The sequence below is a fragment of the Dermacentor albipictus genome, chromosome 1 (assembly GCF_038994185.2).
Source record: "Dermacentor albipictus isolate Rhodes 1998 colony chromosome 1, USDA_Dalb.pri_finalv2, whole genome shotgun sequence".
NCBI lineage: Eukaryota > Metazoa > Arthropoda > Arachnida > Ixodida > Ixodidae > Dermacentor > Dermacentor albipictus.
Genome location: NC_091821.1, coordinates 359,424,673 through 359,496,761, shown reverse-complemented (window position 1 = coordinate 359,496,761; position 72,089 = coordinate 359,424,673). Strand labels below are relative to the sequence as shown.

Genomic DNA, 72,089 nt, shown 5'->3' with positions numbered 1-72,089 from the left:
TGAGTACTACTTACTGACCATATCTACACCACACTTGTTAGCTTCCTGCGCAAATTTCTTTGTTCTGGTGCCATATAACCGCTCTATTATTCTTTTCTTTTAGCCCTTCGACAGTGGATCAAGCGATGTGGCACGCCTGTTATCACGACGATTGACATGTGTACTTAGTTATCATTTTCTCGGGGACTGCATTTCACCCACTAACAAATTAGTTAACGCTCAGTGCAAGACGCGCCTGCAAGATTGGTACTCCTTGGAATATTGTAGATTGTTCTACGCGTTGTCTGTTGTCACCGAAGCTTGTTAATCCTATAGTATGCTGTACGCGAATTGTGTGGTACATTGTGGAAGACAATGGGGTGACTCATGTATAAAAGGCGACTGGCTTGACCGGCAAATCAGAGTTTCGACGATCACCGACTTTGTCCGCTGCTGTCGTTGTGCTTTGAGCGTAACTTGCTTTTGTGGGCACAGGTTCGCCCAATAGAAAGTTAGTTAGGCTATATATGGACAGTTTTGCTGCTGTGTTTTTTCACTGTCACTACTACGTGACAGTATTGATTGATAGGAAATGAACAAATAATAAGAATAGTACCCTCCTAAAGTACTGCACCTAGCTCAACATCCAGAATCGCCATGAATGGTACCAGCGTATAGTTATTGTTTCGAAAAGCAAAGATGTTTTCAAATATAAAGCCAGCTTCAATGTTTATGATTTCTGGTGTTTAATGCGCGATGAGTGCGCGCAAATGTGGAGTTATATTTTTATATCGTATTATTTTCGCAGCGGAAACCCTACCTCCTCACATTTTCTACCGAGAATTCACGTTCCTGCTTCTTTTCTACCTTTCTCAGTGAAAAAAAGGACAAAGGTTTTTTTTTTCTTTCTTTTATAAAATAAATAAAAGGTTGATTAACAGTGTCAACCAATAGCTGGAGTCCTGAATAAATTTTGGCTAAGGAAACCACATAAATTTCACTAAAATTTCTGTTGATATAAAAAAAACTGTTTTTCTAAATTAACACTATGATGTAAAATGGAAGAAGAACCTGTAAAAATAATTTAGGTATTTTGAAACGTGACGCCACATTTCCAGTGGACGTACGTTTCTTGAACATTTCCTTACTATCGTCAAGGACATCACTTTGAATTATACTTCTGAGGAAGTTACACCTACGAGCTTTTGTAAACGTAATGGCGTATTTTCAACTTGCAATGGGTGTACGGCACCCAAGCACGTCCACGGACGTGTATCCGACCATTCGCCGAAAATCGTTCTTGCGGCATCTCAGCTTCCAGTTCAGCCGCACACTTACACTGAACGGTGAAGTCCTAACTATACCTGAACTGTACACAGAAGCCGCAACAAACGCTTGTTCCTGTTTTTGGAATCCATTATAATGTGTATTTGATTTTTACTCACGAGCCGCTATTGTTAGTCTCGGAAAACTAGAAAAACCACCGCCATCATGGTTATGCGACGACAAGCGCGGACTCACATCCTGAAGTTACCCAACGTGGACGCAAACTTCAACGAGTGCCTGTTCGTATATGTTTGTATGTTGTCTTCTTTGGCTTTCCTTTGTTTTGCTTTTTGTTTTGTTTTGCGTGCAGTTTACTGATGTTAGCATTTAGTCACGGAACAGCCGGTGATTATCTGTGTAATCATGCGACGGTAAATGCGTGCTGACGCCCTAATGATGCCCCAAGTGTGTGCGCAGACAGTAACGAGTGCTTGTTCGTGTTTGTGTGTCCGTAATGCGTTTTTTTTAATTATTACGTGTAATCTGCTGCGCTAGACTGAAGACACGCGAGAAACAGGGAGTATTTTCACGCTTATGCGAGACTCAAACGGTCGCACTCCAATTTCAGGCTTCCTTTGCTTACAGTGAACTTCGCCACTTGAAAGAATTGCTCAATAAAGGTAATTTTCCCCCAGTAAGCTTGATAAAGCTGCCAAGCTTTAATGTCCGTAAGTAAACGATGCACCGTCAGCATTTTGAACGCGCTCTGGGGTTATCAATCCTGAAATCGCTCAACTGCGTGAACCACTAAGGTTATCAGAAGGTATATCAACTTTCTAATGCAGAATATTTTACTTGTTCTATGAATATCATTTACTTATTTTCGGTTTATATCTTGTAAGAACTCCAGGGGCTCAATTCACAGAGCCCTTCGTGGGCAAGTGCTGTTTACCATTGGCCGGATGCCTTCGCTAATGATAATTTCAACATAAGGATTGACTGAAAATTTCTTTTACGAAATATTTCTAGCGTAAGATGCTTTTGTGAATACGGGCCTAGTTTTATTTTATAAGTCTGTATACAAGCAGTATGTATACGTAGAAGCTGCCCTTTCCCCTAGCTCTCTTCCTGATGTACAGTCTCCTTGTACAGAGGCCATTGGCTAACACAGAAGAATTTGACTTTCTCCTCTAAACGAGGTCCTCACTTACAAACAAGAATTTTATTCATGCGCAGCTTCTTGTCACGTATTTAAAGCAAGAACATTTCTTGTCACGAAATTAAAGCAAGAACATTTGCTCTACATGGTCCTTGGCATACTTAATAAGGCTAGCGGCGTATTAGCCTTCCACACATATTCCGCAATTTGCCGTGGTGATCGTCACTCACCCTCCTCAAGCGAGTTTGTCTGTCTATGTTAAGGCATCTCATTATGCGATTCAGTCTAATGCATTTTGTTTGTTGTCTGTTCTCTTTCTCTTCATAATCGCCTCACTTCGCTTATTGTCTTGCGCTTATTCCTGACGATTTGCATCACAACACTGGCTTGGACACACACTGAAGCGGTTTTCTTTTTTTTCGTTCTTTCTTTTTTTTTTGCCGCCTCCATATATTTCTGCAGAGCCTTTGCTTCGCTATTTGCGAATAAAACTTGACAAGGCCTAGCAACCGCCTCTTTCTTTCCGGTAAAAACTATACAAGCCAAAAAAGAAGTGAAAAGAAAAAGAAGAAACGGCTTTGGAGGCAACGACAGGCCGATATCGTAGCCCATTATTTCATGCGACAAGAGTGAAAGACGATATTCTTTTTCATTTTCTTCTTCTGTGTCTGTAGTTGCAAACAGGCTATAATTTCTGCCCTTTCTGTACACTACACTGCTAAGTAAAAAGTGGGTAGCAGATGGGTATGTAACATTTACGGCCTGTAGGCCTGCAAGGAAGGTCCGCCGGACATTTACCAGCGTGTGACGGTTCTATAACGCACTTGCGCACCCACACTACTTTTGTTTCATCTCGCGGTGTCGCAGACTTCGCTCTCATGAAGAAATATACGAGTTCATTCATTTCCATTTCGCAGCGTCTAACCTTTACGCGCCCTTTTTCTGTCGGTCTCGTGCTACTCCCGGTAACGCTCATCGATCAGCAGAAATGTTCAGGAGAAAACACGATATCGAATCATATGGAAGAATTGCAGTGCTAGTTCCTGGCGATTTCTTGGTGATAAATGGTGATGGTGATAAACACGACGGCAATCGTGCGTGTAAAAGACGTTGCAAAAAGTGGTTGCTAAAATGGTCCGGCGTGTAGATATTGAAAGTACGTTCCGTATAAAGAATGATGGAAAAGCCGTTTGTTGTCCTAATCAGAAGGGGAAAAAAATGGGGAGAAAGAGTGCGTAACGCCCGTATCGAATCATGCCGAATGTCCTGGCATAGCTCAGCCGGGGTGCGAAGCAGGAGACAAGAGCGAGCGCTAGAAAGCTAGCGAGTCAGACGTACGTTACGCAGTTAGCGGGATCCAGGTCGTCGTCGCCGCAAGCACCATGTTCTGCTGCCGCTACCACAGTCAAGTTGGCAGCGCCGGAGACTATACAGCAAATGCAATTTCGACCACCACCATCACCGCCGCAGTCGCCGTCTCTACGACTCATATCTCGCGAATATAGCTGGCAGGCGTGCGTCTTGGAGAGCCCAGAGATCAATCATTTACCCTCGACCATCAAGCGAAAAATAAGCGCCAACAGCTTGCTCGTCGATCACCCCCCTCCCCCCCCCCCCCCCGCCATGAAACGTGTCGACAATTGCCAAAATAAAAAAGTGCATTTTTATTGCTGCTGCGTAGAGGAGAGCATCAATAGGAATTGGCTATCGGAAGAGAGCAGTTAAAGAAAAGTAGCACGAAGCAAAGTAGAAAGCCAAGAAACAAATTCGAAAAAGACGCAGTGAAGAAACAAGCAAAGCAAACGAAGCAGGGCGACTCAAAGGATTAAGAAAAACGAGTAAACCGAAAGGGTCGACCCAGAAACAACATTGAATGATCGATGATGGATATTGGTGGACAGACACACCCCGTCGGCCCTCACGTAGGCGCCAGTGGGTGCCATATGTCATACTTGAAATCTTTCGTCATGAACTCGTCGCGGCGTGGGGTTTTGTCACGCCATCGCTTTGGAGGAAAGCAGTATAACGATGATGCTCCAGCGTCACTTGAAGAGAGGCAATGTCTTTTCAAGCTGATCAAAGGAACGTCGGCGGCTACTTAATTGTAAGCGTATCGAAACAGCTTCCGTGAAATGCTGCGTACACGCGAAGTAGGGGAGCCGCTTTGCTTGACCTCGGTTGTGTTTGGGGAAACAGAGATCTTCGAGGTTTATATTCGGAGCAAAAAATGGGAAGATCACTGCTTCAGCAAAAATATTCACGTTTTATCCAGCGCCGCCGTGCATAGTAGATCTTTGTAAATGCCTTATACATTGGTCGAACATGGGCGAGTAGGCTGTGTACCGATTAATTTCAAGCTGCTTGGCTTGAATGTGGGTGGTAGCGCATCACTGTGACATGCCGATGTATTTCTTTTGTCGCGAAGTTTTGTGCGCTCATTCGACGAGCCAACTGTTGTTCATATTCAATATTTTCACGCGAGTCCTTCATAAATTGCGAAAAGGAATTAATGTTCTTAGAATTTTGTTAAACGATGTAGCTGAGCCCATGCTTTCTCCAGTATCTGAATTAGAAGTGCTTGCACAAAAACTAAATGTTTTTACCAGAAAGAACGACTAAACGATGCTCAAATGCTAAGTTATTCTGAGATTTCTCGTTTCAACTCAACCGAAGTAGTTCCGCAGTTAAGTGGAAAACTGTAGCCTAGAACAAATAAATTTATCCCAGTGGATTTTGTGCGCTTTGTCGATGTCAGCAAGGGAAAACACACAGGTGCCAGTTGAAATTTTGAAGCTTTGTACATATGTATACTCACGTACCCGCCATAGCCACCTTGCTCTTCAGCTCAATGAAATGAACAACCTTTTCGCGGAAGACAGCTTATGTTTTTTGCAACGATTACACATTTTGAGGGATTACAAAATAGCTTCTCGATATGACGCTGGTTGTAGCGTTCCGTCCAGGGTTTCATAGGCCCGCATGACGAAAGAAAAGCAGTTTTTATTTACACAGTCACAGCTTCGCGACAAAAACAAAATCCCTGAAGGCTGTCACTCGTGAGGTGGCTGAGCACGCCACCTGCAGCATAGATAGCAGCAGCAGTAGCTTACGCCCGAAATCCGAGGATTTGGCGAGAAAGACTGGAACACAGTATTTCGACAGTTTCTCAGCAGCGCATCAGAAGTAAAATAATTAGACACCTGCGCCATACCAGATAGTACATATCTGCTGTAGAGGCAGTGCCCAGTAGTATCGTTAATATGATGCTTTAGTTTTCGCGAAGTAAGCGCTGAGTGGCTATGATTGGTAGTCTCCTTTTGTTCATTTTTTCAGTAGCTGTACTTGAGTCAGTGAAAGAGCAGAGAACTATGACAAATGTGGATAAGTCAGAGGGAAACAAGGAGACAGTTTTCAGACTTCAAACCACCGATCGTGTTGGTTTTATGAGAGAATAATACATCTAGCTGCCAATGGCCGTACCTTGGGTTAGGGTATGTGTCTGTCGGGCAGCCAACACAGCACATTACGCAAGAAGGTTTGCTGACCGATCAAAGTAAGCTATAGAAACAACTAGTGTTATTGGTCGCAGACAACGCTTGCGCACTCTTCCAGGGGCCATAGTGCTTGTTTTTGAAAGGTCTACGAGAGAAGCAGAGAATAAAAGGAAAACTCGGGCTTATGTCGTGATACCTATTGTGATAGCACTGACTTAAATGACGGTTCTTGCTGAATGAGGAATAATTCATGGCCTTGTCCAGTTGAGGAAGATTAGCTCAATTAGGGCAATGTCCAGAAACATGCACAGCTTCATCTGCTCGAAGCACGACAAATACCAAATGCGCCCACGTAGGGCCTTTCCCGGCAGCGATGATAGTTATTGTTGTAGTAGTTATAGAACCTGATCATGGCTGAAAGGCACGTGCAGGTAGCTGAGATACACATCACTAATTGTGACCAACATCAAACAGAAAGGTTAGCCATCCTAGTGGTCGCGGATACTGAAAAATCTGGTAGAAAGTCCTTTAAATATGCCTCGTACTCACGAGGGGGAATGTGTTGTTTGCAGAATCTGCGACGACATTAAGTCGGCTAAATAGACGGTGACTGAGCGCGGTATAGAGTTCCGCACAGCTTTAACGCGCTCCTTAAGAGCGCCGCTCTATCATCAATCTCCTTTTCCTGTGGGAAAATATGAAATATATCCGAGAAACTGTAAGCTCCTTTCACAGCATCGTAGAATGGAGCACAATCACGCCCATTTGCACTTTTGGTGCATCGTGAGCTTTCCGTTCGTCTGGAGTCGCAGGCTGCTATAATAAAGATTGAAATCTCGTGCTGTTTTCTTTCAGCATAAATAGAAATGTTGAGGTGCATGCTCATTTGTCTACGTTTGAAATCAATTTATTGAAATAACACGGTTGATGTTAATGCTTTTGCGTGAACTAAATATTATCACTGCTGTTTGAAACGTTTTATTTTTTTTGTGATTCAGTTGCGTTGCATGCAAGAGCCATGACTGTGTTTTAAATAAGTGGCTCCAGGTGATTAAATAGATGGCTCCATACTAGGTCTCCTCCTAGTCTCCATTTATATTAGTGATTCACCCACGTGTCTTGTATCGGCACATTGTGCACTATACGCAGACGATGCTAGTGTCTCGCTGCGTGACAATTCTTTAACAACTTTAATCCTTAAACTAAACAATCAGCTTGACCATATTGTTGCATGTTGTTCCTCCAATCATTTAATTATCAATCCTTGATTGAAAATCATGAATCCTCAATTCATGATTTGCCGACCTATCCAAAGAATACTACCTGGCTTGCCTGAGATAACTCTAGATGGTCATCACACTCCCGTTTCCGACTGTGTATCATTTTTGGGCATAAAATTAGACTATAACCTAAATTTTTCTCAACCCATCGTCTTCATTAAGCAAAAGTGTACCTTCGGTATTAGACAATAATAAAATCAAGAGCATATTTCTCCAAAGACGCATTATTAGCACTATACTTTGCTTTCATTCACAGTCACATTAATTACGGCATTCTTCTTTGGGGAAACACATATCACTGTCATATCTCGTCTATTCAGCCCTTGAAAAAACCAAGAAATACGTATTATCTCTAGCGGCGGGTTTTTCACGAGTGCTATTCTATTACTTCGTGAAAATGACATCCTTGTTGTATCGAACTTGTTCAACTATCATATAATAATTGTTTTATAAATTACTTACTAGACAGCTTTCATACCAATTCATTGATTCCAGGTAACTCACCAATATTAATAATTCCACGTTTGCACTTTACTCCAATTTTCTGCTGCCTATGGTTCATTTTAACTATGGAAAAATTACATCAACCTTCGCTGCTATAAAACAGTGGAATGGTTTATCCAGCACCATTAAATCGTCATCCTTTCATGCATTTAGTCATGCCCTTAAGATTTCTTATATGTATGACTAAGTTTACATCATTCATTACGCTACATTTGCCATTTGTATGTATTGACAGTTCTTCTTGCACTATAGGCTTACATACAGATAGTTTGTTTTTGTTAATTAAATTTTTCTATGTTGTATTTCTCGCGATTGTGTTTGTTCTTTTACTTAGCTTGCTCATCTTTAATACATCGTTCCAATGTTATTATTAAACGGGGGTCCCATTGGAGTCTTTGAATTTGGGACCCTCGTCTGTATATTATCTCTTACCAATACATTGTATTTAAAGAATAATAAACTGAAACTGAAACTGAAGTCAGCATACTGAGGCTCACAGATAATATGCTTCCTTTATCAGCTAACTTACAGCGCATCAATGAATCATGGCAATCTGGAGATCTGGGCATATTTGAGCAAACTGAAACCTATATGACGTATTTATTATATTCTAAACCATTCTTTTTTGTGTAGGATGCTCTGAATGCCACCTAGTACTAAAGATTAAATTCTAAACGATAAAGTTTACGAAGTGCACTATGCTTCTATAAACTTAGTATAGTAATAAAAACAATGTCCGAAGCCCGAAAGACGAAAATCAGGGAAAACCGTCTATGGACCATTATTTCCATGCCGCCTGAAAAAACGCGCTTACGGAACCCGCAGGCACTAGCGGCAGATATTCGCTAGCATTCGTAATATGAAACTCCGCCGTTGAAGATTCAGGATTGTGCCATGGCATGTGGCTTGATGACGCAGCAAAAGAGTACGGAGGTTTCAGGCTCTCTAATATTGGGACTGTTCTCTCTCGCCCATTTTTCTGTGCGAACCACTGAGCGAGTAACGTAGACGTGCACCCGTCATCTAACCGTAGTTGCCGAGGGTCCCTGAAAAAATCATGATTGCACTATCATGGGCCCCTCTCGTGTTTTCGGAGTGAAATGTTACGCAAAGCAAACGATAGTAACCAGACATCAGCAACTTGTCTCCCTTGTTCTTATTTTGTTACTAACGCCCAAATTATCTTTGTCATGTCCTAAATTTCTTTAAAGAAAGTTTCTTTTAAAAGAATAACCTTAAAAGGGCAGCACACGGCGGTAATTAAACGAAGTTACTTGCCTGTCGTCTCTAGCATGGGCTTGCTTAGCTCCATCTTTGATAATGGCATGCTCTCATTTTGTATAAAGTGCGCCTGCCGACTAAGTGCAAAGTTTAGTAACGTCTGCTGTTTGGCTAGTTGGTACATGGCTTTTAGAAATGGTTTTAGGGGCAAAACTTAGACAGCAGACGTTACTGTGCGTCTGTCCATGTCTTTTGTTCTGTTGTCCACGTCTTACTTTTTGCGCCTTAAAGTGCCTCTGTCCTTGGTTTTTATTCTGTTGCCCATGTCTTACTTTTTTGCGCCTAAAATCATTTCTAGAAGCCCAAGGTATTCGTAGAATGAACGAATGAAATAAAATAATCTCGTTGTCAATGAATACCGGGGATAGAGCATTAGTTGTGATCTTTTCATTTGGTAATATGTTAACGAGAGCTAACCTAATCCATACTTAATGTAACAGGCTTAATTAAAGTAAACCATAGAGGTTCTTTTTTCATAGGACTTATCCAGAGAGATAAATCCGTCGCTCTTTTTCGAGCTCTCAGCAGCCCCTAAGCGCTCAATATGAGTAGCATGTACATAAGTGGACTAGCGATTATATTGCAGTTTGCAGTACACAGCGCGACTACTTTTTAATGACGCACTGCTGCATGTGCCGCAAATGCAAATAATCTTTGATCCTGGCAATGCTGTTTGCATTGACTGTAATCGGGTAGAACATATATGAAATTTCAGGATTCTATTTGTGTGGAACGGTGGTATAGTGAAGGTGTTGAGGTTGTTGGTAGTATCGCACTGACAATTGGAGTCAATATTATACCTCCTGGTGTGCCGTGTTGATTTTTTTTTTCTTTTAAGAGCAAATTTTCCTGCTGTATTCATTTACCGTATGACTCTCTTCCGAACAGCCATCTAATTACATGACGAGGTGGGCATCACTTATCAAGAAGTCCAAGTGCTCATTTTCGCTTAACAAATTTTCGGCAATGAATTTTTCGTTATTTATAGATCGCAGTTTAGCAGCTACACCTTTGAATGAAATTCTTTATCTGGAAATGGTAGTGGGTCAGGAGTCATCTATTTAGTGGGATCTGTACACTATCGTGAAATTTATTATCGTATCCTTCGGCGCAGCTTCATCCCCGCCATCGAAAAAGAATCATTACTAATAGTGAAACGGCCTTGTTTCACTCATAAGACAGTCCGTAATGTTTTCCTAGAAAGTATCCCTGAGAAACCTTAATAATTAAATTAATCTTAACGCAAATTTATACCGAAGCATATTTAGGGGTCTACATACTCAAACAAGTTGTTTTGTCACTGCACGCGCTGTTTCATATAACAGCTAAATCGCTGCGCTCGCGCTTGCTTCGTAAAGAATCTTATAAGTACACGTCCCATAGAACCTACCGTCCATATTTAACGGATCATTGTCTGTAGGTTGGTCTATGCGTATATCATGGTTCCTATGAGCCTTTTCACTGAAGAGATTTCTTGGAAATGTTTTGCGCGTGTAGTATTTGTCCCATTCTGTTTTTTTTTTCGGGTAAATTCGCATCTTTTCTTACCACTACCCGGATTGAATTACGCAACAACAAAATGTACACGAAAGCATTTTTGCAAAGTTAAGCTGTGTTATTTCACAATAAAAAATTACGGCTTGTTGGGGAAATAACGTCTGCCTCTTCATGCATTCAGCCTGAAAAAAAAAAAAACAGAACTGCGCAGCTTGCAGAGGCGACGAGAATACAGAATCAAGAAAAATGGTGTTATAGAATATGTAGCGACGAAGTCACTGTTTAGTGGGGAATTTTTAGGACAGGTCTTCTCTATCCTTCTAGAGGGCACACGTCAAATTTTTTTGGTGGTTGTGTGAAATAATCTGTAACGGAGCGCCTCTCAGCAGATTGGTTGTCATCCGGTTGATCGTATGGCAACGACCTGCATTCGCAGATTATCACTTTGGAGAAATTTCTTGGGACATCATCCAGGCGCTGACGTTTTGGATGCATTAGAGATCCATACCATGACGGACTGTACGAAAGTTATCTTTGTGATGGAGTCGGTCTAGAAAATAATAAAAAAAAGCGTCCGTACGCTTTCATCATGGATGCCTGCTAAAACATTTCTGGGGGTTTCTGACAATAAGCTATAGGCTGCTAACGACCCTTACAGAGATTACGGAGTTTAGAAAATAGATGGAGTAAAGGAGCCTGCAATAGATATACAAGTAAACTGCAAGTAAAAATTGAGAATGGCCATCATTGTTACTAAAACATGTTACCCAACGCTTGAACCCAATCTAAACTCACGCCCCCCTGAAAAACAAATACAAAAAGCAAAATAAACTACACTGCGCACATACGCGAAAATTATGGCACACTTTATGACCAACTGCACCGATTTTACAGTGGCTGTTTTGTAGAAGCTTCAGAATGCTTATGTTAGTCATCGAGGCTCGGAGCACGAAATCTGCTTTCGTATGACGCTTGCAAAAGCGTGAATGGCGTCAACATGGTGACATTACGGTCTGTTACGGGAGCTAATGGCTCCGTCAGCAGAGAGTGTTACGAACGGCTACTGAAAAGAGCAAAGCGTGGCGTTAACCGAGAAGTGCGAGCATAAATGTGTACGCGTGCACGCGCGCTTGCGAGGGAGCGCTTTCTTGGATAATGGAATCGTTTGCAGCTTTGCCGAACACAAAGTTTTTGACAGGGAATTAAAAATACGTGCAATGGTGAAGTTTCTTTTTTTTCATCCTTTCTAGCTATGCGCTTAAGTTACCCGGGCACATAGAGGGATAGCTTTCACAAGCGTTAAATAGGGACACTATGAAGCTCCTTTATTGTTACGCCTTTTATCGCTGTTCCTCCTCAGGACACTGCTCACAAGTCAAGCTTTGGGTTGAGACAGTTTCAAGAAGTACAAATGTTAATCGCAAGCGTCCCAGTCTGACATGAAAGGCAGCACTAAATTTCCCAGTGTGAGCTAAGAAAATATTCTAGACGCGATGCAAGCTGGAGGGAGATTGCGTTAATTGCTAAGGCAGCCGCAAAAACTGCTCAGGCCTAAAGTTGAGATCACGCGCAGCTGCCTAGCTACCTCCTCTCAGGAGCCGTATATAAAGTTGTAGCCGTCGTGCAGGAATAGACTGCTGGCGTAATGCGCACGCTTCAGATGATACCACTTATCTCCTGAGATCGAGTGTGTGTACGAAAATGCTCGTCCACTGCTTATTGCTGTTTTCAACCAACAAAAAAGCAGTACTGCGATATCTAAGCCTGTTTTACCACTACTGAGCCCGCAGGCGTTTTCTTTTGTTTGTTTGTTTGTTTGTTTGTTTGTTTGTTTGTTTGTTTGTTTGTTTGTTTGTTTGTTTGTTTGTTTACGCGTGCTTTCAATTGAAGTTATCTCACACTCTTTACTACCCAAAGAAAGAGGCAAGTGGCGTCAGTCTCTCCTAAAGCGAGCGGTCGCAGACCTTCGCGACCACCACCGCACCTGTCTTTCAGAATAAGCCGCGTGTTTCACAATGCCTAGTACGTGCGCGCTCGACAACGTTCGTGCGTGGGAACTTGTGCGCGCACCATTTTGCATCAGGCCACGAGCGCCAGAATGAAACAGGGACCAAAAAAAGAGAATCGAGGTTACCTTCGTTTTTCGAGCGGTACTTCTCTAAGCGTATACATCTGTCCTCGCTATTCTACCCTTCGCAAGAATCACTTTCGTCCTCATGGCATCACTGCGCCGACGTCTCACACTGTGAATTCGCATGAACTGACGTGTACATCTCGTCTTAGACATTGCATGGTGCAGGGCATAAACATAAACCTCTCAGCACTGCAAAGTTGGGACCAGTACGGTGAATAAACATAAACATTGCGAAGGACTACATGTTGCATAGATGACAATAAAGACAGTTGTACGCACCGCGTTTAGTTTTATAGCATTTAAACCACCTCCTCATGGAAGCGTCGCTTAGCACAGATACTATCATGTGCGTTAGATCTGCACATTTTTTTTCTGTTATAGCAAGCGTAGCTTCGGTTTTTCTCTTGTTCCCCCATAAACGGCTAGCATTCTTCGAATAAACTGATATATTTTCAAATTTCGATAATGGCTCATACGTAGCACAAGAGCCCATTTAAAATTGTGTGCCTGAATAGTCCCTATCTCCGAGACCTGTAATCAAATTTTGTGAAATAAGGCGTTTCTTTTTTTTTATCTTCGTTCTCACGCCCTACTCTCCATGCGCATTTTCATCAACGCACTGATTCTGTCTCAAAGCTTAATCGAGTCTAGAGCATCACCATCAGAACAAGTGAGGTCCTGTACATGACACACTATTTCGACACGCCCTTGCGTCGGCTATTCTCCAACGGTAATCCTTTTGTGACATACCCCGACACGCTTCACTGCAATCACGGGAAAAAGAAAGCTCGCCTAAGCAAGATCTCGATAAAGGGTGAGTCAAGCGCGTCAAATTGGGTCCTCGGTGCTCATTATTCAGTGCGACACTGACAAAGAATACGCCATGGGGCTGAATGTGCCTGCCGGGATAGACGAAGGCTTCACCATAAAAATCACACTAAGAGAGAAATTTTATGCTGCGCAGACGGTCAGAGAGATGGCAAGGCTTGACAAGGTCATGTCGGGAGTGGTTGGTGTGGACTGAAATCAAATTTGCTGCTTAATTCACTTGTCTGTGAATTTGGAAGGGCGCAAATGGAACTTGTGTGGAAAGTATGTTCATTAGAATCACATTCAAGAAGCTTGTAGGTGCACGTTCTCACAAGAAGGCAGGTAGTAACATTCGATGACGCTTACAAGCCGATAGAGTTCCTAAAGAACCTTACCGTTAAATACATATATATATATATATATATATATATATATATATATATATATATATATATATATATATATATATATATACACATGGTTGCACATTTGGATACAAATGGCGCTTTATAAGCTCTGCTGTCACTCGAAGTTTAAGATGAAATCTCGCCCTCATTTGGAGGTACAGTCGGAAAGGTTCAAGCTTAAGATGTTTTCTTTTATATAATAGCTTGCTTCTATACGAACGCACTTAGTAAATTGTCGTCATTGGCATCATTTTGCGAAGAGCATGTGAGATCCCTCTTTTTGTCGTCACCACCCTCATTATCTCTGCTTCTCCGCACGGCATTATGTGCTGTATGTTTGCAACTTCCAGCAGCCGTTCCAGAAGGAAGCTAGTGCTGGTCAGCTTGTGACTTAGGGATCCTGTCTGACGAAATTAGTGAGGTCGACTGGCTTTCCTAATGTGACGTTGTTATCGCGAGCAAGCCGTGCAAGAAATCATAAACTTAGGCGCAAACGCGACCGCATAAGCGAGGGACGTGCTAGCACATCGTTAAACAATCGAGTTGTATTGATGCCAACGTCTTTGACTGCAATGTTGTTGTTGTTGTTGTTGTTGTTGTTGTCGTCGTCGTCGTCGTTGTCGTCGTTGTTGTTGTTGTTGTTGTCGTTGTCGTCGTCGTCGTCGTCGTCGTCGTTGTTGTTGTTGTTGTTGTTGTTGTTGTTGTTGTTGTTGTTGTTGTTGTTCCAATATATGGCTCATGCATACGTATATGTATCCATGAGGGAGAATCTGTTCTTCGCAAAATGGGTATGTGGGTCTCCGCTGTGCTTTTTTTCTGTTTCTTTTTGCACATTGATCTTCATTCCCCTGCGTGAAGTGGCAAGCCAGACGCGCTCTTAGACGTACTTCTAACAGCGTTCGTTCCACGTATCCTGACTATTGCGTAAAATGGCATACTGGCCATTCCTGGGTCGAAAAACAAAAAAACGAAATTAAGAAACGTAAACAAAACCAGCAAACAACAACATCACCAGTTTAAAGCAAAGGAAGTAAACGCCCAATAGTGCTAAAAAGTGTCCGTACTTTTACTGACGTCATGTACCGACGAAAAGGCTTCTTATTGCTATGAAAAAGCACCCTTGTTTAAACAGGACCTCTCTCACAAAGAAGTGTGTGACAGCTGCAGTTACTAGAACAAACTTTACGTTTTTATGACGACAGGATGTCACGGTGCAGTAGTTTACTACCTTTGCAAGAATACCTGTTGTCACTACAGCCAGACACGTTTTGTGGCGACTGGAAGCTGTATCTTCACGACATAAATTGTATCGACCACGAAAGTGCATAAAAAAATTTAAAACAAGATATCTAGAAAAATTATTTGAGTCGTAATGGCGGGTAACAATTGTTTTTCCAGTGCTGGTGCGGACTAATCTTCTGCTCTTTATTTCCGTTGTGTAGAGTTCGGGTTTTCTGCTTTTAAACATATTGTTCAGTACACATGCCACACGGTCACATTCGCGAAGACTCTAGTTGATTCAGATCCAACGTGATACAGATCCCGCGGTGGTGTACCTGACTTTCAAGCACATTTGTCTTCGAGCATAGCACATATGAAAATGCCGCGTGTTTCCCCAACGTTCGAAAAGTTTAATGCAGGTCGTAATAACGTGACATAAGAAACCAGAACGTAGGAGAGCTAAGGAAGAGATTCTCAAATATGAGGTGGACGCAGGCAGACATCTGGGATGTCTTCCTTAGCTTCTTTACACGGATAGCATAGTGACTGGTGTCCTACAAATCACCGCTTGGTGAAAAAAAAGAAGCACCGGTTAAAGCTCCTGCGGAAGAAGTAGACAACGGCGAGCGGGCGCTCCTCACGTCACCTCTGTGTTTCTGAAGTGATCCTTGGCGAAAAATCCCCGAATTCCTCAAAAGAACTACCACGGATCGACGCATTAGGTCACCACAATCATCCTGACACCAAATTCAGGTGAGAGAACCAATTTTTGACCACGTTATACCTACACGGCAGCGTTTGGAGGCTTCGCCGCAACTGGGGCGACGTGGCTTCCAGCGTGCTTAGCGGGCCGCAATTTTAGAAACATGAATAAATCGATGGTGGGAGAAGACGTTACACAGGAAGACTATGAGGATAGCTGAGGCTGGCGTCACCTTACACGGCTTAAAGCAAAGAAATCAACGCCAGAGCGACAACACGTGCCACCCCAGTCGAGGGGAGAACGCAAGAAACAGACAGAGCGGCGTATAGGACACATCGCCAAGGCGAGCAGAATGCCGTATCTACCAAACTAATAGTAAGGACAAGAGGGGTTCTTCGTGTCTCCAACTACACGGGCACCTACGTTGTCGAAAGCCTCGTCAAAGCGGCGAGCCTACCTGAAAAGGCAGAAGAGCAAGACACTATATATGTGTAAACTATCAATAGAACATGATAGTGATCAGCACCCCCACAAAAGAACGCGCCGATAAGTACAAGAAGATTGTCTGCATCAGGACGAATACACAGGAATACGAAGCCAGCGCTTACGAAGCGATGCCGGGCAATACATCCAAAGGAGCGATCTGAGGAATAGGACCAGAAAACAGCGCACAAGACATAATGAGAAAAGTAGTAACTACAAGAAATCCTGCAGCAATCGCAGCCAAGCGAATGGGCAACTCAACAAATGTGATTATACTATTCGACGGATACAAAGTCCCGAGCAGATACGGAGCGGCCTAGTTGCGGAGTTCGCTATACAAGAAACAACTGGACATGTGCTACCAATGTTGACGATTAGATCACAGAGCGAACGTGTGCCCTAACCCCGACGACCAGATTTTCCGAAGATGCAGTTGGCGGACCCTCCTGAAAACCATGAATGCAAGTCTAGGCGTCAGCTATGATACACGGAACGCCCTACAAAAAATCGAAAATGCAAGACAAGATGCAAGATCCCCTTCCTGGTGAAGAAACGACGCTGGGAAAGAATCAATCAAGAAAGAAAGGAAGAAGAAGAAAACTACATGATGCAAGATGAGCCACGAAGCCTCAGCATCAAAAAGAATAGGCCAGAAACCCCTTCGAAACCTTCCAAAGACGAGCATAGCAGATCCAGGTCCTGGAGGCCAGATCGAGGTCCAGAGCCAGGTCGTACAGATCAAGGTCCAGGATCATAGCAAGGTCCAAGGCCAAGGGAGCCGAGAGTACTGGAGGCACATGGCAACACCAACAGTGAGCTGGGCAAGCACGGTCACGAGGAAGCGCGTGGAGGCGGAGGCTGTGGCTGATCACAAATTAGAGGAAAAGTTGGCACAGTTAAAATACATAGTGGCAGCAATGAAACAGCAATGATAGTATTGAGTGAGAAGAATAATAGTATAAAAGAAGAAGTTCCCAAACACCAAGCTGAAAAACGAAATCAGAGCGAAGATACAACAAACACAATGAAGAGCGAGAGTGTAAACACGGAAGAAAACAAAAATACTTCTCAACTTAAACGCAAGACCATAGACATCATCGAGGGCAACGGCAGCGAACCCCCAAAAAACTAAAACTGCTAGCATAAGAAAGGAACGTCTGGGAGAAGTTGAACGCAGACTTGAGAAAAAGATAGAAAAGCGAATGAACCAGATTGAAGATTACACTAAGGCGGCCATGGTCAGCATAATCGCACAACAGCTACAACCCATACAGCAACAGCTTGAGAATATAAACGCAAGATTAACGAGGTTAGAAAAAAGGATGGACACTGTAGCCCCAGCAAAAAAAAAACAATTTAAACAGTCCAGTCGTCTCCTTTATTGCTCAAGCCGTCGATGCTAGACCCGAAGCCCTCTAAAATTGCGGCATAACTATGGCTAGGCAAACGAAAAATAAATGTAACATATGGCAATGGAATCGCAGAACTTGCGGAAATAAAAAAACGAGTCTGTATAAATACCTAAAAACCAAATACACGCCAGATGTAATAATTCTACAAGAAACAAATGGTCTCGCCAGACTGTCAGGATGCCAGCGCGTAGGCAACGCCGTAGGAGCAACCAAAGCACTTACCAGCCTAGTGAGGAGTGACCATACGGTTGTACATGACACACGAGTCGCATACATAGACAACATACTAAATAAAACTATACCATCAGTAACGACAAATAGTAGTATACTTATTCTAAATGTATACAGCAATTCAATGCTCAAGAAACACACATTCTTAACAAAATTCAAACGCACGCTAAACAGCAGGAACCAGAAGGTGATAGTAGGTGGAAACTTTAACGTCACCCACAACACGAGGGGGGGGGGGGGGTGAGGGGAGGTGGCCAGGCGGCAACGGTGTCATTCAAAGAATGTGCACTGTCTTTCGGGATTCATTCTCGATCCCTTAGGGCAGTTAAAAACTTTAGCAAAAGGTGGAAAGTTCCTCACAACTGCATTACAGTCTGGCGTTACAGATACAAGGGCGGTGGATTTCTTACAAGTCACGTAACAAAGAGTCATGAGGAACACCTTTTCTTCCGAAAGGTCCTCACGAATGGCGACAGGTTGGCTGTCGTTTGCGAGGGCGTCCAAAAGTGCTGAGTACGCAATCTCGATAGCGGGAATATGCGGAAAAGCGCTCCCAGATTTTAAACAGGTGTTTCTCTCTAGGAAAGCTTTCCTTGAAGATTCGCTGAGGAATGACTCGATGATTTCGCCTTCCCAATTCCACTTCAGGCCGTCATTTCCGAAGGATTTCACAATTTCCGAAGCCATCAAGTGCCCGAGGCCTCCGTAGAACATGCCTTCCGTTCCGTCATTGTAGTACATCGGTCCGGACAAGGCGCCAAAGGCAACCCTTACGCTATTGGTAAGTGGATCGTAAGCGGCGTAGGGTGGAAAGAAGCTCACTCTGCCGTAAGCCTTGTCTGGAAAACCAGGGAATCCTCTGCCTTGGCGACGGCTTCTCGAGGTGTTGGCCCAGAACCCTCCGAAGGTTGGCTCATGAGCAGTGAAGTTTTTGTAGAATTGTTCTAGCTGATCATTCTTTAGATATTCACTTGGTGGCCACAGTCTCAAAACCAGCCGGTTTAGCTTTCTCACAATCATCTTTTTACTATCTTCGTCCAGCCAGTGGGACGCTACTATCTTCATCACTGCTGTTTCGATCAACGTTTTATATTTGGCGTCAACCAGGTTCCTTTCCTCGATGGAGAATCGCGACACATACGCTAATGATGACACCAGCTGCTCGTAAGTGATTTCTGTGCTAGAGGCGCAGTATGCTGGTCGAAGGAAGTGCGCCCTTTCAGGCCATACAAAGCGAGGCAAGAATAGCCGCTGGTCCGCTTTTGGGCCATGGACCTGTACAAATATCCAGGAGAAGTACCTCAACAATTGCAGATTGCTGTAAGCAGACAGAACGCCACCCACAGTTTTGAAGAAGGTTTCGTCGCTCACTATGACTTCGTCATCAGCACTAAACGTCTGGCCATGACCAGCGTTGGCGTTCACTGTCGTCAACCATTGTTCAGACGAAATATTTCTCGTGTATTTGCTGATACTGCGGAAGGGAAAGGAGGCTGGCTCCTTCACTGGTGCTTGCATTGCTTTGTAAAATGTTACAAGCAGGTCCATTTCAGTGCGAGCAAGCTCGTGGACAGTGTCTTCGTTTGCCATCTCTGCAGTGTCATTAGGATCAAGAACCTTATAGAAAGCCTTCCAATAATCGTAGTAGGCACCGGCTTCACGAACAACATGGTGCTGGTGGAGATGAGCAGGTAGCGTGATTGCTGGTGCTAGAACGAAGCGCTTTTTTAGAGAATGCCGCCTGTCGAAAACACTCGCCCTGAACCAAGCGACGTCTTCAAAATTGAAGGACAAGTATATCATAACAGCGAAGGCGTCGCTTGCTGGTGGGGGATCCTCCGGCCAAGCGAGTCCGATATCGTGCATTACGTCCATTAACTTGTCGACGCTTGTACCGTACCCATCCTGATCAGCCATACAGGCGCTGTACATATTCATCGGCTTCCTCCCAACAGGCAGTTTGAGGGCGCCATCGTGTAGCGTTTTGTTAAATTGCCTGAACCAAGCGTACATCAGATCTTTCATAGCTGACTCACCGAACTCGTAGTGCAGTGGTTGGCTCTTCCACGCGGAACATACGTAGGCATGGAAGTCTTCACAAGGGTCGATGCTCCTGTTCAGGTGGAAGGTGAGGAGCGTCGCGTGGCTTACGCAGCCTGTAGTGCTGCAGATGACTCGTGGGTTGACGGTAGAGCTCTGTGTTGAATGCAGGAGCACAAGTACCACCGAAAAGGCTCCCAAAATTATCACAGCAATGGCGATGACCACGATTAGAAGGTTTCTGAAGGAGGCAAGGTTGTCGACGGTGGGTAGTCTTGGTGACTTGTGTGCCTGCGAATGAGCAGCGCTGGTATTAAAAAATTTTTCGCCTTATTTTGAGTCCGTGTTTCAAGGCGGTACTATGAACGATATAATTTGGTGTTCTTGCCGGTTAAACTAAATTTCAGGTTGTCCTTTAGGCGCTGTTCTTCAGTTGTTCTTTAAAACAATTTTGCAGGAAGGGCGCTTCAGTTGTTACAGCTCCTAATACTTTGTTCCTGTCATAGGTACATATACGAACAAGAATGCAGAGGAAAAGCCACGCCATACCATGCATAACATGGCATGGCATGTTTGTTTTCTTTGCTCATCTTTCTAATAGTAATTTGTAATTTTTCAAGGTGTACTAGACGGCATTACTTGCTGGCAGTTCGGTGTAAACAAAACGCTTTTTCACTTGCAGCACCTATAGTGATTGCAAAACTTTTTAAAATGCACTCAAATCTTGCCAAAGTATAGCATTTGTGATGAGGTTTATTGCAATCGTCGAGGGGCAGCCAGAAACACAGCGGTAGCAACGGTAGCTCAGCTAGATGGGCGAAGTGGCCGCGAGACATGCGTTCGGTACAGCGCTTTCTACGGTGTCGTTCTTGTTCATACAATCGGTCCTCCAACCCCCCACACCCCCGGTTGAAAAGGAGCCATCCTGGTGACCTCCGACGGCGACGATACCATGGGCTCAAAATAAGACTTGATTTTGTCTGCGTGAAGAATTTGACGTCCACGGCGATAGTGGTCACTTGAGGCCATGAGGTGCTCGACCATGTATTTGACAGGCAAGGTTTGGGCAATGATGCGATAAGGACTATAAAATTTCTCAAAACGTTTGGAAGAATGGGCAGGACAGTTAGGTGGGACCCAGAGCCATATGAGGAATTCAGGTGGGTAGGTGGGGGGAGCGGTTTGGTGGCCATCGGGTCGATGCTTTTGGCGGTGTTGGTCTGTGGTAGTTGGTTAGCTGACAAGCTGCGGACATTACTCGGCATGCTTAGTGGCGGTGGAAACCGGAGTACACTTCGAAGCTTCTGGAAGGCATGTAACTATTGTGTCGATGGCATAGGAAGGTTCAAGGCCGTCGAGAAGGAAAAACGCAGAGAACCCGGTTGAGGTTTGTTTGGTGATATTGTAGGCGTACGCTGCGAATGGTAGCACAAGGTTCCAGTTAACATAATCCAAGTCGACATAAGTCGACATAAGTTGCCACATAAGTCACGATAACGTCTATTACTCTTTTCATTACTCGTTCTAGGAAATTCAACGTCATCGAATCGCTGCCATGTGTGTGCTCGAATTGATATAATACCGCTGCCTCCTTTCGAAGTGCCCTACGAGCTTTTTTTCCACGAGTTACAAACATACAATCCCTCTACTTCATGGCACAATGCGTATGCTGTAGTGCACTGAAGTTGTTAGTATGACTAGAAGCGTTAGTGGGAAAAAGTTATATGCCTGTTGCCATGCTTTCCGGGAAAAAAAGTAAATCGCTCACGAAGTTTATATCTTGATGAAACAAGGTAAATGTCAGGAGTGAGAGGGTGCGGCAATTCCGAGGATTGTGTATGAAAGGAGCTAAACCATCGCTTTGGGCCAGTTTACAGGCGTCATATGAAACGGTTATAAATTGTCCACGCTTCCCTGGGAGGACCAGAAACGGCAACGATTTCATATTTCTTGCAAATGTAGGTCATCCTATGGGCGACGTGTACGGAAAGTTTCATGTCTGAATGATTTACATGCTATGAACATAATTACTAAACACTCATTCGCAAGTTTACAAGAATAGGATCAGGAAATCGCATATCACACTGAGCATCACGGCTTTCGAATCAAGCATGACTCGATTCAGCAATAGGCACACCTAATTTAAAATATTGAATTTCCTTTTCTTCCCACTGTGCTTCTCTAAGGTGCATATTCTTTTTTTTTTTTCAAAGCATGGCGTCGGTAGTCTAAGGGATGGATGGTAAGGTGTTATCGCAACGACGACACGAACGCGACAGGGAAGGAAACTGAGAGCACACGAGCGCTTGCTCACAATTATATTTTTTTTAGTGGAGGAGATGGAGAACATACAATTACCACACAATACAAAAACTAACAAAAATGGTCACTTGGACGCTTAGCAACGATTAACAAACTATTCAGTGAATTTGAGACGTGTTAACCAAGGAAGCGAATTCCTTATCTGTGGGACAATCGTGTTTATAGGTAACACATACAGAGCTTTTTCTTTTGACGTGGAAGGCCTCTATCACTTCGCGCAATGCCTGATTAGAAGGCCTACACGTAATGCTCTTATTCAAAACATCAGGAGCAAAGCCGCATGAGCAGCAGGTAACGCTCAAACGAGGATGAGTGGATGCACTGTATGAACATTTGTGTTTCCTAAGGCGTTTTAATTGCGTCGGGCCACTTTGCCACACATGTCTTGCAGGCTCTCAAGAAGAAGCGGTGGGAGCTTTGTATGAGACATAGTGTAATTTTATCCCGGGCTCGACGAGTCTTGTTTGGGGGGGCATGTTATATTGTCGGTAGCACACAAACACCCGCCATAGAAAGCAGAGAACTAATTTGTTTTTCTTTCTGTGGCGACTATTCACTTTCGACATTCCATACGTCTTTTTTTTTTCATTTTTAAGCATATACCTTGTTTTTTGGAGGGGGGCTGTATATTATAATCATATTTATTCAGTGTCTCTTTACAAAAAAGCTAGTTGTGAGTGAACGCCCGTGTGAAAGCTCAGGTGGATTCAGTGAACTCGTGAATATATCCTGTAGATGCCAGAAAACGCCTGAAGAAGCAGCGAGCAAGTGGCTTTACGCTCGCGCACATATACACCGTGCTCTCGATAACGCCAAGATGAGGTTCGTACAAAAGCGCAGCTTCCTTTACGTTTCGATCCGCCACCAATTAATTTCACCGACTAGTAGCTCAAGACGATGGCTGTCCCTGCTATTACCATTCGGGAAATTCCGAATTTCAGGATCTTCGAAATGGTTGGGGGGGTTGTAGTGGGCATAATACTACCAGACTGGGCAAATCAAATTTAACTGCTCAAAACTTAGCGGCGGGCGTGACTGATCCGTAATGGACTCTTCCGGTCACTTGGAGATGTGACAGAAAAGCTGGTGGCCTAGAAACAGACGTTTTTCTTCCTGAGTACTTGTTTTTATATTCTTCGGTGCACTGCTACTGTGGATATATTCCAACTCCCCCGGTTTCTCAAACATCAACAATTGACAGTACGTGATTCGGATTCGACGACCTGAGAATCGCAGGCTGCTTTCTAGCCACATATTCCAAAACAGTCTTATTGGAGGCGGAGTTACCGCGGGTTGTTGCAAGCTTGAGCGGGTATCGCCACGAAGTCGAGGAGTGTGATTTGCTGCTGGACAGTCTTCAGATTCCCTAGTCGACTCGCCTAGGGAAGGCGACGGGATTAAAAGCGGAGACTTTTCGAGAGTGAGGACAGAGGGTGCTGATGTGAACTTGGACGTTTAACTTGCTCCTGCATGAAGTGGGCTTCCGTACTGGAGCCGTGTAACTCGGCCAATAAACCCTGTTCTTTCATTTTCTACAACCTCACGTAGCCGTCGATGGGCTTAGTAGGTGTTCCCTTCCCTAACGCAACCCTAAGCCACAACACTGCGTAATATAATAACCCAGCTCGTGCCTCGCGTAATTTTTCGTGGCATTTTACGTTTCATATCTGCCTGCGTCCACCGATTAACCCGTCACCATCCTTCGTGTACACAAAACGTAAGCAAGTAGCTGCCGCTCAAAATACCCCGTTAGCATGCAATAAGCTCTTTGAAATCTGGAAGAAAAGCACCATGACAGGTAAGGTTGCAATCACTCAAAGCAATTTCCATATGCACGACAGTGTGAGAACACATGTAAATAACGTTCCGCAAAGAATGCAAGTACGCTTCCAACGCTATTAGATTTAGTTGCCTAGAGTCGGTTTTGTCTTGCTTCTGCGTCGGGTGCTAATGACGTAATAATCACTCAATGACTCCGTACGAGACGAGATGAGCTGAATATTGGCTCTAAATATACGAAGCCACTATATAAGCTGCTATGCGTGTGCCAATGTCAATGTCATGTGTTACTTTGAATCCAAGCGACTCACTAAATGTTCCAAGTCACGCAGGCTAATGCGCTTGTAGAGTCGGCTCTTGCGGGACGACTTGATCTGTTTGCTTGCGACGTCGTTCGCAGCACTGGTCTTCGCCACAGAAGCCGCTGGACAGGAGTCCCGACGAAAGTCACGCCGCTGCTCCTCACTCGTGCCCGTACCCGTGGTCATCCTCGCAGAGGGCTTACGAAGCAGCTTCTTCATCGACGTCTGGTTAACGGCAGCTGCCGGGATGTCGATGCCATCCGCCTGAAGAGACGAGGGTGTCCTTGCTGTGCCCCGTTGATCCGAAGAAGAAACAGCGCTGGTGTCGGCTGTCGTCACGGCCGCAACTACGGGGCTGCATTTGGGCATTTCAGGCCTGTGCTCACCATGACTCGGAGGAAGCCGTTCTCCCGCTGTGGTGACCGGCAGCTGCGTAGACAACGCGGCGAGCTGCGTTAACATGACTGCCATGTGGACCATGCATATGACATGTAATCGCCTTTTTTATTCATCTTTTTTTTTTACCTCCTAATTTTCTTTGTGTTCTCTGTTGCTATGTTAGGCTTATCATCGTCAAAGCACATATGCATATAAATCACGTTTGTGGGTTTAGTGGGTCAGAACGAGAACTTCGTCTTTTCTGCGGCATCTGCCATTCAAACATCTGATTCGGGAAGTTGTGTTTTTGTTACCGTTGTTTCCCATTTACATCATTTGGAATACTCGTAACGTGGTGGTATGACTAGCCGCGCGGAAACAGCCCCACAAATTCGTTCACATCAATATGTGCGAAATGGAACTTCAATGTAATTGAATGTCTTCAATGTTCATTCCAGAGAAAACGGCACTACGTACGTTTGTGCACAGCATAATTATAATGTTTCGGCTAGTGAATCAGCCTCATATGTATATATTGTAAAGCCCGCGAATACATGCGAAGTGCCTCGACCACATCAATTTTTGCGTGCATTCGCGGGCTTCTTTCACGTTCGCAAAAACACTCGTATGTGGCACGTATTGAGCATCAGAAAGCTGTATCGGGAGTTGTTGATGTTGCTCTACAATTCTCTTATCAGTAATTTTTCATTTAGTTAAATTAGTTAAGAAGCTGATTAAATCATTAAGACTATTTATGTAATTAGGTACCATGCTCAACATAATCTGAGCACCTCCAAGTGACGGCAAACAACATCACCTTGGTTCTGTCCTGCTACGTGGCAAATGGTTATATTTAAATACTGGTGCATGATAGTTACGACAACCTGTATAAATACATGGGAATATAGAAATCGAAATTCTGGCGAACCACTGCACTAAATTTGTTGACGCTTGTCGAAATTAAAGAAGGAGCTAAAAATCATGACTGTATGAAGCAGAGTTGTTGTAAAATTGTTGAAAATCGCAAAGTTATACAAAAGGAAGCTATCAAGTTTACAGCTTTGTAACTCGTCAATGAAAAATAAATAGCACAGTTTTGTAAACTGCACGTAATAATACATCTAAGGTAGGTACCAAATTGTTGAATTGTACACCACTTTGATACGCACCAATAACTTGTAAGACTTTTTTGAAACCCTTGAAAGCACTGTATCAAAATCATGTAAGGTGTAATTGCATATATCTGGTTTCGCCACTCTAAAGCTTTAACGGATGTGGTTGCCGAAAAGGGATATGTTTTTTTTTTGTAGGGTTACGGATTTGTAAGCTTTGTGTCCTACGTTCTCGTTTCTATTTTTTTTTTTACACACGCTGATCTTTGGCACTATTAGTTTCGCCCGAAAGGTGAAGCATCGATTGCGATATTAAAGTACACTGACACGAAGTAAGGATAGTAGTTTTATCGACCGTTTAAATTTGGAAACATCCGCTTACAAACTCAATTAACAAGCACGGTGTCAGGGCGGGCAAGCAAACATGAAGACACCACACACGATGTATGCGGACAGTCGCTGTCAAAACGCTGGTGAGAGCAAGCGCAGCTGCAGCAGCGAGCAAAGTGATCTTCTTGCGGTCTATCGCTTCAACGCAAGAGCGGCGAGAACGCCTCGCGCACAGAGGCATGAGCCGTCTGCAAATCCCTTTGGCACGACTGCGCCCGGTCGTGCAAGCTACGCACTTGTTGGCGCAGTCAAAGTCGGCCCCCTCCCCTCCCTCCTGCGCTGCCTCCCCGTTTTGCTCCACATATGACGCGCCAGATTGAGCCGCCATCGCAAGTTCCTTTTGCACCAGGCCGGCTCTGTACGAGCCGCAGGTGGCTTTAAAGACAGCGGCCAACCGCGCCGCCCCGAGTCGAAGGCGACACCTCCCCTACCCCATGTTCCCTACCCTCGGCGGACCTTGTCACCGTCGCAAATTGCTTTCAGCAGGATACAGCGGCGGACGCACGCGGGCCCATGGGCTGACCGGGGAAGAATGCTCCTCCCTCCCCTCACCCCGGAGCCTTGCGCGTGACGGAGACGGTGCGCTTCCTCTGTTTCTAGCGCGAGATTGAGCCGCGATCTCCGGCTCACCCTCGCACCCTTTCACTCGCACATACAGCATAGGGCGCGCGGCGTGCGGTGACGGTTATATCGCCCTTGGATTTTAACGCGACAGCGTTAAGGAGCTCATGTCGCAGAAACGCCGGTGTTGACGGCGTCGGTGTCGGCGTCGGCGTCACCGGCATTGGCCGTGAGCGATAAATCCCAGAAGGCACTTCATAAATAAAAAACATCTTGTAAGATGGGCTGGTGAGAATCGAACCATGGTCTCCGGAGTGTGAGACGGAGAAGCTACCACTCAGCCACGAGTTCGTTCCTTCAAAACGGGACAAAATCGCCTCTAGTGAATGCGATGTTGCTTTAGAAACGTGCCGTAGAAAGTTATACTGCGGTGTATATCGGCAATTATGACCATGTAACTTACAGAAGTCGCAGTTTCACGAGTAGCGAAGTACGTTTCCGCTAAATTTCTTCTGCGCTCTGCGCACACGCAGAGCCATCTTGCGGCAAGCACAGAAGACCCCCTCCTGGCAATGTACGGCGCTGCCCCGACACGTGGCGCGCCACTCGCCCCATGACCGCGTCCGCCTTCATGGCTCGTCGGGGCCCGGCTATCTCTGTCGATCGCGACGTTTGGCTGGCGTAGTGCGTTTGAGTAGGCGGTGCGAACGGGATGCGATAACGCTATCGCGTTCCACTCTTGAAGGCGAAGCTTAAGCGTCCTCCAATTTTTATACGGAAGCTCACGGCGACGGTGACGCCGACGACGGAAATGCACTTGCAGTGTCCATATAATTGCTATCGCAATAAAACTTCACGCATGAAATATGAATTCTGTTTGCTGCAGTCACCAGAATTTTATAACCAGGGGAACTACAACAAGCTGTAATTGCTAAGTTCAGATCACGTAGAAATTATGGTTTACAGAAACTAACATCACTAATACCAGAACTCCTGAACAAATACCCTAATATGTTAACTTCCTTATAGGAGAGAATCTGCCCAGTACAAATCAAGAAGCAAGGCAATTTATTTATTTTTTATTTATTTATTTATTTACTAATACTGCTATCTCATTTAGAGACATAGCAGAGGTGGGTTACATAACTTATGAGCTTATGAATATTACTTTCTCGCGTCTAGGTTCGTGCTGTGTGCTGTATTATAGACATCAATTTCGTGTATGATGTGTCTGTGTCTTTACTATAAAAAGTATGCTGCATGTATAACAATCTTTAATTTATTTCTCCTTCTTGTTCTTCCGAAGAGCAGAAAATAATAATCTTGTATTTGCATTTATATATGTGGCTCATTAGGATTGCATGAGCTATAAAAAAGGATTTAACTGCTTCCGCTGTTGTCTGGGTGACATAGCCTAGTCAGGCACCTTCCGGGCCTTTTGTTATGCCTCCCAAGACAATTTGTATAAATTGCCTTGCAGAAAAAATGAATGAATGAATGATAATTTGTCAAACCAATGTCTCAGCAAATAATTCTTGCGTTTTACATGCATTTCTATAGCTTATTCGGAGTAGACACAGATTTAAAGCCCCTCTTAACGCAAAATCTGCAGTGGAGATAGCGCTACAACAAGTTTTAAAAAAATTGCGTTTCAGATATTTAACATCAAGACTTAGCATGAAGGTGTTGTACTCAACCCCTCCCCTGTTTACTTCCCCCGAAATGTCATCAAAGAGAAACGTGTTGCATGGTATAGTACAATATATGAAATATTCGCGATACCTGTGGCGACTGTTGGCTGGTTTCACTGGCACGCTCAGGAACCGACGTTGAAGTATCAGAGCCGGGCGGCTCATTATTATCACCTCGCGACGGGACATTCTGATACGGGGTCGCATGAGGTGTGCGTATACCACCGGGTGGTTCACATTTTTCGGGCGGCGTGGCCGTGACTCGTACAACCAGCTCTTGACTCTCGGCTGGGAGCCGCAAGCCTGTAGATGGCTGTACGCACTCCGATCTCATCGCAGGGACACGAGAGAGCCTAGCGCAATATACAGACAAAAAGAGAGAACAAGTAAAAAATGATGCACACAATACAGACAAAAAAGAACAAGTAAAAGATGATAGTACACGTTATCTTTTCTAGGTTAAGGGAAAATTAGCAGACAACATCTCGATAGTCAGTAGCCAGATATACCTCGATCGAAAACAAATATCGCACATTTCGTTAACATTCGTCGAAATCTGGGGCCCAAAAGTGCGTTACACGTGCTACTACTAAACCGTTGATATGCCCGCTAGACAAACAGAAACAACAGCAGCAGAGATGGTCATTCCGTCCATTCGCATTTTAGGTGTGATCTCTATACCGCAGTTCCTCGAGGTGTATTGCATTTTTGTTGAGGAACTGACCCTTTTGAAATATGCGAATGGTTCACGAAACTTTCGTCGACATTTTCTGATTTGCTCGGGCAACTGGCTGCCAGTCTGTTACGTCAGATTATTTGAGCCTTATTATACTAGCAGTAAGCTTGACCAAGGGATCACGTTACTCGAGAGGCAGTATAGACAATGCGCCAAGTGACTTACGGGATCGTCTTGTTCCGTAAATCTGATGTCTCCGCTTTGGTGACCATGTGACTAGGTTGCGTTGGTGCTGGCGGCTCTGAAAGCGCAGACGGCCCTCCCGATTTTGACGAGGACGAGGAAGTCTTGGATGTCACCTCGACTGATGCCTTAGATCCACGGCTGCGCCTACGGCTACGTTTCTTCTTTGGTTCAGACGTACCCTTGAGCTCCGTTCCGTCTTCCATGTCCGACCTGTTCCGTGTGCCAAAGTACGCAAAGCTTGAGTATAACATTGATACCTAATGCCACCGACTACAACACTAACGAAGACTGTTGTTTTCTACCTCAAACTGTCAGCAGCTGGATTGCGGTGGGTCGTCAGGTTTTGCAACCCAGGACCACATTATCTTTAGCTCAATTGGTGTGATGTTATTTGAGGTGCGCTTGAGTATGCTATCATGTTATTTGTTGCTTTTTTATGTATTTACCTCTTGCTGCTTGTACTTATGCCTGCTTTCTGTATCTATTTAGAACAATTAGCTATAGTGATTTCTTCCTTGTTAAAAGTCCCTGTTGGAAACTGTGGTGTAAATGCAATAAATAACATGAGCAAATATATCACACATCCCAACTTCATTTGAAAGGTTTTGACAACAGTGATCGTCGGCCGATCGGATTATAGCCTAAAATTTGTATACAATAATCAAGGGAGCATTGTGTCAGAAGGAAGTTAAAGCCAGTTCACTGTGGTGGCCTATATATAAACTTTATATAAGCGATAAATATGAAACTTCGAGTTGATCTGAAGCGAGTTCCCGCAGCAGCGACAGGCAGTAGCCGCTCTCTCCAACACTAGACTTAGGAAACTTTATATGAAGTGTTTGCCTTTCGCGTTGCTCGAGCGCCCGCAAGCGAGCTTCTTTAACTACCGTCTCCAAAATTGGAGCCACGGACCAAACTCCTCTCCTGTCACGAGCACCCTTTTCCTTGGCTCTAGCTTGTTTTTTTTCTTGTTTTTTTGTGTTCCTGGTTTTCTTGCTCAGTGGGGCATTTCAAAAGACGGTTTCCCTCACTGCAAGTTTCACGAACATCTCCGCGCCGCTGCTACTGATGATTTGCTCGCTGTAGGCGCAGCGCGTGTTACTTTAGAGGCACCATGCTTGCGATGTCATTTCGCAGGCGGGCAGGCCTAGGTTTTCGGGAAGGAGGAAGCGCGTTGAGGGAGTCTTTACTCGATGGTCAACTGTCTGTGGCAACGAAGGAAACGCTCAGGGCGAAGCGCACACGTGACGGCTCTCCTGAAAATATTGCCACGGTTACGTTGGCGTTTTTTGAAGCTGGGGAGCGCAACCTATAGACACATTACTCCGTTCAGCACTTGTCTTAATGTAGAGCACAAAATGCACTACTCAGTGTTGAGCCTCAATATTAATATTACTATTTTTGCTTGGGTTTTTCCGGTTTAGGCGAGGACGAAGCCGTCAAACGTATCAAGCTAGGCTGATTCCACGTCTGCATCGACAAACTAAAGCTATACCGAAGTGGGACATAAGAACTATGCCGAAACTGTGTGGGACGACCTGGCGCGGTAGCACGTGCAGGACCTGCGTTTATGAAATGACTCCCTTCATTCATTGCCTTCATTGATACATAAAGTTGAGCACGAGGATGGCTATTAACACCGTACATCAACTAATAATAATAATAATAATAATAATAATAATAATAATAATAATAATAATAATATAAGGGCTCATAAGGGCTCCCGCTGGCCATCGAATGAGCAGAGAGCAGAAAAAAAAGGAGTGACTAGATATTTCCTAGGTATACAGAAGCACTATGTCAATATCTTTCGTTGCTTTATTTGTTGCAATTATTAAAAAAAAGAATATTCTTGCCTTACACGTTTCAATGGCATTTTGTGAGGTTAAGTAGATGAACCAGCCCTGGTGGTACCCCTGTGCGCTTACGTACCTGGGATTCTGTCTCGGGTTCCAAGGTCGATGGCTCGTGCGGGAATGTCCAGCTTCGAGTTGAGCAGAGACAATGTGGTCCTGCGCAGGAAATGTATTTCACAGCGAAGCTGTTAAGGACTAGTTCCCTCAAAATCGTGTCCATGTGCAGATACAAAACACCCAATTCGTGGGCCGGTCCCGAAGATAGTGCAATGGCAGGCCGACCCGCGGCGGAGGTGAAGCAGGCATTAAGCACTCCCCATACGTGGGCAAATCCCGAGGATAGGGTAATACCGGGCCGACCCGCGGCGCAGGTGAAGCATGCGTTAAGCACTCCCCGTACGTGGGCCGAACCTGAAGATAGTGCAATGCCGGGCCGACCCGCGGTGGAGGTGAAGCAGGCGTGAAGCAGGCGTTAAGCACTCCCCATAGATGAGCAGATCCCGAGGATAGTCAAATGCCGGGTCGACTTGCGGCGGAGTTGAAGCAGGCGTTAAGCACCCCCTCTACGTGGGGCGATCCCGAAGATAGGGTAATACCGGGCCAACCCGCGGCGAAGGTGAATCATGCGTTAAGCCCTCTCCATACGCGGGCCGACCCTGAGGATAGTGATATGTCGGGCCGATCGGCGGCGGAGGTGCAGTTCGCCATTAAGTGGCCCACATACACAGCTTCACTGGTCATTCTTCTTCACAGAGTGGATGGGCACTGAGTTTTCTTTTTTTCACGTTCGAATACACGAAAAGCTCACAGCGTCAGTTTCTGATTCTATGAGCCTACCTGGAACGAAGGATACGAGCCCTCCTCGAAAAAGCCGCACCTTGCTCTGGAACACTTCTTTTTCTTCTTGCGCGTGCCTCGCGACCACGCATTAGCGGCCATAGGGATGCCCATAAAATTACACACGCGTAATACGCACGAGCCAGTCGATTTTCGTCTGTGTCTATTACTCAGTAAAAAAGAGCCTGTGAATTCTTTTCCTGACGTTGCGCCGTTTGGAAATGCGTGAGCCACTTGCAACTGATAGATTACGTATACACTGATCCTGCCAGTCTGGAGCATCCACCAAAAGTTTCATCATTTAGGAAGCTCTTCCTGCGGACATCTAAACTACAATTCATTCAATTTGCGTTTTAAGTGTAATGGCCTACATATCGGATGTCAGGGCGAACGCTTGAAAACAACGTCGCCAGAGGCCCGCTGCTCTCGTTCATTTCTTCTTTTTTTCTCCATCCGATTGAATGACCTTCTTATCGTTTCCTTCATCGAAAGTTTATTTATTCTTAACTATTACTTTATTCAACCCTCTAATTCCTGTTTATTCACGTTGAATAGAGCCATGACTTTCGTTTTCATCGGCAAAGCATTTCCCTTTCTCTCCCTTTACTCCCACTTCTCTTGCCCGATGCTGATTAACTTCAATTCAGGGCGACCTCTGAGCTTCTGAATCACAAATCTCTCTCTTTTTGCCTTTCCCCACTTTTAGCATGCCGAATAGTTTGTTCATGGTAGGAGATTGCGAACAATGTTAAAACACCAACACGTACTTGAGAAAAACCCCAAAAGTGGGAACTCCAAGGCGAGCCTTTTTTTAGCACATGGGCAATACACGATGACGCGGGTCCTCATAGGCACTGGGGCTAACATCGTGTTAAGGGTGTCATGTTTAGGTTAGAAAAGCAATAATGTCAATGATGCTGTTCATGATAATGGTGATCCCTTACTTTGGGACCTTTGCGCAATGGCAAGTTGGCCAAGAAACGGGTGATATAATTATGAGAATGAAAAAGCAGTAGTATAATAATAGGCTCATTAAAGCTAGTAATTATTATTATTGTTATTTTAATCACAACGTTTTGCTTAAGAATGGAGTAGCAGTAAGCTCGTGTTGTTTCATCGCCAGTGCATTATATCAAAAGGAAACGAAATTGAAAGCTGTAAAGAAGAAGGACGCAGAAAACAGGGGACCCAAACAAACCAAAGGGAAAGGGAACGATAGTTGCATGGGAATTTAGCATAAAGAAGTTTATTGTCGTAATAGTGAAACGATTTTTTACTTGTAAATATAATCGTGCATTCCTTCCTTCTTTCTTCCTCTTTATTCAAGACAAAATACAAAGAAAAATAATTTCGTTCACGAGGGAAAACCATGCACTACCTGACAACGCCATGTCACCTTTAAACCATCATCACGGTGAAGCAGACGTAAGCAATGAAAAGAAAAAAAGTTCTTGCGTTATATTTAAAAGGAATACCAGTAGGTCCAACGAGTCGAAATCTATTTAGAGCTAAGCTTTCGGTCAGCGCACGAAGAGTCTAAGCACGAGTATACAAACACACACACACACACGCACGCACGCACACACACACACACACGCGCGCGCACACACACACGCACACACACGCACGCACACACACATGTACACACACACATGCACACATACACACACACACACACTCTCACACACGCATGCACACGCACGCACGCACACACACACGTACACACACACATGCACGCACGCACACACACACACACACACACACACACACACACAAGCGCAGGCGCTTGTTCAGCGCCCCGCACTTGGCATTATAACGAGTTAAATGGTGTTGCTGACTACTGGCGAGTACGACAGACGTCGGGCTTCTCGGTTAAGCTCATTTTTTCTCGTTCTTACATAACGAGGGTCTCGAATCCGGCAACCGTGATGCCTTCAGGTAGCATGTGCGTGTTTATTGACCACTTGCCTTCCCCCAGAAATATCACGTCTTCGTGACACCTGTGGCAGAAAAGATGTTCCACATCCGCCGCCAAGTTTTGGGAATGGTGGCACTGGCTAACGTACACTCCCAAGGTTAGTTATAGTAGTAACACATGAATACCCACGATAGTGAATGGGGAAACCCCGCTGCAGTAACTCAATTGGTTAAAGCATCGCACGTGTAATGCGAACACGGGGGATCGTTCCTCGCCTGTGGAAAGTTGTTTTTACATCCACTTTCAATGACATTAATTTATCATTTCTTTAATTCAGTTAGTGAGTGGAAGAAATTTCCCTGTGTTTTCCTTGGTGTCCTTGTTTGTTGGCGTCTCATGATATGATTAAACACTCGTATGTCGCTTACGAAATCACCGTATATATTTGCATAAAAGCTGAAAACCTTTCTCATGTAATCACTTTCTGCCATTGTTTGCCGTATGTGCGAATCAGAGAGTCGGTGAATCGACTGGGAGAGAAAGAACGGTGAAGTCCAGGAATGTATCTCACTTGCTGCTCCTTTAGATTCCCTGTTGCGGCACCAGCTCGCATTTTTTTTTATTATTGTAGATGGACGTCCATTCCCTGTCCGTCTTGTGCATATCCGGCATACCTGATACAACAGCCTGCCCAAATGCGCATTAAGGAAAAAGCAAGAACATCGTTATTTTACCAATTGCAAGGTGCAAGCTTAAAGTACAATTGACAGTCGCGTTGAGCTGTCGAAGTTAGAACCTTAATATGACCAGCCACATGGTATTAGATGTATCAGCCTGACTTTCAAAATCATGTGGTTGTATCAGGGTTGCCTCAATCCGCGTGAATGCTCAGGGGCTGCTACTATCGGGAGATCCCTACTCGTTGTTTGCACTGCGTATATGAACACCTATTATAAGTCATCATGCGTCATGGTATGCGAGGTGGATGAAGCGGTGACTTGGAAGCTAATGCGAAGTTTTGTGAGTGGCAAAAAGAACATTGTCACCGAAGGTGTATATACAGAGGTGTTAAATATTGAGATGCGTGTTTAAGGCATCAGTACCTTTGATGAACATGTGACCAAATAATCGCCCCCATTGCTTGACCCGGATGACCGCGGAGTCCTTCCACAGTCTATCGGGCTAGATGTCCATTGTCCTTTGCAAATGTATTTTGGCCTGCAAATGTTTTCGAGTAAATGCTTATATCCCAGTAATGAGCCAAAGTAATTGACAGGCGAAGCTACGAAATTGTCGGGGTTGGGGAGCAGTGTATTTGTCACCACACCCTTAGGTTGTCGCCTACTATAGACTTGTATATTGTAGTGAATAACGCTTTTTGAATTCTTTATCATCGCAATATGCAAAGGGGGGAAATAGTAACAAAACAAGCTCGTCAAATCTAATTCTTGTATCTATATACTTGGGGTCCGGGATTACCTAGGGAACAAATCCTTTCTGGATAACAAACAGAAGCTCTGTGAATGAATGGCACCAGTGTCACAGAAACTGCGCAAAGGAAAAACGGAATTTATTTATTTATTTATTTATTTATTTATTTATTTACCTAATAATAATAATAATAATAATAATAATAATAATAATAATAATAATAATAATAATAATAATAATAATAATAATAATAATAATAATAATAATAATAATAATAATAATAATAATAATAATATGACAACAAGCGTGTGCGAGTGAAAGAAAGCCCGTTAATCTACAAACATATGCCGAAAGAACAGAAGCGATACCTGGGTTCAAGACTAGTACAACAAAACTGCGTGCTTACTTGGTAAAAGTTTGCAGCAAGAAGTCCCACGGATGGGTCGGAGATGGTGCAACAATAAGTTCAAAGCGAGTGTTATAAGGCCAGTTTGAGAACAGTCGAGAAATCGTTCAAGTATTACCCGTGTTACCATATCGAAATCAGATCTATTGCCGTTTGATGTTTATCAGTTGGGTGCCAGTCATGATACAATTACAGCAGCTCTGCATAATTTTAAGATGTGTCCGTTAGGTTTCGCGGCTAGAATTGCCAATTGTAATGCACCATTTATTCGTGTTCTTTGCCAAATCACACTGTATTCTCCTTGCATGATCTAATGCATCATTTGGTTTCTTTCTTGCTTGCGTGGTAATTATCTCATATTGCGTGACCAATCGTTCTTGTTATCCAGAACTGAGGCCACAGCAACAGCAACAAAAATAAACACAGTCAGAATGTTCATGAAACAGCAATCAATGAACGTTGCGTGGAATTTGAACTGGTGGCTTTCGACAATTTCTGAGTGAACAGCGACACCCATGCAAGCCTATGTCAGTCTTTTCGAGCGTAATTTTCGTTGACAACCCTCCCCGCCTCTCTAACTGCAGTTCTAACATGCAAGCGGCACCTAAATGTCATAAAAACAAAAATGGGCCAACATACAGCTCTTTATCACTTCCTACAATTGTAATTCTGTGAGTGCCATCTTGTCATACGATATAGCAGTGGAGCACGAATCACCTAAGTATAGCAGGGTGGCTTCAACGGAGCCTTTTTCGTTTCATATTATTTCGGCAGCAGTTCGAAAGATGCTTGCAGTGTTGCAGTAGAGGCTATACTTTTTCTTCGTCGTACGGTACCTCAAAGGAAGTGCCTCAAAGGATGCCGACGCTTCACCGTTTCAAGGGACGGACGACTTCCACCGAGCGGCAATCGAGTAATGCCTAATCTGATTGTGACTTTTCCGTACTTCTAGTGTTCCTCAGGGAAGCGCAGTCTGACAGGTGGAACTTAGCTCTTACTCCAGAGGTTTCCACGCATTACCTTTTGTGGCAGCAAAAAAAAAAAAAGCGAAAGAACGTCTCTATCCCAATATCAAAGCGCTGGTTTTAGCTGTCTTTGCGAGAAGTGCGGGCCCCTAATATAATTTCGTTTGGCTAGGGATAAACGTTTAGAGAAAACGGGGTAGCTTCAACGAAGCCTTTTTTTTTTTGTCCCGCAGTGAATTTTTCGGCGATTGGACTTTCCTAAGGAACATTTCTGGGATATTTCGCGGCGATGGTTAAACTGTAAAGCACTGTTTTCAGGGTAACATGAACACTAGGCTTTACAGTAAGTCGAGAAAGCTTGAACACTTTTACTAAGGCATGATTTTCCGATATCATCGCGTGTTTCTGCAATAAGACTTGATACCATATATTACGTGGTCGCAATATTTGCTTTGAGTGTGCTCATGGTATCTGTTTATGGATGTACGTAGTGCGTGCTTCTTTTATGATTCGACGTTCACGTTCGTAGAGGTAGTCTTAATTTTGTTTCTTTCTGGTTCTAGAAGTCTTCGGTATATTCCGCTTTTTTTTTCTTGCCCTCGTTATGCGTTTCGGACATGAATCTACGGCTTGCATTATGGCAGCACCAGTGCAAAGCTTTTGCACAATGTCAACAATGAGGCGTCACTGGCACTGCGCTCGTGATGCTTGTAAGTATAAATAAGGACCAATAACGTTTTTCTTCAGAAGATGCCCTCCCAGATTGGCGAGATTACAAAGAAAACAACGCCATTATTGTTGCTTAGAATGCTGCAGATATATACAAACACGTTACTTCTGGCTTACATCGAGAGAAGCAGGATTAGTTTTGGCCAGGTTTGGCAGTCAGTGGTTGCAAAGGTTGGGATATGTGAACGCCTGAAATGTACACTGCGTGTAACTACGACGCTAAGATCACGTGGTATGGCGTGTTTCGCCAAGTAGGCCCTGTTTGACGCCTCCACTGTGTTTATTCCAAATTCCGGCGTCTTCAGTCATGGCATGGGTATTTGTGCATGCGAGGTATTTTTGCCATTTCTGTGCAGTAGTGGCAAGGAATAGACAACGAGCATTGCGAACTTCCATTAAGCCTTTGATTGATCCTCTATTAAACTTTTGGTAAACATTTTGCTTACCGGAAGCCCCTCCATTTTACTTCTGAATTAACTGTATCCCGGCAGACGACTACGTTGGTGATGGCAGTACCGTTTTTGACAGGATGTTTGAGATGGGGCGTTTCGATAGCAACTGTGAAAGATTTTTTTCCCTTTCTAGTAGCGCATGCATCCACTATTAAACTAGTACATGTAATTGGAGAGGTTTATTGAGTTCTTTTTTATGAAGAAACGTAGCATGACTGACTGTATAACAAATACACGTTTCATTACACTGTAATTGGATGGCTCTAAAGAAAATGCACAAAGAGTCATTCTAATACCACCTTTACCACCTTGACTTACTTTTAATCGTGCCTCCGACACCTTGGGATAAATGTATGTATGTTTCGCACATTCATCGACAGTCGATCACAATTCGCGACTGAAGTGGCTACGCAAATATGGGTCTCGTGCCGACAGATTTGTGCAAGCGCTGTTTGCGCTCGTGAAAAAGAATGATTGCACCTATACATACACTGAAGCTTCCAGTGGTGACTTTTCACTCCTGAGGCAAACATGGCCCGCCAGAGCGCAAAGCGCCGGGTCGCCTTCGACGTTGCCTTGTGTACACTTACACTGTCTTTAGCGATAGCCATTCCAGCAAATCCTATGCCATGCTTTCCTCTGCGCCTCTCAGGCGCTGATTAATCCCCGCCCCTTGAAACGTACACGAACTCGCACAATCATCCTCCCGTTTCTCCCCCCAGCTAACTCACCGCTAGAGAGCGGCCGGCAAAATGTAATGACTCTTATATGTGTGTGTGTGTTCTAAAGCTCCCAAGTGTCGGCTTGTAAATGTAAGCGAGAAGATAATTTTATGGCTTGATGGAAACGTTGCGGCTGTCGACTTGCAAGCCAATCCGACGTAATGAAGCCGGGCCAAGTCGAAAACACGCCACAGCTTCGCAACCCTCGCTGTCTTAAATAGCACCAGCACATCGCTCATAACTGGCTGCCATTCTCAGTCATCGGGAGCGCAGAAATGAAAAGGGGGATTAAAATATATTCAGCATTTCTGAAGGAACCCGCCTCTAACGAGCACTGAACCTGCGAAAAGCGGTGTAGGATATCAAGCCTGCGGGAGCAAATTAACGAAGTTATAATCACCTTCGGCATCTCTCTGATGCACAAGCCGGAATGTACTTCACACTTTATGTAACCTGCCCACCTCTACTTTTTCTACTGATTTCAACTGGAATGACATCTCGCGTCCTACGCCAATCCGCCTCTTTCATGGCGCGACGGCGCATGCACCTTGCCCGAGCGGATTAGTCACGAAACCTTTTGGAAGGGTCGCACTCGTGGCCGTGTGCCAGGAAGTCCCCCGAAAAAAAAAATGCTCGGACGCGTGCTACTGCGAACTCGTGCCGTGTACCGCGTTGAAACTCTACTGGTAGCTCAACGTCGGTGCGGTGGCCAAAACGCGCGTAGCGTAAGAGCGCAATTCCACTTTAAAAGAGAAAGCGGCCAGGGCATCGTCCGAATTGTCCGGACTGCACCTTGAGACAGGTGGTAGCCGCCTTTCACGAATGGCACGCTAACTTAACGAAAAATCCGTGTGTTGCACTTGGGCGACACTTAAGTAACTCACGTTGCTGAAGTATTTATGCAGCGTCCGTCCTCACTTGCTGGTGGTGGCAGCACGTTCCTGACTGCACGTACTAGTAAGGCGCGGCGACGCTGGGTCGATACGAGACCAACAAGACGCTCACTCCAATGATTGACCGACTATTGTGCGTCAATGAAACCTTTTTATCATACCAGGTCGGCAACGACGCAACCGACGAGCGCGACTTGTACTGTGACAGGCTTTCTTGTCGAAGGCATCGGCAAAATCAGCGTACCGACGATCGTTCGACCGAACAAAACAATAGCGACAGCGTCATCGCTTTTATATATAATTACTCGTGCTCAAAATGAGTCAAGCACGCCTACCCAGATGAAATGCACAAGCTTTAACCCTCTCAAGCCGTGCCCACGAAGTTTGAGCCAATGTCGATCCTGTTCAGCGAAGGTTAACCTGGCACCGTCGAGTTCGTGCACTCGCTACCGGTGGACCTGAACTGAAATGTAAGCACTTAGGTTGAACGAAACTGCTTTTATAGTTCAATTCTGGCCTTAGCGATTTGAAATCAGCTGCACTTCACTTCGCACGGTGCATACACAAGCGGTAAGCGGCGGCACAGCGCTGTGCCAGCATCTCTACGTCACTGTACCTGTAGGCTGTCGGCCGCCTGCGCTACGTATATGGGTGGACCTGTATGTGATGCTTTGCCGACGCATTTCTCAATTTCAGAGATGACCTGTTTGCCTTTGCGTCAAGCGGCAAACAGGAGACGGTGTATTCGGTGTACAGCAGTATGAACAACCGCCTCGCTCATTTATACCAACGCCGTGTGAGCGGTGGCATCCGCGCGTTTTCGTGAGAGAACAACATGGCTTGCAAATGAGCGCTTATGCGAGCACAGTTTTCTCTAATAATGCTCTATGGCACGCTGTGACTGTAAGTGTGATGGAGTAAAAGAAAAGCGAGAATAAGTTAATTAACAGCCCGTAATATATGTATCTGGGTCACAGTTGCCGTTGTTAAGTGGTTCGGCCGCTCATATTGACTCGTCTCAGGGTGTAACAACATGGCGCATATGCGCAGATATGCATGTGTTGCTACATTTAGACACTATTTAAAATCAGGACCTTCTCCACAATATTTGGCGATAACAACGACCTGCTGCTGTAGATGTCGATGTAAACAAGTGCACCGCTTTAATAAATCCGACGCAGAAGGCTGCACTCGAAGACTTTTTGAATATGCGAAACGTTTAAATAATGCATAAAAAGAATACAAGAAGTTATGTCCAAATGCAGACATCAGTGTCAAATTCCAAGGCAACTGTGCCGCCAAACGGAACTCCATGTGCCTCTATCGGCCGCACTGTTTGCAGAACAGCGCACTCAGGCTTCCTCACCGAGTAGTCATTGAGTGCTACATAGCTTCAGGAACGACATGCTGTCCCGAAGAAGCCATTAATAATGATTCGCGATCCACGAAACCCACAACCAACGCGCACTCAACGTGCGCGTTGGTTGTGGCGAAAGCGCCGGGACCCTCCCAAAATGTTTTCAGCGGCGTTCGGCAGAGGGCAGCACAGGAAAACGAAAGAGGCGGATTGCATGGTTCGATCTTTCTTTTGATATCAATCTTCTCATTTTTCTTTACAGTGTAGGACACGCGGTCCTCAGTTTCATTTGAGCGCTTTAACAGAGCCTCAAGGTTCCGACTTTAACGGCACCTTCCTCTAGAATACTCCAAAAACAGCCAAGTTAATTACGTAACTGCATGCGTGTCTAGTAATATTTAGTAATAATGACGAAATCAATGCTTCTCACGTAAACATCCATGCTCAAGGTATTGTAAAGACTTACTGTTTACAGCGCGTTTCTGCTGGTGCAGCGTTTCTTCTCACTGTTCACTGTATATTGTCCCCACGTTATGTTACTTGTTTTGTGTTATATTATAGGTTACGTTATGTTTTAAGTTATGCGTCATATTGTTTCTTGGCAATCTGGCGTGCGGTGGTGTACTCTTGAAAAGATAGCCGTCACTTTGTAACGCTTTGACCCCCCTTATAACTGCTTCCGCGCATGGTGTTTTTCCATGCCTTTATTTAGGCTTGTAGCGCAGCTCAGAACGAGCAAAAAGGAAGGTGGAAGGGATATGAAAAGGAACGGAGAACAGATGGCAAGATGGCAACGTGACGTATGCCATCTTCCGATTCAGTTTTCAACAGCGTCAATCGAGGGACTTCAACGTGACTAACTCGCTTTTCGTCGGTAAACTACACCGAACGTAAACGGCTAGTTCCACTTTCTTCGTTTCTATTCCAGTGCTTTCCCTCAGATTACAATTTTCTGTTTACATATTACATATTACCTATTGGAGCATATTTTTTCGCTTATTTGCATTAAACGCGATCAGTTAGCTACAAGTCGTCTTAATATTATTTCCTGATAATATTGCACAGGTTAAAGCTTAAATGGCAATGTTATTTTTGTGAGCAAAAAGACCTATGATCAGGCACTTGCCAAAGGCGAATGTCCCGATCTTCTAACACGAGACTGCCAAATGTTGAGCATTAAAGTACAAAAGAATCCTTGAAGTAGGGTGCAGGCAGAGAACAAGAGACGATGATCCTCCACGTTTATGACTCGCGCTGGCTCGAAATGCTGCGAAGCATTCAGATGCGCGCATATGAAAGTGCATAAAAAGAAGACGTGACTCTTGCCTTCCGTAACGTGCTTACTTAAAAAGTGTGCTGCGGCGAAACTGTATATTTACCACAAACACTTCTGGAGCACGTTTTGGTTCATTCTCTCGTATTCTTGTTCATTCTCTCGTATTCGTCAACAGTGCACTAGAAAACATAAATTGTACAGATAAATATTATTTCTTGCACCCTCCCTGCAGTGTGTGCGCGTGCGTGCGTGTGTGTGTGTGTGTGTGTGTGTGTGTGTGTGTGTGTGTGTGTGTGTGTGTGTGTGTGTGTGCGCGTGTGTGTGCGCGTGTGTGTGCGCCCGTGCGCGCGTGTGCGCGTGTGTGCGCGTGCGTGTGTGTGTGTGTGTGTGTGTGTGTGTGTGTGTGTGCGCGCGTGTGTGTGTGCGCGTGTGTGTGTGCGCGTGTGTGTGTGCGTACGTGCGTGCGTGCGTGTGTGTGTTTTCACATTTGTAAAGTTCACGCGCACGCAAACTAAGACTTTCATCTCCGCGGGATTGCGTCCGGCAGATGCCAGCTTCGTTTAGGAGCTGTGCCGTAGGTGGTTTTCCCTAGCCCGTTGTAGAATATTGCTCAGCAAGCAAAGTCTTTATTTAAAGGTCGCTTTAATTCCCTTACATTTATTTTCGGGAAAAGAGACCAACAGCTTCTATAGCTTTGCTGCAGGGCTTTCACGTTTGTATCTCACTGTTACCACCTTTCTCAAAGCAACCTCCATTTTTTTTTTTGAAAAGTTATTCCGGCTTTCTAGCGCGTGTGCGCGCTGCGAATGCAAGACCCAGAAGACTACGCAACGTACAACTTACCCGAAATGGCGGCTTACTCGATATGGCGTCGGGCTGCTAAGCATAAGGTCAGGGCATCAAACACCGGCTGCAGCGGTCGCATTTCGATGCGGGCACCATGCAAGGACGTCCGCGTACCGTACATCGGGTGCACATTAAAGAACTCCAGACGGTCTAAATTAATCCGAGCCCCCAACCATGGTGTGCACTAAAATCAGATCTTGGATTTTGCACGTGCAACCGCAGTTTATTTATTTATTATTTCTTAATTCTTATTTTTTTTTTGCGGCAGTAGAATAACGGCAGAACCTTCACGTGTGTATATAACTGTTTATGCCTTGGGCGCAGTAATCTACATTTTCGAAAAGATTTCTGGCATATGAGCCCATGTGTGCGCTGCGAATGCAGGGCCGAGAAGATTACGCAGCGCAAAACTGAAAAAGGCAGCGGACTGTACGAAATAAAAAAAAATAATATTGTACTCATTGCTGAAGTTAAAAATAAAATTTAATTATGGGGTTTAACGGGCCAAAACCACTTTCTGATTATGAGGCATGCCGTATAGTGTAGGGCTCCGTAAATCTAATCCACCCGGGGTTCTTTAACGCGCGCCTAAATCTAAGTACACGGGTGCTTTCGCATTTCACCCCCATCAAAATGCGGCCGCCATGGCCAGGATTCGATCCCGCGATTTTGTGCTCAGTAGTGCAACACCATAGCCACAGACCAACCATGGCGGGTATTGCTGAAGTCACTCAACATGTAGCTGAGCAAGATGCAGACGGTTGGTGGCCGCACTAAAACGGTAGGAGAAGAGTCGTGCGATGTCGCCCTGGGTACCCGTTTCTTTAGGACTTCGTCTCCTGCTCTGTATAGCACCACGTGACGTATGCGATTTTTCAAGCACATTCGGTGCCAGCGGGCCGTTGGCATCATAAAGCAGGCGAGCGACGCATTAAAATTTCATTGACCTCTGCGTTCGTTCATTGTTTAGTCACTCTGTAACGTTTCAGATAGTTTGCTTTTTTTCACTATTTTTTTCTCTCCATTCCATTTCTTCTTTCGAACATTTTTGTAGCAGCACGCATTCTTGTAGCAAGCGAACGAGAATGCTAGGGGTCGCGCGATTTTCTTTGTTTTCCATCTGGAAGAAAAAAAAGAAAGAAACCCACCTCCAATATTGCTCATCCGTTAGGCTTGTTAACGTTCGTGATAAGGATAACAGCTTTTTCTGTAGCAAATCTACGCGAGTATAAATTATACACCCCGCATGGTGCTTTGCTATAAAAATATATCCTGATTATGATTTTCGAAGGCAGCTTCGAAGTGACTGATAGAGCAGGAGATTTCCTCCAGCAAGGAATTCAGTGCTAACAATGCAGCAGATTAGACGTTGATAACCAGCCCCAGTTTTTTCTGTCCTTCATTACTTACACTTTCTCCGTATGCATTAGATGTCAACGAAATTAATGTGTGCTTACAAGCATCAAGGTGACGTTTGAAAGTATCATGTGTAACGTAACGATGATTTATATCTAGTGAATCAATAATGGGACTTCTTTTGCATAATGCCCGAGCTTTACTATCTACCATGCCCACGTGCGTTCATGCGACTTATTAGACAAGCGTATTCTTGTCCTTCGACGCAGCTAAGTTTTTCAAAGTGTAAATCTCTGTTAGCAGCTCTGTTTACGAGAGACTGAACGCCCTGAAGGTGGCGGAACGTATTGCTGCCTACTATTAAGATTTTTAACGAGGCAAACACTTCCGAATTTCTTTGCCAGTGTCTGTGTTCAAGCTCTCGCGTTTTATTGCATTTCGCAAGAGCATACATCCTCGATTCGTCCGCCGAAACGGCGCATTTCACGAACGATTTCGACAGCATGGCCCATAAATTATTCAGCGGCAACATTCAAACTTAGTGCGTTGCGCGTAAGTTCTTCCAACGCGCAAACAGAACCAGCGCATTTTCTGGCGTTTGAAAGTTTAATGTCGATCCTTTCGCGTGCATTTTCCTGCGATGCGCGTGGAATTCGTTCCTCCCGATTCGCACGGAGTGCCTTCCAGTGACACTAACAACATTCCACGGGCGACATGGTCTATATCAAAACTTGCAAGCCTCCTACCCGCGCCAAGAAAAAAACGATTTCTCGATCGTGGGCGCGACATTTTAATGCCAGCAGTGCGGAGCTTCTCTGGGACAAAACGGGGCGCAAACGCCCTGAGGCTAGACACGTTGTCAATAGTTTTTACATGCCGGCTTCAAGCGTATTCACTGTTTGCGTTATCTCGCTCTGCAACAGAAGTTTTGAACAAAGTACTCGTGAGTTCTATGGCATGCCAAAGCCGTCAAAAGCACATGCTAAGCTACATCGCTTTGGGTTCTTGCACGTCGAAAGAAAAAAGCGCTTTCAAGATTTCGTGGGCAAGTGACATATTAACTGCTGCCGCCTGCTTGTACAGATGCCAGCGTGTTCGTTTGTATAAATTCTCTAAGCTCTGTCTGCATGGCAAACAGTACGGAAAGCTCAAGAAGAAAAAACAGCTGATAACAGACCGAGACAGCTTCGGCATTCACCTCTTTCGTCGGAAGCAAACACACTGCCACATCAAACTACGACAGCTTACTTAGCCTCAGATTCTAAATGATTCGCAACCATGTGCAGTTGCACTATATCGACGTGCATTGAGCGCATGCATACTTCAATTCTCCTCAAGTCTACCTCTCTTTTCGTTCATAGTGACTCTGCCACACGGAGACCAGGCAGAATGTATTTCTTTTCCTATTTGATTCCGCACACGCGTGTAAGCAAGGCAGAATATTTCGCATAGCCCTCGTGCCCATACGAAAAGCGCTGAGCCAATAGAACCCTAGGTCGCACGGTATAGTTTAGGACTCCCTGGACTTCGTTCTTTTTTTTCGTAATATCGTAATATGTTTATCAGAAGTCACCAACCTTAAATATTTTCGTTCGTCGATTTAAAGTAATGTTTCTTGGACTAAGTATGTCCATACTGCGATGGCTAACTGCATGCGTAAGCTTTTTTCTTGACGCGCTCCCTGAAACTTGCCACACCTGCTCTCCATCTTCTCGCATACAAGTCTGTCCTATGTCCAATCCTAGAATTCTGCATTTATCAAATGGGACCCATTTACTGAGGCGAATGTTATGGGATCCAAAAAAGTTCGAAAGGAGGCTGGAGTTTTACTGATATCTCGTATAGCCGAACATCAGTTAGTTTGTTATTTAAGCGACGTTGAGTGTCATCCACTACACAAAATCGCATCCGCCACCCAAAATGTGTCCTTTAGTATAGTCAGAGGGCCGTATAACCAATAAATCTCTAATACTTTGACATATTCCATGGGCTATGAAACTCAGCAGCGTCATTCTCTCACCGTTTGGTCAATATCCGCTCGAGTGAGTTGCTTAATGTATTCTTGTTTCCCTGAGACCATTACAGATTGAAATAACTTCAGTAACGAAGCCGTAACACAGGACTCACTGTCGTTATTTGAAGAGCACCTAACTTAAATTTGCTTTTATGCTGCTTGTTTGTTTTGTTTTGCTTTTAATTGTCCTTTCTGTAATTAAGGCCTTGGTTGTATTTATTCTGCGCTTGCCTGTTTGTTGTAAGTGACAAAACGTTAATTTCCCACGCTATGATCCTGGGAAACGATCACAGTAAGTAAATGAAATAAATAAATAAATAAATAAATAAATAAATAAATAAATAAATACAATCTCAATTACGTCCAAACCTTCCCTCACGAAGTGGCTATAGTTCACTGTCGTCACGCATGCATCAACGACATGTGCGGGTAGGGCAAAGCAACGCCTAGGAGCGGGACACCTTAAGCTTGAGTTCTGTACCAGGTATAATGAAAAATAGAACTCTTCAATCATAGTAACTTCGATAGCTAATTAGTATGTGCATCCACATTCACCATATTCACCGTAGGACTTCGGATTAAGGAAAAAAGTGGAGCTTACAACGAATGCCTTGTCTGGTTATACATAGGTTGCTAAATTTTGCCTCGGCAGTTGGCGAAGCCCTGAAAAAACGTTTGTAATTAAACCTTATGGCTCCAATTGTAAGCGGCCACTGCACCTAACAATGGCCTTACTGGTATCTTCATGAATAACAAAACAAGATTCGTCGCCTAGCACTACCAAGCGCTTTGTACGTTGTCTTCCTACGCCATAACCGTCTCCATATTCACCAAGATCAATCGCCAAATTGGTGCACACTGCCAACCATCTTTAACTATTACTAGTAAGAGGCCTAGACCTGTGCGTGTACCGAGTTCACCGCCTTGGTGTAAATGACGATGGAAAAGTATGACGATGTTAAGGAGCTGACTGCGAAAACTAACCGCACAAAGAAGCTCCGGTGACTTGCGCACTGCCACGGAGGAATACGGAGTAGGATAATGACGATGATGATGATGTGATGATGATGATGATAATGAAGCTCTTGTTTTTGTTTTTGTGGCGCCAGGGCCAACTGGGGCCAAAGAGCACCAAGCTAGCGTTAATGAGTTGGCAATGTCGAGCCGGTCGTGAAAGTGCCCCGAAAGTCAGTGGTGAAAGTGCAGCGATCGTCATCTGGTAGCGACGCCCGAAAGTATATACGCGGCATGGCGACATCGCACCTAATAATGCGCACTCACGGCGACAGCGCACCTAACGTTATTGCTTCTCGGTTGAAAACATGTTTCTCAAATTTTGGGCTGGCTGCCAAAATGGGCAGTGTGGTTCATACGTGGGTAGCATCTTTTAATCGAGATTATACGGTATGTCGAAGGGCACAGTAATACACTGGCGGACGAATATTGCGTCGTGCGCGGCGAAAACAAGAATTTGTTCTTTAGATGATGGCGGCGTCTTCTATGAGAACCTGCTGCTTCCTCAACAAATGAGTTCCCGGCCGAATAACTTTGCTCAAATATTCAGATTTATATTTTGTGCATTCGGGTATTGAACAGGAGCTGTGACCTTGGTGCATGAAAATGGGTCTGCAATACGCGCACTCGGCATGGTGCTAGGACGCATTTAAGACGGAAAAGAACATGTAAACGAAAAGAAACATGTTACAGCAAAGAGACATGTCGCCTAGCAGCAATGATGCCCCCAAAAGAAACGATCCACGCTTGTTTGCACCCGTGCTGTTGGACAGTTGAAAGAAAAGAAAGAGTAGAGCGAAAGAGCAAGTCTGCGAACAATGGTGCGACATGGGCGTTTCTTTTTTTTCTCGATCCAGCCATTCAACCGGGTCATGCATGAAGGCGTCTCTGTTTTGAAGACAAAAGAAACCGTGTTTGCTCTCCTGAGAAGAACGGAATCACCCTCCCACCAGGGCACAAACCAGCCCCCTCATCCCTCCTGCCATCCGAGCAACACCGCCGTGGCCTCCCTCTCCGCGTGCACACAGGACCCACTGTTCTCGTAGTCCTCTTCCATTCCATTCTCTTTCTACTCGGAAGCTTCGAAATTGGGCTCGTAGGCAGCCGAAAATCTAATTGTAAGCCGACTGGCAATTCAAAGTGCTTCTTTTAAGCCTCCGGGCGTTGCAGCTCGCTTGTGCCTCTTTCTTAGAAGAAAACGGCAATCGATTTCCGAGCCGTCTCTCACGCGCACACCGAGCGCCCATTTATGCTTCAGTTGTTGTTGTTTTTTTGCGCTCTTTCTTAATGTTCTTTTTTTTATTATTTTCCCTCGGGACACTGACACGTCGAGCCTGACTCCCTTCCGCTGTCGAAACCATCCTGGAGCAGTGAGCTAGAAATGTCTCCCCTACGGAATGCCCATTTCTGTTTGGCGGCATGTCGTGATTCGCATGGAAACCAGTATAAACGATAAAATTTCCAGCTTAAATCAAGCGTGATATTGTTTGCGCGTATTATACTAAATAGTCGCAGTCATAAACGTCTACGAGAACTTCGATAAGAATGATTGCGCAATCCTGTCCCCAGTTTGGCTTTCCTTCCTTCCTTCCTTCCTTCCTTCCTTCCTTCCTTCCTTCCTTCCTTCCTTCCTTCCTTCCTTCCTTCCTTCCTTCTTTATTTCTTCCTTTCTTTCATCCTTTCTTTCTTTCTTTCTTTCTTCCTTTCTTTCTTCATTTTGGACAACACTGGCGTAGATTCTCGACACTGTGTTATTCCACCGCACTTCCTCTTCCCCCTTTCCAGTCTTTTCGTCGAAGTAATCATTGTGTCATTTAGCGGAAGCATCACAAGCACGCGACAAAAGTATAATATTGTAGCGAGATCACTTCATGTATTTATTTTACATGCATATGGGACCAGGGGTATAGCCGGGGGGGGGGGTCACTTAGGAGGGTGCAGCCTCCCCCCCCCCCTAAAAAATTTTTTTTTTGTTCGTGCTGTCATGCACCACCAACCAAAAGAACCCTAGCGTCGGAAATCATTGTGCATTCTGTCTAAGATGTCCTTTTCATGCTCTGAAAAACATTTCGGCGCGAACATAGCGAACTCGTGATGGATTCCGCGGCAACGCCCATGCACTGGGAGTGACACAACGCAAGGAGCCCCATTCGAGCACGAAGTTTCAAGGGCATTTTGATTGCGAGCGGCCTCGTCGTGGCATCTCGCGGAGGCCGCAGAATCTACAGAGCGCATGGATTTCTATTCCGAAACTCTATGGGTATAAAGTTCTCATAAACTTTTAATGCGAAAGGTTCATTGACATTTCCAAAGTCGGGCTTTAGATTTTCAATTCCGGAACTTGGTGGGTTTATTGTTCTTATAAACATTTGACGCCAAGCGTGCACTGACTTTTCTAAAGTCGTACATCGGACCATACGAGACAAGCCCAATGAACACACTGTCAGACAAGTTGGCAAAGCGCTTAGTGAGGTCCGATGAGACGAAGAGCTGTGGTGGTTCATTTGTGCGGTCATGCCACAGAAAAGAATATCACCATATTGTTTCACCTTTACCAAAGCATTAATGTCAGGACACTAAAGCCAGCAAAGGTAACTACGTTCTTATTTGTTTGACACATTGGACACATTGATCCCCTTCAATTTTCTTGTTCTCACTACCCGCAGGCTGCCAGAGCCAGCCAGAGCGCATGCGTTTTTCTCCTGTTGCCCCGACCACCGCACGGTGTACTTTGGTGCGCGTTCGTTCTTCTGTGGTCTACTGGATTTTGTCCTGGCCGAGTTTCAGGCGCTTTCTCGCTAGCAGACGAGAGAAAAAAATGATGGTTGCTCGCCGCCATCACTGTGGGGAATTGATGGATTGTAACACGTTCTCTTGAGGGCATCACCTTCACTTGGATGTTATCGCAACCTCTCCGGAAAGTCTTTTGTCTCGTCGGTGCAGGATACCGGGCAGTGTGCCTGTAGTTCTCTGTGGACCAAGCGTCTCACGCTTCCTTCGATATTCCTTCGGTAGCCACATTACGTGCCCAAAGTAGGTATTCGATTGTGGCCAACATGCTTTCTTTCGCGTTATTTTTTATTTTTTTTTTTCATTTTGATGCCCAGCCCCACAAAGGAAGAAATGGCAATCATTCCACTCTGTGAAGATGAAATAACAGGAAAGCTGACGAGAGTCAAAGCTCTCAAGCGAAAAGCAAAGTGCTTTCGCTGTCATTCCATCTTCACAGAGTGGAATGGTTGTCATTGCTTGCGTTGCCAGTCTGGCGTCGTTGCTCGTTCGGAGCTGCCCGGACTCGCGATTGTCGTTTTCGTTCAACATCGTGGGGACGTTCTTCCTCGGTGGTCTTTTCGTGCCGGCGCCGTTTTCATTCTCCGGCGCTGCTCGTACGCATATTGCTCTTTGGGTGTACGAACTATACGTCGCCGCCCCACCGATAACGAAGCCGTTTTTAGGGCCGATACCTCTACTGCTTATATACTGCGATAACCTTGACGTCACGCTATTGTTCATGGCGAGCGTTCCGACCTCTTCCGCATTTTGACATCTGCGCCGCCGCGCTGCACCCGCATGCGTTTGTTAGAAATCGCTAAGTGGGACGCTGTTGCCCGGCTATCATCATTGCAAGCTATCATCCGGATCGGCCAACATGATGATTTATTCCTGCTGACGGACGCCAAAAAAACTACGGGAGGTTAGTCATATATAGCTTTCGCTGTAAGAAGGACATTCTTGCGGCATAGCGAATTGTCGCATGGTGAAAGTTCTATTTTGTTACTTCTTTTTTTGCGGCAACTAAAGGGCCAGGGGATGCGTCATTTGCCAGACACTTTTATCGTATTACTGCGATGGCAATTCTATAGGCACTCCCGGCGCATTCCTGCCATTGCCATAGCCGTCATCTGCCGTATAAACTCCAAGGACGACAACATCACCACCGTGCGCCGCATGCTGTATGTGCGTCTGAAAGCGTAGAGGGAAGGAGGGGGGGACGGGTGAGCCGACGATGATGGCTCAGGCTTGTGTGCGCAAGGGAGAAAAGGGGAAAGGAAGCGTGCCTCCTGTGTCTCAGCCTCTGCGCTCGTGTCTACCAGCCTCTTCTTCGTCCTCATCTGGTGCGCAAAATTCTGCATTCGTGCCGCCTTCCGTCTCTCGTGATGTATCGGCGAGAGTGGAGGGAAAGGGGACGAGCCTCAGGATTCCGTGATTGCGGAACATGTTTGTTTTCCTTGTTTGATGCATTATATACAGTGAATTTTGCTTAGATACGTAGATTTATTGGAGACTTATACGTATATTTAAATATCTTGTTGCGAGGTTTCGTCGTACATGTAGTGAACTTTGTTTCAAGTGACACTTTATGACCTTTATCAAGCTCTATCTTCGCATTTGTATATTTCATTGTATCTTCGCATTTCTAACCTATATTTTTCAGTACTCCTGCTTTCTGTATGTGCTCTCTGTTGCGACCATAAGTTCGGTGCAATTACTCACACTACACGACCGGTGGCAGCTGCTCCTTCGGAATACGTTGGAACAAAGGGCAGCGTCATTGACGTTTTTTTCCCTCAAGGTTCTTCAATGACAGGTTCATTAAAATATTTGTCCGCAACTTGTTCCTTTCATGGCCTTCACGTTTTTCAAACAGCGGCTCGCATTTCTCTGCTGCTTTTGAATTGATATAGTTCTAAAGTTCGTGGGACATTTTCTTTACTTACTAAATAGACAAAAAAGGTGGAAGCATTGATATCAGTTATTTCTGGCACAATTTTTTGAGACATGCGAATATATTCTTTTATAAAAAATACATATTTTACGTGCCTCGACAGTGTGTAGCGTTCAAGAATTGGTTTCCAGCATATTTGGCAATGGCAATGCATTTATTAGTCTTGCATTTGATCCCTCGACAAATTTTGTAAGGAGCAGGCCGAGCTGGAACGTGAGCCCTCAACCTCCCCCCTCCCCCCCATCACTGTCAAAGAAAGTCTGGTTACGACACTGCCTGTGACCACACCAAATTCCAGCATTCGCTATTTCTTTTCGTCTTACGTTCAGGGCGTCACTTAAACTTCAATTTTTTTGTAGTTTAATCATGGCAAAAAGAAAACAACAAGGCGCTGAGAAAAGAAGTCAAAAACAAAGCTGCCTCATGTTCCGAACTGAGATCCGCGAGCCAGCTGTGTATGATAATCTACGCTAGGAATTCGAGAAATCTATCGACAGGAGCTTAGAGGAGGAGCGAGGTGGTCGCCATTACAAGAACACCATCGATGCATGGAGTGGAACTCGAAATTTAATGGAGCGGTGACTGGCTCTGTCTCCAGGACGCAGAAGGGGTTCAACGCCGAGGTGAGGCGACTGGCTGAAATAGATGCACCCTAAATGCTGACTAAACACGCTACGAACATAAGAATGAAGTATAAAAAAGGGAAAAATAGTTGTGTAGAATAACAGCCAACGCCAAAACGTTGACTAGAGAGAGTAATAAACATCGTTGCTGTGAGCGCGAAGAAAAATATATCGCTCGAGGAAAAGAATTACCGTGTATTCGAAGAACTGAGTTAGCTGTTCATTGAAAATGTTTAGAAAATTAGCGTAGGGACTTATTTTCCCACTGAATAATTATGGAAGCAAAACTAAAACTCAAGGTAAGAAAAATGAATAAATAAATACGGCATACATTTTCTTTCCATGCCTCAGTTCTGGCAATTACAACGCTCAACGTGTCTCCAATGTTATGTCTTTGATCTTTTCAGGAATAGCCACAAAAGCACAAAACCCATGTTCCTTGATTTTAATCGGTCTAGACAAAATACAAAGATATCAGTTATTCGCAATGGACCCGCATTTTTATCCTCGAATGGTTCTGTCCATTTATCTTTAGTTAGCATATAGAAGGCATTATGAAAGTGGGGTGCATGAGGGCCCATTACACTTCTCACTTTTTAAATATCATTCCCTTGCATCGATTGCATTTCAGAGTTGCCTACACTGCGGATTTTGTATTACGAATAAATGTATAAGCATGTGCCTTCTGTATTATGCTCATGTGGCAGAGATGATGAGGGTGTGGCCAGTCTACTGCTTTATTTCTCAAAATCCCCAAGGACAAAGTGCAGAGAAACTAAGCGTTTTATAAAAGCTTAGAGTTTCATTTGATCAGTCTCCCTTTCTTCTCACTTTTCAAGCTGTTCCTTTGGTTGGAGTGAACATGGTTATCAAAAGCGGCACATTGAAAAGAGGTGATGCCACACATTCCCCTCCCCCACCTACGCTTGAATGATTTCATTGGCAACCAGGAACTGCAAGCGCGTTTCACAGCTGCAAGTGAAAGTTCTTTGGCAACTTTAACTGGATCTCCCAGCGCTATGCCGGCCTGTTGGGGGTCGAATTGGAGATTACGTGTGTTGTAGATGACGTCATAATAACATTGTATATACAGAAGCCCCGATGTCTTGTTCATTTTTACTTTCGGAAGACAAAAAAAAAACAGCGAAGCATCAACATGGAAGGAGGATGAACCATGATAGATAGATAGATAGATAGATAGATAGATAGATAGATAGATAGATAGATAGATAGATAGATAGATAGATAGATAGATAGATAGATAGATAGATAGATAGATAGATAGATAGATAGATAGATAGATAGATAGATAGATAGATAGATAGATAGATAGATAGATAGATAGATAGATAGATAGATAGATAGATAGATAGATAGATAGATAGATAGATAGATAGATAGATAGATAGATAGATAGACGGACGGACGGACGGACGGATGGATGGATGGATGGATGGATGGATGGATGTATGTATGTATGTATGTATGTATGTATGTATGTATGTATGTATGTATGTATGTATGTATGTATGTATGTATGTATGTATGGATGTATGTATGTAAGTATGTATGTATGTATGTATGTATGTATGTATGTATGTATGTATGTATGTATGTATGTATGTATGTATGTATGTATGTATGTATGTATGTATGTATGTATGTATGTATGTATGTATGTATGTATGGACGGACGGACGGACGGACGGACGGACGGACGGACGGACGGATGGATGGACGGACGGACGGACGGACGGACGGACGGACGGACGGACGGACGGACGGACGGACGGACGGACGGACGGACGGACGGATGGACGGACGGATGGACGGACGGATGGACGGACGGATGGACGGACGGATGGATGGACGGATGGATGGATGGACGGATGGATGGATGGATGGATGGATGGATGGATGGATGGATGGATGGATGGATGGATGGATGGATGGATGGATGGATGGATGGATGGATGGATGGATGGATGGATTTTCTTTCACATGTTGCAAGCGCTTATACACGCGTCAGAGGACTGCAAGCGCACCATTCTTTTTGCTAAGATGTACAGGAGCGCGCGTAAAGGCAGATGTATGTAGGCATACGTGTATATTGATGGATGCGTCCCAGAATACAACAGTCCGCAGTATCGGTCCAGCCAACGGCTTTTTAGAAATAGCTAACGACGTTAATGAAAGGCCCCGTAAAATTATAAAAAAGTTGCTCTCTTCGCCACAGTTTCTTGCATCTGCAGCTCGGGGTGGGATCTCTCAGCCAACTTGGCTTCGATCGCTAAGACACCTTTCTTAATCCAATGTTCAAACTAAATTTCTGAGTATAACTTAGATATATAACTCCAACCGGTTCCCTTTTTTTACACGTGTATTCAACTCAGCAAGACTGGAAACAAAGAATCTAAATGCTTTTGTCATTTCCTTTGACTTCTCGCTTTCATTCACCGTGTCAATAAGACGCGGTGACATCTGCGTCTACGCCAGTGGTGTCGTGATCATTTTTTTTTTAATTTTTACATAGAAGATGTTAGCTTCCAGTTGGTCGGGATTTTTCGTCTCCACGTGCGCGGTGCTGACACAAAAATGCTTCTCCATGAGGCATCACATGACGTCATCGAGCAACATCATCCCTTGATGAAGACGTGATTGCGCGACGTTGCGTTTGACGCGATGACGGCCTCAGAATACGTGAATAGGCGATATATTCACGTGACGTTTGACGTGATGATGTCATTGCGTGAGTTTTGTTGTGATGACGTCATCATGCGACGTTTGAGATAATGACATAATCACGTTTCGTCATCATCTCAAACGTGACGTCACCATTTCGTCCTATGGGTTTTGTTACCATCGGATGTTAGCGTCGGATTTTTGCGATTCATGACACCATATAGTCATTTCGTATTTACCTATTAAAGAATGCCATTCGCAGAATCGGCGGTTTTCCACAAAGTCACTGGCTATCCACTTTTGCAGTGCCGGGATGGTGAGTGAATTTTTTCATTCTTTTCTATTTTGTTCGTTCATTTAATTTTTGCGGGGGAAGTGTGGCTTCATGACTAACTTTATCAAGGTTGCGTTATTCATGCTAAGCTCATTTCCCTACGCTGTTGATTTACACCTCTGTGCACATCACTGGCGCCTTTTTTCCTGACTACTGCTTTAATGGTATTAGCAGTCTAGTACTAGTTTCGTTTTCGAATGTGGCGCCGCCCTCGGAGCGGCCGGCTGTTAAAATATATATTATAAAATTGTGCTTGCTGTTGGCAATGTTTTTAAAACAAATACAATATTAAAAATAAATATAAACTTTATTGTGTGAAGAAAATGAAAACGTTTTCCCTTTCCCTCTCTGGCGTCTGTATAGGTTTCGTCTGAGATAACTAGTCTGAGATGGCGACGATTGACGGCTGCTCGGCTCAGCTATTTTAGCCGCTCATGCTTGATGTGGGTGTTGTCGAGTGTCGTGCGCGTACTACTTGGCTTTGGCGACAATTTTCACTTTCACTGGAAGATCGACCATGAGAAACTTCGGAACCATACGCATTACCGGGACGTCAAGAAACGACTGAGGCCGATGAGCTGGGATCAGATGAGGAGATGGCTATGTCCGGGAATCGCAACACTTCGGCGGCCTTCGATTCCCCAATGACGGCAGGTAAGCGACATTATGTTCTGCAAGCATTTGACTTTTGTCAATCAAGCATTTTCATGTAGTGGCGGAAACCATAAACCAACTGGAGTAGTTTTACCCCTCTTCTTGACGAAAGCTCAGTTTACCGTAGAGCACTATCGATTAATTTGTGTTAACTTTATTTTCTGTCGAACGTTTCAGTGATATTTTCGGCCCTGCGGCGCTGACACGCGCCACCGAAAAAGAAAGAGTAGGTTTGTTAAAAAAAGGTGTGATGGTCGCGTTAATTCATTGCCGTGTCTCAAGGCAAGCCGTGAGCTTGCAACGATTCTCTATCGTCGCAAATTGAAGCACACGCTACCAGCCTTGCATCAGTGCTTTCTTCTTTTCTAAATTTTGGTTCTTCACCAATAGCAAAAAAAAAGAGGAAGCGTCCCAAAGACGACCAAGAGGCGTGGAAGTCGTTCGCGAAACCAGAGAGGCACAAGCTGTATTAGGAAGCCAGGTGCTCTACCAGGGTGCCATGCGTGTTGCGTGGTTCGTCAGTGTTCAAAACGTTAATAGAAAAGGAAACTCAGGTTTGTGTTTGGTTTCCAGTCACTGGCACGCTGAAGGAATAACACGCAGGAACGCAGCGCTCCGCATAGCGATACTGGCGCTACGCGGCGGAGCGGTCGCATCGGCCAACTGGCGAGCGGCCGGCGAAGCGAAGATAAGGCAAAGTCTGAGAGCAGCCAGGGGAAAGGAGGGTATAGCCGGCAGGGGAAAGAATAGTGGATGACAAAAGGAGAGGAGCATGCCATCATTGTCACCTCTGCTGTATTTGTGTTTTATATTCAGGCCAGCCAGAGACAGGGGTGGGATTGGCGCTGACTCTAGCCGTGGCGTAATTGTGACGCCATTCGACGCGGTCAATGGGAGGCATACAGAGTTTCCGCCTTCTGGTATTTGCAAGCATGTGATTTTTTGGCAGTCTCGAAGCAGACGCCATGCCAGCTTACAAGCAAGCGATCGTCAGAAATAATTTTGAGAGCTCGGTGTTGTGGTACGAAAATTTCGGTAGATGTAGTCAAGCAAATTCTGTTTTCCGGCAGGCGAAAGGTGACATAGCGCACGCAAGCGCTCAGACAGAACACTTAGTGCCGCAAGACATAACAAGTGCAAGGACGCCGCCGCATCACCCACCTACTAAAAAGGAGAGAAGCGCTCTTGCTCTTCATCCGTTTCGTTGCCATAGCAGTGATGTCGCTTTCTATGCCTCCTACTTGCAAGGCGAAGAATGAGCGCTGGTGCGCTGGGAATGTGCGCGACAACAAACAAAGGTTGGAACAAGCGCCAGTATATTTCCTTTTCTCCTTCATTAAGGTAAAAAGGTTCGCCTAATGGATTCATGTGGGCAAACATAAATCGCAGGTAATGCGCCATATTTTCTATGTGTGAACAGCTATAGTAAGTTGATCCCGTGCGTCTGAGAGCAAGGAAATCCCTGAAATTTTTCGCCGAAGCATAAGTCCTGACGCTGGGCCAGTTTTGAAGAATATGCTTCATGAGACCATGCCCTGTCGTTGCCTTGCCGAACGAGTATACAAAGAATCCCTGACTTTGAAAGTGGCGTGCTAATAGGTGTGCCTCCTTGTGAAATAGCTTCCTTGTGAAAAAAGGTGAACACTTAAATTCAGCAATGTTAATACTGACATAATTATACAGCGCGTCTGCGTTGAAGGAAAAAAAAAACTCCAATCAACTCAACTTGACTTGACATCTGCAACGTGATGCATGCTTGGTTTGGTAGAGGATGGTTCTCATGAATTATATGACTGTTCTGCAGCGAACGGCTATTGCTTTTACGACCTCGCTCATTCGTACTTTGTGACCTAAAGAACCTCGAATGCGCTTATATGAGCCAACCCTAAAGATAGAGGTAGGTAGCTCTGTTGATGCGTTTGCAACATCCGAAAGCCAGAGCATTCTTACCAGCCGTCTCATTTCCCCGCCTCGCACCGTGCTCCATAAGGTGCCCGCACAACTCCCGCTTCTGCTTTCCGGCCAGCAGGCTATTGGCGAGGGGCGGCGTCCGAGCAATATATTACTGTGTCTTCGCATCCCGTCCGCCTCTGCAGGCGATACGTTATCGCAAACAGCATACGTCGAAGGCCACGCTGCCTATACTGCTTCAACTTGAAGCCCCAGATACGCAAGCAGCACAAAGCATTTTGCTGACCAGTGAAGCGGTTCGCACATATGAACGCCGCCACCTAGCCTTCGGGGAGCCTGCAGCTTGGCTTTGCCCCAACATCTGGAGGAGCAAGCAGCACCACGGCAGCGAAAAGTAGCCTCGATAAACAGCGCGTTTCAACACAGCTACGCTCTTCAGGCCTTGGCCTTTCTTTTCTTATCAGCTTATTTTTTTTCAGTATTATTATTTCCCTGGTACTTCAGCAGGCCGTTCTGATTTCGTGCTTTACATTCAATGTCCTGCCTTTCCTCGGGTTTCCAATTTTTTTCTTCTTTATCTATCACACGTTCATCGAAAAACCCTCATCCGTTTTTCTGGCAGCTATTCTGTTTTATTACGCCCATATTTCGTCCGGTGTTGATATATAAATATTGTTCACTTTTTTTTTCAATCTTTTTGAACACTCGGTTGTCGCATGCCCGATGAAGTTTTTGAACGGTAAGCCTCGTAATGTGCTCGCTATTTTCACGCCATCTTTCTCTCTTCTATTGCGGTAGTTCTTGTTTGCCAGCTGGCTCTTTTGTGTGTGTGCCTGTGTGTCTGCCTGTGCTGGGGGCGCTGATGTTGGGAGGGGGAAGGAGGAGGCGCTGCTCGCATTTCCTATACGTAACGCGGCGCAACAGAGCCTGGCTACTTGCACAGGCAATGGCGTAAATCACGACCCGCCATTCGCTTCTCGCACTTTCTGTGAATTGCGTATGCATTGCGACGACAGCTGACGTTCGCCATGCGAATTTTCCAGTGGATGCTTAAAAACTGCGTTCCAGACCGTTTGCCGTCACATCACTTGCAGTCGTGATTTGGGATTCTCTCAAACCCAGAAAGACATCGTACAGCTAGGGCGCTTGAATAACATAAATGAAAGGACAAGATTCTTTGTTTAGGCTGTCTCACCTGGGTTCTTTAAGGCACTTCAATGATGAATTCACTTCATCTGAACCTTTGGCCACGTCCAAATGTAAAATTTAGTTCCGCACTGTGCGCTGAGAGCTTGTGTTACTATTGAACAAAAACTTCGCGGCATTTTCTCGCTTAGAGCTTGGCTTTCATCATCATGGCGGGACACAGGACATAGGATGGAGCAACCTAAAATCCACGATAACGCAGAGTCTGCAATCCCATTTTCCTTTGCCAATAAATGCCGTGTGCTGGCTCAGGCAAAATTTAAAGTGAAGCGCATGCCTTCAGCAAACACGCAAAGGAAGGAATAAACTTGGACGAAACTGCCACGCTCAATTAAGCAATGCCATTCCGCAGGACATAAAAGCATAACAGAGGCTTGCACGGACTGATTAAATTTCGTCGCAGAAGGATTCGTCTGTAGGGATCACCAAGAGCCAACTTGTTTGTATATTAAAAAATAGAAAAAGTTCAGTTGCTTTTATAGGAGGCCTGCATTACCTCTAAGGAAATTGTTGCTTTATTGGTCAGCATTGTGATTAAACATTCTCAAATATTTTCTCCTATAGGCTTATTTTATTTCAATATTTGTCCCCACCTCACTTTGTCAGGCCTCAATCCTGTTGCATTACATCATGTAACTAGCAACAGCTTCTTGGCAGGATTCTCGTTCGAAGTTTCACGACCTGTATAGGTCGACTTTGAAACGCCTCTGTTCATTGTTGCAGAGGCTCGGAGCGCTGACGTTAGCGGCTGTTAAATGTCGAAAGCGTTGGCGTTGATTATGAAGGCGCCATAATAGGCGTTGGCACTCATGTTCGCGAAGGAAAAAAGTGTCGGGTTGCGACTGCAGAGTGGGCGTGCGAGAAATATTGGACACATTCCTTGGCCAAATTGCCACTTGCAGTGCATGCGTCAGTTTCTTTTTTCAACTGTGAACGAAGAGCATTCAGCTGAACACCGGAGACAAATCACCGCTAATATCTGCGCAATTCGTCGCGCGCCACTGTCGTAGTAAGAGATTTTATTTGTAGGAAAGACAGATTAAAGGGAGAATTTATAAGAGTGCTAATGGGAACAAAGCAGTGTGAAAAAGCAGGATGGAGTAGGGGGGGGGGGGGGGGAGGGTCCGCGACTGCTAAAGTGTGTCTCTCGTTTCTTGCCTTCTTCCTTTGCTTACTTTCCATTATTTTCCTTCAGCTTGCGTGTGTCTTTTAGGATATTAGAATATTCAACTCAACGAACCGGCGCTGTTTTGAAACATCCTTAGTTTCGGTATGCTGTAAAAGAAGCAATGTCTTAGATTACGCGCATGTTTCAACGTCCAAACTGGACCTCATTGCCTTCGTCTTTTGCATGGTCTGTTGGTATAACAACGCGCATGTGCCATGTTTTACAGTGAAGCTGTAAACATCTAACCCCTCCCCCCCCCCCCCTCATCCCAATGCATTTGTCATGTCCGTGGGCAAAAACTCAACCAACCACAACGGGAGGAGCGCGCCGCGTGGGCCTCTGGGTTCTATGCGGCACCATCAGATGGCGTGGGCGGCAGCGGCGGCCTAAAACCCCTCGATAATGTGAAAGTAGCGACACTCTCCTTCTCACGGCGCTTTCCTCCTCGATTCTCCTCGCCCGCCGGCTGCGCACGGCGCGCTATTCCTCCTGGGCGCCCGCGGACGGGCCGCAGGATTCTATGGAGGTGTGTTATTTTGGGCCAGTTGCGCGCCCCAGTGGGGTTCAAAATTTTGAGAAATGCTAATAACAGCATCGATAATGCCGGCGGCAACGTTTATGAGGAGGTTGGCTTTTGCGTTTCATGAACGCCGCCGGTAACTCGCTCGAAAAATGGCTCGTCGTCTACGTGCCGACCTCGCCGAGCGCGAAGCCGAGGCGTACGAGAACGAAGAGCCGCGAATCCCGAGCTTCGCTTGGACGCCTCTCAACAGTAGTGGAAGGGTGGTAATTTTTATTAAAAATAAGGTATCTCTGTACAGAGCTTCCAAAGTGGCAATAGATATCAAATATTTCTTATAAATAAAGAAGCATCATTGGGCACCCTAGAGACTCAACAGTAGTTACTTAGGGCGTAGGTTAAGAATAGCCACCAACCTCATGGAGACTCTTGCGTAGGAATAAAACTAATTATGCATAGGTGAAGGAAGAATGGACACACTACAAAAAATCATCACATCGAAGCACAGGCGTAGAGTACATCCGAGGAGCGATACTTCTATGTATTCACGTGACTCGCAGGTGAAGTTATACTTGGGCCTTTCGATTACGTGTTGCAAATGCACAAGCGCTCTTAAGTAACGTTACTATCGTAGTACATTGTTGGCAAGCAACATTACTATTTCGAGAATTGTGACTGTCAAAAATCAAAACTGCCTCGAACCTACAAAAGTCTAGCATTTATTTCGAACTGTTCTGTCGAAAGGCCTGCGTGGATTCATCCCTGAAAGAAGTGGGAACTAAGAAGCAAACACCACACTGGGAATGCAGAAGAAATACCTAGGGCACTAATATTTCCCTTCCTAGCAAGCCGCGCTTTCAGTCAGCTCAGTAGTTTTTCCCTCTTGATCCTAGCACATTCGCGCATTGTCGAGTAACTGCGTGATAGCTATCATCTCGACCAAAAAAAGCCAAGAAGCTCTAATTGATATGCGTTGGTTGAGTTAGTAAGCAAACAAGCAGAACACGGAAAACCATATAGATAGTGGCAGCGCTTATAAAATCAGCATAAGAAGACATATATTCCAATATAGGACGAAGGGACGGTTGTTAGAATACCGCTTACGAACATCGTAAACAGCCTGACTGTTCCACTAGAAGGTCGGCAGTAGTGAGCGATGACCTTTAGGACCGCAATAGACAGGTATTCACAGGTGATGATTACTACAAGGAGGGAAAACGACAGTATAAGCACGAACAAAAAGGCAAGAATACTATCTTAGCCCAACAAAATAAGTACCCAATGGGAAATCACCAGGACACATTGGCAGTATTGAAATGTAAAATACAGCACCAGCAAGCTTCCCCGGGGCAGATAGGAAAGAAAATATTGTACAGAAATACTTATCCTAATTGTAAAAACTCATTAAAAACAGTGTTTTCTTTTCAAGACTCTTTTAGGTTTTCTATTCTTCTTGGCTCTTTTCTTTCATTTCTCATACATTCTTCCTATATGGTCCCCCATAATCTAGGTTCATACCATTAGACGAGAGCTCTGCATGTCTTTGGTGGCCATGTACTAAGCACATGGACGGCTTTCCCTCAATTAAATGAGTAGGCAGGTATAAAGAAAATTAATATAACGTAATGTTGTGCGTTGTGTGTGTGAATGGTGCAAAAGTGATTCTGCGCTGCATAGACAAATAGCCTGGCAATGATACCGAGGGAGGAGAAGGTTGAAAGTTGAGCTCGTTGTGGGAGGAAACTAGAATCAAAATAAGCGATTCTGATTAACGTTGATGATTATGCAAAAATAAGGCCAGCGTTGTAGCGAAGACTCGTGGGTATCATGTCCACACGTGCGACGGTATTTTTACTTGTTTAACTGCAGAATTAAATGCGTGAGTTTAGGTTAGCGGAATAAGACCAATGAGATGCGGAAGGCAGGGCGGTTAACCGGAAAATATGTGTCTATTTTTCTCATACAAACGCAGTTGAATCAATGAGCTAGGTACCTATGAACAAAAACGTTCTAATGAACTGATTGGGGGACTCTTGTTTTATCCTCAAGATTTGAGCGAATATTATTAGTCATTCTAAAACCATCCTAATGTCGTTTCTTTTTTTTCCAAAGCGAAATATTTAGTAGCTGTGCTAACTTTTCTATGGTCATTAATTGGCGACGAGTTGAAACTATCCGCTTATTTAAAAACAACGAAGCCGTCATTCATTGAACATAGATTGACATAAAAGCCCTCACTCAGGGGACTCCCTCCGAGGTCTTTGACAAGCTCACTTCTTTGTATCTCCCACCCCCTCTCACACCTTCCTACCCAGCCTACTCTGGCGATCCTAACCCAGACCTCGACCGCCCTTTCACTCTCCGGGAGCTCGAAGCTGCCCTGGCTGCTAATGCTTCTCGCTCGGCTCCCGGTGAGGATACCATCACATACACTACACTCCGCAACCTCCCCGACCACTCCAAGGAATTCCTCCTTCAGACTTTCAACAATGCCTGGGACAGCGGCTGCTTGCCGAGCGCTTGGACATCCTCTCTTATTTCTATGATTCCGAAGCCGGGCAAACCTCCCTCCCTTTCTAACCTTCGCCCTATCTCCTTGACGTCGTGTGTTGGCAAGACCCTTGAGCGAATGGCTTTGACTCGCCTCTCTGATCTTATTGAAGCGAAAGATTTCTTCCCCTACTCTCTTATCGGCTTTCGACGGCGCGTCTGTGCACAGGACATGTTCCTGATCCTCCAGCACACCTTTCTCTCACCCAATCCCAGCCAGATCCACGCTCTTGTGACTGTTGATGTCCGCAAGGCCTTCGATGGTGTGTGCCATGACCATATCCTGTCTCAGATCTCCTCCCTAGACTGCGGACACCGCATGTACTCTTATCTCCGCTCCTTTCTCTCTAACCGAGTGGCTCGTTTCCGAGTGGACACACATCTGTCCGATCCCCACCCGCTCACCCGTGGCACTCCTCAAGGTGCTGTTCTCTCTCCTATCCTTTTTAATCTTGCTATGACCCCTCTCGCCTCCCAACTAGCCCAGATTCCTGACCTCCACCACATCTTTTATGCCGACGACATCACCCTCTGGTGTTCGTCTGGTTCTCCCGGTCACGTACAGGACACCCTGCAACGTGGCCTCGATCTCATCAACTCCTTTCTCCCCACTGCTGGCTTGTCACCTGCTCCGGAGAAATCCGAGCTTCTCCTTCTTAACTACTCCTCATACCAGCGCTCCCACAACGCCCTAATCTCCCTACATCTTTCCGGCTCTCCCATTCCTGTTGTCCCCCAATGCAAAGTTCTTGGCTTCCCGTTACATGCAGCCAAGAATGTGCAAGCCCTACACCACGCGGTCAGGACTTGTGACTCGGTAACTCACCTCCTGCGGCGCGTGGTCACTCGGCGCTCGGGCCTCCACGAGGCTCATGCGTGCCGAGTTGCCCATGCGCTCGCCCTCAACAAGTTCCTGTACTTTGTGCCTTACGTTTCCTTCACCCACACTCAGCTTAACACCCTCGAGACCGCCCTTGTTGGCCTCTACAAGGCAGCTCTCAACCTCCCTATCACCACTTCCACTGCTAAGCTCTTTGCCACAGGCCTCTTCCATCCTCTTCGTTCTCTTCTCTCTCTCCACCGTGACTCCCAGCTTGCCCGGCTTTCTCTTACCCGTCAGGGTCAGTGGTTACTGGCCCAGGCGGGTATCTCTCCCATTCCCGTTTCCTCCTTTACCTCTCCAAAATCCACCCCGGCGCCCAATCTTCGCATTCTCCCCCTCCCGTCTAATATGTCCCCTGTCCTGCATGCCGGCCGTCGTCACGCGGCCGCGCAGCATCATTCCCCCCTCTTTACTACCCAGGGAGTAGCCTACACGGATGCCTCTTTCATAGCCCCTCGAGGTTCCTGTGGCTACGCTATCTACCATCCCCACCTCCCAGCACCTGAAACTCACACGAGTGGGCCGTACCTACACCCTCCGGATGCACTCTCTCTCGAGGTCCTTGCCATTGTACATGCCCTACAATCATTTCCCTCCCTGCCCTCGCTCCCAGAGTACACGATATACACCGACTCCCAAGCCGCCATTCGCCACATACACAACCGCACCCTACCCCATTCACTCCAACAAGAGGTCGAACGAGCGGTCTCCGCACTGCAACCTTCCACCGTTTTCCTCCGCTGGGTCCCTGGGCATTCGGGGATTGACGGCAATGAGCTGGCCCATCAGCTCGCCCGTGATGTTTTTAACCGGGCACCGTTGATCCCCTGGTCGGGGCCCTCGCAGGATTCTGGGGGACTCTCCCTGCGCCGCACTATCAAGGAAGTTTACCTCCAGCTCCGTCTCGACAAGCGCCTCTACCCTCCCCCTCATCCATCACTCACTGTGCCGGAGGCTCGCCTTCTGCGGCACATCCAAATGAATGCACTGGTCACCCCTTCCCGCCTCTTTCTCTATCGCTATCGCTCCGACCCCTCCTGTCCCAACTGCCCGTCTACTTATGCAGACCTATCCCATTGCCTATTCTACTGTCCGACTGCTCAGCAATCAAGTTCCTACCCTCCCCCTTCGCTTTCCATCACCACCTGGCTCGACTGGCTTGGCGCTGAAGGTGAAGAAGAATAGCGTCGACTGGCCGCCCAGGCGGTCGATATGCTCGGCCTGTAATTTTTGGCTGAATAAAAGTCTTATACTACTACTACTACTAGATTGACATATCACAACGTGCTTGTGAGCTTGATAAAAAGAACGGGCATAGCTCATTAGCTTATTTCGCACGCCTTGCTTGACAAGGTGGTCGCTAATCGGAACAATGCACTCACTCACAAACCTAACAGTGAGTTATAAGATGTTCCCGGCGACAACAATGAAGTCATTTATTTTGTTAAAGATAGGAAAAAATGGAAACTGCTATATATTTCTTGCACATTTGTTTTTGCAACTAAATTTTAATGCCCACATGGACCTTTAGGGTTTCTGATAAAAAAAAATAAACAGATGCCTTGGCGAAACTACTGTATCGGTGTATTGATAATGCTTGTGGTGGAAACGGAATTAAGGTTTACGAGGTGCTAGCAGTGCAGGGCAGTTGTTGCAATCTTTCCGACCCATGTCACACTAGCAACAGCCCACTCAGAAGTACTTCACCGCGGGCCGACATGTTTAAGTGTGGAAATTGCAAGGAACGAATGGTTTCACATTGCGTCCTACATCCACAACGCCAGTTACTGAACCAGTTAGGAACCGAACGTTACTGCAGTACCATCTACCACTTCTACAGAATGACTTTAAGCGGTGTATAACCTAGTGGCGCTTCTTTGGGAAGGGATAGCCCTAAAAAAAGGTAGCCTTTCCCGTAGCATCACAAAGTTCATACATCTCCCTGAATTGCGTAGCCAATATGTCATATACATACGCCACAGGAGTTGTTATGCTGCGATTATGATCGTGATAGATATCAAACCCTGTATTATGTCTTTTTATCTTTCCTCCCATCCTTCTTCCCACGCGCAGGGAACTTCCCTGCTTCTTCTGCATCTCTCTCTCTCTTTATACTGTCAAGCGGAGTGGAGCCTTTAGCAGAGACACTTATTCGTGCTGCCTTGTGAACGCGTGAAAACGACGACGCAGCAACTTCCCTATTTTCTGAACCACCGACAAGAGACCTGCCGGAAAAAAATTTACGTGTAGTTATATTTTTGTTGCCTGTTGACTGTTACTATGGAATCAGTGCAAACCTGATGTTTACGAATGATGTGTTTTCAGTAATTGGCATACAAGGACGTCTCCCTGTCTTCTGGTCTCTATTGTTTTCGTTGGCAGATGTCCTCGTTCGTTCTCCAACTCAGAATAGCTCTGTCGACCGTTCCATAATCCATTAACTTTTCAAGCTTTGTTTAGAAACTGCGTGTAGAGTTCCTGCTTCTTTTCAGCAGCTCTACGTTGTTAGTTCCATGCTTTTGATATCAACTAGCTACATGATAAGAGCAGCAATTTTGTGCACTAAGTCTAATGCAGCACTGGATGGTCCTCCTGACTGCTGGCGACGAATGTGGCTTTGTTTCGGCTCGTATTTTGTTCGTGCAGATAACAAACGACGACTCGGCGAGGTTGGTCTTAGATCTTAGTGCTCTCGCCTGAACATATAATGCACAGCGAAAAAGAAATGCACCAAGGGTGCTTTTGTTTTCTTTATTTTTTAGTTTTGAGTGTGTGTGTGTGTGTGTGTGTGTGTGTGTGTGTGTGTGTGTGTGTGTGTGTGTGTGTGTGTGTGTGTGTGTGTGTGTGTGTGTGTGTGTGTGTGTGTGTGTGTGTGTGTGTGTGTGTGTGTGTGTGTGTGTGTGTGTGTGTGTGTGTGTGTGTGTGTGTGTGTGTGTGTGTGTGTGAAGGGGGGGGGGAGGGAGGAGGCTATATTTCCTATCGTCTGGAGCCCGAAATTACTTTTCCAGATGATTTTCCCGAGAACCAATATGAAAGGATGGTGCTTGTTGACCCATTCATACTCATACATGACTTCATACGTCATGCTTTATATTCCATTCAGCTATATGTATATCACCTTGACAGCGCGCATGTACTTGTGCAGTTCTAAGCAAAGTTCTTATGCTTTAGCATTCTGCATTTCTGTGATGTTGTATCACCTCGTGTAAAAGATTAAGTTCGCAAGAAAATAAGTAGTCGACACTAAAATCCACTGAAATGCATTAACGCAGGTGGATCATAAGGAAAAAGAAAAAAAAGGAAAATAAAGCTTCATTTAAGCCCAGGATGTGTCAAGAGCTGGTTTTGGGGGCATTTCTAGCTAACTGTTAACTTCATCGCATACCAAACTGCGAGTCTGAGTGTATGTGCATAAGGATTATGTAGACTTTCGTGATCTTTCGGTGCTTCTGTTACTACAAATCTGATTGAGTTAAAATAGGCTCTGAAGCGGATGAAAGCGCATTAATTCACAAGGTTTGTTGTATTAAATTCATGATCTTGAATACAAACACCGTTAAATGGGACAAAGGCAAGCAACACGGCAGAATTCATTCTCAAATGATGTTTTACCTAGGTAATGACACTTATAGCTACGACAGATCAATCCAGGGAAGCAAAAAAAATCAAGAAGAAGCTCGGGATCCAAGAAGCCCTACTCGCTATGCACTATATTGCGTTATCTATAACCCGTAAAAGTACGGTGCCAACAAATTGAAAGTACCACGTGAACTTTTCAGCACAAGAAATCGTACTCGTACTAATACTATCATATCATAATATCATATCAGCAATAACATGCTTTTATAAAATGATAGTTGGACGACGCCGGGAGGAAGCATGCTTTACGAAACCGTGAAAATTCCTACCAACAAAGGATAGGTTGGAAGCTGTTAAGACGTTTCGGCTTCCGTGCCGAAATCTTCTTCGCAAGTAGTTTATTTTCTGTGAGCAAGGCTTCTGCACGGCTTCTGCTGAGACGTCTTAAAAAAAATCCTTCTCTATTCTTTTTGGCCGGTGTTTCTAAAAGCGGTTTCATTCAATAGATAACATGCTCAGAAAAGAGCAGGGAAAATTACTAGCGCAAGTTGAAGGCGAAACAAGAAACATCGCTCTAAACAAGTCACAATGCTGGGAAACAAACAAATGCACGATCAAAATGAATGCAACAAGCTGTGCACATGTCACAAACAAAATAAGAAAAAAATATATTGGTGCAAGTAGTCGCCACGCTCAACGATCCGCATTTATACTTTACAAATTTGTCTTCACTTTTCTTTCTTACCTACCGACCCTAAACACGCGAACTTTTGCAGCAACCGCTTCAAAAATACTAGACCATGAGCTCAATTCTTGTTTTCGTGTTTCACGTTCCCCAAAAAGTTCAACATTCAGCCTGAGGAAAAAGGCGGATGAAAATGTCACGTCGTCTTGAACGCCGTTTCACAGCCGAGCCCGCTGCTACCATAGATGTTTCGCTCACCGCATCCGTAACAACCCCTGCATCTCCTTGCCTCTCTTGTGGGTCTTCCCCTGTCGTTCACTCTATAGAAACGACCATCACCTGTTCCTTCTTTATTTTCTATAATTTTCTCCCTCTCTATCTAAACTTTTCAGCACTGCTGTTTGCAAAGCGATTTGTTTTTAACGCTAAAATGCTCTTTTCTCCGCAGTGGATAGCGTTCCATGTCCTCTCTTTCTAGGTCTTCCCCATATTGTTTTCAAAGAATCTGCTCCTATTACAAATTCTGATTTTTTTTCCTTGCTATCTTTTTTTGTTTCTTATCATTGTTGTTGCGTCTTCAACTTTTCCGCTTGCACATTCAACATAACAGTATTTTGAGAGCGTTGGAAAGCAAAACAAAACCGCGTAAACAGCATGCAAAATAATGGGGTTTAGAGGGGAGCTGGCAGGAAGCGAAGTATCTTCCAGTAACGGAGTGTTTCCATCTTTTCTCTTTTCTTTTTTGTTCTCCTTCTTAGAGGGCAGTGCAGTAAAGTTAAAGAAAATATAAAAGAACAAGCAGGCGAGGTCGACGTTCAGACATAGCGCGATTCGGTCGGATAGCGATTCTTTAGCCATGCCTTTCAACCTGACAAAAGGGCACAAAAGAAAAATATGCTTACATGCTTCTCGCATGATCTCTAAGTTCAACCCGTATTGATTTTAGGTTTGATGCATCAAACGTTTTCACTTTTATCTGTCGTTGTGTATTTTCTTCTTCGTCGCCTAGATGTCTGCTGATACCACCGTGGTTCCTCCTTTTTTCTCACAAAGGAGCGAGGGAGAGATAAAAAAAGAAAAGCAGAAAGGCTAACCAAGGCTGCGCCTGGTTTGCTCCCCTGTACACGTGGTGAACAGGAAAGGGGAAAAGAAAATGAGGAGGAATAAGGAGAGTCCTTGTGCGCACAGCTTCAGACGAACGTTTACTCATGGCAACGTGGTATTCATGGTACCTTCAGCCGTTGCGTGGGCTCTACAGACGCACCATCTTACGTCAAAAAGGTTTATTTGACTCCGGGAAAAAGATAATTGCTAGAATGTAAGTGGTGGATAAAAACGGCGTCTTCTTGCATTTGATTGTATGAATTATTTTAGAGCTCTCTCGTGCGTCTTTTTTCTCGAACTATTTCCCATCATTTTGTGGTGTGTATCATGGGTTTTGCTAGAAAGTACAGGTACAATAAGATTAGGATGCCTAGAATGGTAGTCGTCAGCGGACTTCTTGAACAGGAGTTTCGCAAAGGAAGCAGCGTTGCTTTCACTCGCTAGCTACATACTTCACGCGTGCATTTACTTATGCACCCGCAAGAAAATAAAGGGTACTTCTCCGGTAAACAACTGCGTCAAATATTAGAACAAATAGTGTTGCGTGTGTTTTCTATGAGGACAATACTTTGCAACGATAAGCATCGGCTTCCGTTATTTCTGTAGCCATTAACAAACCAAATTAATTTACGCCTGTCTAGTTACTTTTTCAAACGCCTTGTACCCAGAAAAGACTCTTAGCTTTCAATAATATTGAAGAAATGCGCGAAAGTTGGTTACTCTTATTTCTCGTCTGAAATGTTTCTTTTATAAGAAAAGATTTTTTGCTTGTAACATGTTTCCCATTGTTCGGGCCTAGTTATTTGAAAAGTGAAGTTTATTATAATGATATTGCGTAGTGGTGGGATTGTAGATGACATTTTCGGGTGAGGCATATTTCTTTCCTTATTATTGTCTATTAGTCCAATACCATTGTGCGCGTATTCGTACATTTATGCGCACCTAAGAGGATGAATACATATAATGAAGTGGCACTGCAGCCGCTGGACTACGCAAGCTTGAATACAATGTTGGAAGACTTCAAATAATGTAATGAAATGAGTTCGTTGACCAGAGTGCTATTGTGACTTAAGACAAAAGTTATGTTCTCTATACCGCTATGCGACTCTGTGGCTCACCTCTTAACCTAAGCTCAATATATGCTTCCCGTTCTTGCATATACCCCGCCCAAAAACAAGCACCACTCCTCCACTGCAACAGCGCTCGCCAGAGTAACGGAAGCCTGTCACCGTCAAAACTGTGAATGCCAGGTAAACCAAAGAGGAAAGGAAAGGTAGCGAACCGTTCAGTTCACTTCCCTGGTTCCTTTTCCTTTATGTTGAGTTTCTGTTCACTATCTTCAGTTTTTTCTCGGGATTTTTATTATAATGCTTGGCCTCGGTGCCTTAGGTTGCTCACAGCTAGGTATAGAAGGTGAAAGAAAGATGCGAACTCTGCCGGAAGTCCAGAGGCTATGCCTTTCCGCTTTGGGAGTTTGCTTCCCACGTCGCCGCCAGTTAGTCGCTCTGCATCTTTCCGCTTCTATATATATATATATATATATATATATATATATATATATGTATATATATTGCGCGACAGATTTGGTAGATTCGGAGGTTATTTGAGGTGTCATACAACTTTGTAATCGATATGTTTGCGATTCAAACAATCATTAAAAAGTTCACTAATTAAGAGCAAATAATTAGGTATTATTTCGTGACTAAAAAAATACTGGCCTTAAGTACATACGACTACTGCTATTATGCTGTCGGTACGATTTCCCTAAAGCTCTTGGGTATTTTTTAAATCTTGGTCCAAGTTAGCTGGGACACCCTGCGGGCGTGAGCGTGTAAATGCGTGTGCGTGTGTGTGTGTGTGTGCATGTACGTGTGTGCGTGCGTGCGTGCGTGTGCGTGTGTGTGCGTGTGTGCATGCGTGTGTGTGTGCGTGTGTGTGTGCGTGTGTGCGCGTGTGTGTGCGTGTGTGCGCGTGTGTGCGCGTGTGTGTGCGTGTGTGCGCGTGTGCGTGCGTGTGTGTGTGTGTGTGTGCGTG

The 72,089-nt window shown here is 44.9% G+C and overlaps 1 protein-coding gene across 1 annotated transcript; it reads right to left on the bottom strand.

Annotated features, from left to right (window-relative positions):
* Positions 1–16,853: 16,853 nt before the first annotated feature.
* Positions 16,854–58,464, bottom strand: LOC139054109 (endothelin-converting enzyme 1-like). The gene is made up of 7 exons (XM_070530658.1): positions 58,400–58,464; positions 31,291–31,370; positions 29,338–29,568; positions 28,528–28,789; positions 24,314–24,733; positions 18,272–20,192; positions 16,854–17,005 (listed from the first exon to the last, which is right to left on the bottom strand). The coding sequence occupies exons 1-7, from the start codon at positions 58,409–58,411 to the stop codon at positions 16,854–16,856; spliced, it is 3,078 nt and encodes a 1,025-aa protein (XP_070386759.1). The 5' UTR covers positions 58,412–58,464.
* Between the last annotated feature and the right edge of the window lie 13,625 nt (positions 58,465–72,089).

What these genes read in the sequence shown, in the direction of transcription:
- LOC139054109 (XM_070530658.1), bottom strand. An exon ending in TGCGTGACTTGGAACATTTA is followed by an intron (nt 20,193 to 24,313) that starts GTGAGTCGCTTG and finishes GCTCATTCGCAG; the next exon opens with GCACACAAGTCACCAAGACT. An exon ending in GACTCTTTGTTACGTGACTT is followed by an intron (nt 17,006 to 18,271) that starts GTAAGAAATCCA and finishes ATGTGCCTCCAG; the next exon opens with TACTCTCGGCTCCCTTGGCC.